At 47.4% G+C, this 71,056-nt stretch overlaps 1 protein-coding gene across 3 annotated transcripts; it reads right to left on the minus strand.

Moving 5' to 3' along the window:
* Positions 1-357: 357 nt before the first annotated feature.
* Positions 358-31,198, minus strand: LOC141746197 (galactosylgalactosylxylosylprotein 3-beta-glucuronosyltransferase 1-like). 3 transcript variants are annotated; one of them, XM_074594238.1, is made up of 6 exons: positions 30,989-31,198; positions 10,686-10,834; positions 9,811-10,349; positions 8,199-8,495; positions 7,589-7,696; positions 358-3,829 (listed from the first exon to the last, which is right to left on the minus strand). In XM_074594238.1, the coding sequence occupies exons 2-5, from the start codon at positions 10,795-10,797 to the stop codon at positions 7,610-7,612; spliced, it is 1,035 nt and encodes a 344-aa protein (XP_074450339.1). In that variant the 5' UTR covers positions 10,798-10,834; positions 30,989-31,198; the 3' UTR covers positions 358-3,829; positions 7,589-7,609. The 3 variants fall into 3 exon arrangements, with proteins under 3 accessions (XP_074450339.1, XP_074450348.1, XP_074450356.1); XM_074594247.1 differs by having other exon boundaries at positions 1,740-3,829; positions 10,686-10,830; positions 30,989-31,110; XM_074594255.1 differs by having other exon boundaries at positions 2,152-3,829; positions 9,811-10,346; positions 30,989-31,117.
* Positions 31,199-71,056: the final 39,858 nt, after the last annotated feature.

Raw genomic sequence — 71,056 nt, forward strand, 5'->3', positions numbered from 1 at the left:
TTCTGAGCTGTGGCCAGCACCTTTAGAGGGCAGTAATCTCAATAGGAATTGTTTGTTGTCATGTCACCAAAATGACAGCTTGCTGCTAGAGACACCATAAGAATATGGAGTTCAGGCTACATTCTCTTGTCTCCTTCTGTCTCTTTCCTTCATCTCCATAAAGTGGGCATTGGTCTCAGGGACCTGAAATGTTTTTGCTTGAATTTCTCATGTGGCATTTGGGTCAGATGAAGACTGAAGGGAGTACCCTCAAAATGAGAACAACTAAAACTGATACATTCTCAATTACAGAGTCCGCTGTGCTTTCCTGGAAAAGAAGTAAGCACTTACGCTGTGAGACAAGACAATGGTGCAATATTGTACTATTCACATAATATTTAATAATGCTCTAGTACCATTCAATATAAATAAATAACCATTAAAAATTACTTTCTTGACATTCTCTTTCCTTTGTCAACAGTATTTTCTGCAACAGGAAATGTTAGTAATATTCATTGGTTGTTGAATTGGATGAATCTCAGAGAACATGAATATCAGATACTAATATGCTAGTAAAAACCAGGTGCTGGGATGTCTTCTCTTCTTTAAACACTTCAGGCTTGATCTGCAGCCTCCCTCCTTATGGCATTCACTCACTGCATTCACTTTCACCGAAGCCTGTAACTCTGACCGCTGCTCCACCACTGGGCTCTCCCACCCAGCTCTGCTAACAAACAGACATCTTAATTTGTGGCGTCTGTAATTTGCCTGCCCTTAGCTGATACACCTTGGCCAGCAGCGGTCCTTGCTGTCCCTAGGCTGCTCCACAGGCAAAAGTGTATTTGTGATGAACAGGTCCAAATGTCTGCTGGCCTGGAGTATCAGCTGTGTACATCCACGCTGTCCATGCAAGGTCTCGGTCCTGCACAATTTAGTGACTGGTTCTTGATTCCTGGATTCACAGAAACTCTCCTCCGCAGGGCCAGGCTGGGGCAAGAATAGGATGGAATGGGCTGGTGGTGGGAGCAGGCTCTGACCGGCGCTGAACTGACAGTGTAGCACGCGTCACTGGATACGTGGTTTCCAGTGGGAAACCCATGAATAATAATTTTGCTTTCTTATAGGGATGCAGAGAGAACAGCTCTCTAAAAACATGTGTGCGTGGGTATCCTTTGCAATGGGAACAAACCCTTGCTGCAACTACCCACCTTCAGTGACAAAACCCTATGTAGGGCCTGTGCGAGATCAAAGGCCAAGGAATTAATTGCCATATCCCCTCCTGTTCATACAGGCAGAAACCCTACCCATCTCAGAGGAGAAAATGGAGGATCGTAAATCAACTCCTTTATTCCCTCACTCTTGCTTATTCATCAAAACCACAAAAAAGGGGACTTAATCTTGGTTTAATGCTGGACGGAAGCATTGATCCCACCTGCCTGGTGGCAGGGATGGGTCAGCAAAGCCCACTGGAGTGCAAGGCCTGTTACCTCCCGTGGGGGACAGGACACAAAGCTCTGACAAACGGAGAATGAAAAGTGTTTTGTAGACACCGGGCTTCCTTCATGCTATCTAATGCCAGTAAACCAGACCCTTGCTCTGTAAGGACCTTTCTAGGGCCCAGAGAAGACACCGTTTTTGTGGCCCATTCAGTATTTCTTCATGCGGAGATGGCTGGCATGGTGGCCTTGTAGTGCTGGATGTGTTCATCCAAAAAGATCCTGGCCTGGGCCTCACTCAGCGTGGCCTCCATTTCTCTATTTGCTGCCTGTTCTGATCTCTCCTGGCTTCCTCTCTGATAGGAGGCATTTCACCCCCTTTGCCCTCTCCTGTGCTTTAGCCCCCTCCCATAGCAGTGTGCGCAGCTGCTTGTTCCCCATGTGAGGGAACATGGACCAACTCCCTCTCTCAGATACCCTTCGAAGAGCCCCCTTCGGGCAGGCTTCCCGAGATCCCATGGGGACTATCTGCTGAGCGAGGCACTCCTTTGCACATGTTTTTACCTTGCTATGATTGCTCAGGAGCCAGAAACTTAGTGCCACCCACGTTTCTTGCATAAAGAAACTGTAATTCCTTTCACTGTACTCCCCTCCTTGCTGTGTTTCTGATTATTTTGCCAGTTTAAGACACCATTGTAAAGAAACCCCGCGGAGCGCAGAACATACGACATTCATCGGTGAATGCTAAGCTCTATTGTTCTCCTGTGAGAGGCTGGGGCGAGGGGGGGGAAATATTCTTTCTTCATGAACATGTCAGATGATCTAAGCTAAAAACCAAAACTAAACAAGGAATAGGCAGAGAAGAATTCTAGTATAAATAAATCAACAAATAAATAAGTCTCCTGCCAGCCCAGAATTTCTTGGGTGGGGATGATTCAGTTGCTCATAACTTTCCCCCAGCTGTGAAATCCTCAATGTGTTTTGAACGCCTGAAGCCTTGTTTCTCATGGCCTGAGTGAAGATGGTTTTCAACATGTGCTCAGAGGGGTTTCTGGGTCATTCAGGGAATCCTCCTGGAAAAGTCACAGCAACACCACTCCCCACGCACACACATGGTACCAACACTTGTGCTTTTAATCCAGTGCATCCTTCCTTCAGTCCTCATTTGTCACCTCCTCCTTTGTGGGCTGCCTTCCACCTGGCTGTCTTCCTGTTTTATTGAGGGAAAGGGAAACCCTTCCACATGACACGCTCCTCTCTCTTCACAGGGCCGCACATGCTTTTCAAAGTTCAACTGGAAAACCTTGTCACATTTGATAGTTCAGTTATCATCTACATGCTCGAGATACGCTTCTTGATGGTGTATCTCCACATTCCTCAACGTTCTCACAGGAGATGAGAGCAGGCTGAAGGTTCCTCTTCTCTGAGCACTTCTCACCCACCTCCGCCCCAGAGAGGTGTCTTCCTCTCTGGAGGTCTAGGAAACAAGTCTGTGAACATTATTTGAGGCTACCGAAGCACCTGATGGTGCTGCAGGAGGGTTCCGGGCTAGGAACAACGCTTTGAAGTTCACCCATCTTTACCCCTGCTTTCTGGTCTCTGCAGCGAGACACGGAGGCACGGCCTTCGAGGTACAGTACCTGCTGGGTCTCCCTGAGCGGGAGAGGAACTTTACCCAGAGGGCTCTGGGCCTGGGGATCTGGGACGGCATTTCCCAAAACAACCTTAAGTGAAGGCAGTTCAAGTTCTCAGCCAAGGCGTAGGCACCAGATCCCTTCTGAACTCTCAAACCCAAAATGAGACACTTCAGCACAGCTCCCTCCCCAACACCGAAGGCTGATCCATGTAGTTGTCTAAGTGCATCCTTCAGAGGGAGAGCCTCTCTCAGGCTAGCTTTGTTTTAAAGCTGTTTTGAGAGCATACCAGCCTCAGGCCAACAGGTCCACATTTGTGCTTTTGTGACAGCTCCTGTCCTTGAACCACCGCAGCTCACAGCTGCTGTACTGAAGCTCATGTTTCATGATATGCCAGCAAAGACCTTCAGAGGCACCCACACCCATCCTGGATTTCAGCTTCTGTGCTGGCACAGCCAAGAATGGAGATAACATCTAATAAATTTTACCGAATGGTTAAAAACACAGAGCCCGCAGGGGAAGGGAAGGACTCCTCTCCCAGCTGAGGAACGGGAGCCAGTGCATGAAGTCAAGGGTGAAGAGCTGTAGGATGGCAGGGCACCACATCAGCTCTGTCCCTGCTCATTACCACTTTTCGGGCAGTGGGAGCTGATCGGTGTGGCGGCATTCGGGGGTGTTCATCATCCTCCAGCAGCGGAGCAGAGGGCTGAATGGAACAGGCAGGGCACGCAGCTGCTGTGGTTGCTGACAGACTTTGGGAACGATCACTGCCCGCTGCCTCTGTCAAAACAAACACAAGATGAGGTAAGAAGGAGATAGAGCTGTCCATACCACATCCAGTACAACAGGGCAGGAGACGCATTTCCAACAAGGCTGTGCTCTGGTTAAGGTGGACACTGGGCAGGCATCAGCAACCAGGTTCCTCAACCACACTACGCACAGCTTCGGGCCAGGATGCATCTGAAGAGCTGCTTGTTCTATCTGCAGTGCAGAGTCCTAGCTGGGATATTTTATTTATGAATTAGCAAAAGTTTTTGAAGGATTTTTTTCACCAGTAAAATCATTATTTTAACCTCTCTGATTTTTATTTATTTATTTTAAAGAAAGAGCAGGAGGATGAGATCTGAGGATCCTTGTTCAGTCTGTCTGGAAGCTCTGAAATGCAGGTGAGCCTGTTTACAAACATCACAAGGCAGAAGGAGTTCTATGCTAACCTAAGCAAACTCTTCTCCCCGATGCCTGTAAATAAATATTAGCATTAAGAATGGGTAGTTTTTATAACACCAGTCTTGCATGATAGCTTTCAGGGCTTTAAGAAAGAGAAATATGAAGCGAAATTAATTTCCGTCTCCTGCTCTCAGAAGGCATAGCCTGTTTTTCAAGGGGGTTTCAACACAGTTGGCAGGGAGAAGTTCTGTGAGAGCTTTTGGTTGCTCTGTGGCCCCTGTTGCAATACGGTCAATCCCAAGGATTTTCCCCATCCTTTACTTTCCCCTTCCTACTCTGCATGTCCCCACAACGTTTCTCACAGAGCAGGCTTATGGCCATTTTCCACAATATCTCCACAATGAAAGCCTTTTTCCAGTTGAAAATGGGCTCAGAGACCCCCGTTTTGTCCCTCCTGCTCCTCCACTTTGCATGAAGAGGCTGGGGAAGCAGCTGAGGCTCTCACCTCCAGTCCTCAATCCCAGCACATCTCAGATCCTGCCTAGTGGTTCTCAGGGCAGCAAAAAAAGCAGGATTTCTAGTGCAGAAAAGAAAAACTCTTTCCCTTTTTTAAATGTTGAGGTCTTCTTTTTCTTTTTGTTGTCCCTCATGAAAAGCAAAACCCTGATGTGTCCTATTGCTCCCCTTTTGCAGATCTGCTCTGATTTGGCGCACAGAGTTCTTTCCCCCAGGCTCCGCTGGACACAGCTAAGGGTGGTGGGAATGTGGGCAAGGAAGAGAGTGGACTCCATCTGGGATAAAATAACTGCTATTTATGCAGCATCCATTGACGCCCAATCTTCACAGTTCACATGATCAGCAGGTCCCTTTTACACTGTGTCTGTGGCAATCTCACAAATAGGCACATGTGCCAATTAGCCATGCAAGTGGTCCAACCAGAGATTAACAGACCACCAAATCCCGCACCAAGCAATGGCTGCCTGGCTCACGTCTGCAGGCACTGAAGGGGAAAGAAGCCTCTAGGAGGTCTGGGACTTGACTGGCTTGATCTGATCCTCAATGAGGACTAATTGCCAGGAGGGAAAGACAGAAATATTCTCCCTATTGTGTCTAAGAACAGAACATCCTCAGGGGAGCAATTTTACCTCTTTTTTTTCTCAGCGGTGGCTTACTAGATCATGTCTGTCAAGGTCCTGAAGCTCAGCAGCCTTGATAGTAAGGACCTCTGAAACACCATAACTGTCAGCAGAGATCTCAATTTAAAGATTTAAGAGGGGAGAATCTAATGATTTTGCTCGATTGCCCAGTCAAGCAATTTACCTTGCAGGTGTCTCCTGGAGTGGATGCCACCTGCCCACTTTGCAGGTCAGAGCAGCTGCCCCGCATGGCAGATGGTGGTGCAGAAGGGATTGCGGTCAAATTCTCTGCTAATGCAAGTGGAAAGCTCCTTCAAAATCTATGGAGCTGGCCCAGTCGAGACTCTGGCTTGAGAGCACCCTGAGAGAATGACTCTGGGTAAGGGTGCAAGTCCTCCTGGTGAATGGGTGGCAGCGTCTTGATCTCTCAGACTGGTCGTTGCTTCCCTTTCTTGCAACACATGACCTACCGGGAGCTATTCCCATGAGAATCCATAGCAGGTGTGTGGCATTTCTCATGAAGGATGGCTGAGTGTTTGGCCAGGAAGAGAGAGTGAGGACAAAAGCGCCGATATGTAAATGGCACATTTATGAAAACATTACATTCCACACACTGCATCCGTAGTGGAGCAGTCAACCCCTCCTCTAACAAGTAGGAAAAGGCAGGCCTAATCTGTTGGAGTTTTTATAAGCCTGCCCATCCTTTACAAAGTAAGTGGTAACTGGATTCTGAGTTAACTGGATTCTGAGTCCTTATGAGCTGAGTTCGGGCAATCGTAGCTTTAGCCTACTGCAGATGCAGCAGGGGTGGGTGCGTAAAAGGAGCTTGTTACTGCTAGCAGATTTCACAGAAGCACGGGTTAAAAGAGGTGCTGCTGCCTAAGCATGGGTGTTTAGCATCATTTATGGGTTGCTAGGATATCTGAGATATTAATGAAAAGCTGGCAGATACAGTACGCAGTTTGTGCACTACAGGAGGGCCAGGTAGGCTACCCCCGGGTCCCTGTGGTGGCACCAGGTGTCTATGTTTGGGCAACAGACTCCTGTCCCTCACATCTGCTGCTAGGTGTGCAGGGGCTGGGATTGCTTGGCACTTTGTACGGCTGTCACTCAGAGACGATGAGATGATGTGCAAATGCTGTATGCTGCTACCAGTAATGCACACAGCAGATCAGTGCAGAAGTTGAAATGCTCATGACTGCCTGTATAAAAGCTGCCAGTTTTATTTCCACTGGTAGAGCTGAGTTGTATATTGGGGTCAGGACTGAAAGCAGCCCTGGAATATCTTCCAAAGTAGGAATTAATCATTCAGCATCCTGTATCCTGCCACAGATATGAGTCATTCCAGAAAAAGCTGGGTACTCCCAAATTGGGTACCTTTACTCTTTTGGGATTTTTGGGCTAGGTATCTGCCAAGGGCAAACAATGGGATCAGAGGGCATGGCAGCTGGCAGAGGAGGTCATAGCTCCTCTGAAGCCTGTTCTTCATCAATCTCTACTTCTAAGAACGTCTCACTGATCTCTGATACATTCCTGCCCCCACCTGTGGTGGTTGCCATAATCCCCCATCCTGCTGCTGAACCTGGCTCTGTGGACCACAAAGGCACTCCTAGTGCCTTCAGTACTTCTCCTCAGCAGCAGATGTATTCCTAGCTCTGCTAATGTTGGTACTGAGCCCCTCAAACTGCGAGAGTCTCTGTAGGTTGCTCTTTGCTGGTTCCTTTGCTGGTTTGAGGTCGTCTAAGTGTCCCATCGGCTTTTCCCTGCTGCGCCCACACTGCAGTTTATGCAGGATAAAAGCTGAAGGTGGATGCATGATGCGCTTCAGAAGTGACAGGGCTGCTGGGTAAAAGCTCGTCTGCAGGAGTGTGATCTCTTTCAACACACCGTAGGACAACTTCCACCATTAAAGAGAGTTTGGAGCTGGCAGAAATTGGGGAACAAGGAATTTGGCTTGTCATTATTACTGAGTGAAACCACAGGATTCTTCTGCCACTTTTCTCTCTGTCTCTGTGCGGGCAAAGCTTCCGTGCAGACTGCAAGGAGGCTTGAATGAGTATGAAATGCAGGCTGTAAGTGGGTAAAGATGAGGATCTACTTCTTGTGCAAAGGGTGGTATGGTAAGGGAGTTACTGGAACAATCATATATGCAGTCTTTGAGGCAATAATAGCATCAATAGGGAATCAGGTACAGATTATTTGCCTTGCCCAAACCAGTAAAGACAAGAGTACTCACGCCCTGGAGGTGACTCTGTGCTTACACCTCTACTCTGGGGTCTGTAAATCCGCGCTTGCCTTCGTTAACCAGAGTGGGCCTCTCAGTTCTTGTGTGCCAGACCAACACCTAGAGGGAATCACAAAGAGTTCAGGGGCTCTGGATGCCATGGAAACACTGAGAGCAGCGCATCCTTCAGGGGGAAACCTCAGCAACCCGGGGCTTGCAGCTGTTTGAAGCATGTGATTCGAAGGGGTTGAACCTGGGAGACGCTTCACAGGACCATGAAACAGTGACAAGGAGGAGGGATCATTCTGGACCGAAGCCCCAGGCTCAACCCTCTGCCGGTTCTCCTGGATTTTGGAGAAGCACACTGTGCAAATTTTATGGCTGAGGCTCTTTATTAACACAGTTACAGTGCATAGCACTAGCCGTTCCTCAGTGTTCTCTGAGCTTCCCATCTCTGATGCACTTGCCAGGCTCTGCCCGTCTGTCCCAGTACTGTTCGGCACCGACATGCACCAGCACAGGGCAGGCACAGTGGAAAGTGGAGGAACATGGCAGGAGACTGCAAAAGCAGCCAGGACCCAGTAAGGAGAATGCATCTCCAAGGTCTTTTGTACTTACTCACCTTTGTGCAGTTGGCTGCTTTGGGCTCCAGGCCATCCATAGTCACTAGATCCTTCAGCAGACTGGTTTCCTGGTAGCCTCCTTTAACTCCCTCCAGCTTGAAACTGGCCTGAGGCTTCTCCAAAATCAGCTTGATGCTGATAGCAAATCCAGCCATGTCAATAGCAAAGGGCCGGTTAGGGTCAAAGACGGTTTTCCAGCCCACCACCTTCCCTGCTGGGCTCACTTTTGGGGATTCATATCGCAGTCCCCCAACAAAAGCCACCGGCCAGACTGACACCCTCCTTGTGTAGCGCATCTGTGTGCCAGAAAGAAACGGTGCTGTGAAAATTCAACCCCGCGAGGTTTGTCCCAGCCCATTAGTGTACCCATCCTCTGCTTTCATTGGCACCTGTCCTCCCCCGTTGACTTCCCACACAATCGCACAGCTCTCGGCAGCACAAGCTCTTGTTCACCTGTGCTGTTCCTTGAAGAGCTACAGCTTGCAAAGCTGCAAGGGTGTTTCAGCACGTCCTCTGAACACCAAACTCACTGCTTTTCTGTGCCCACGTTCAGTCCCTCAGAAGAAGGAAAATCTTCGGCTTTCTGATCTCATCTGAACTTTTATCATTTTTTGTAAAATTTTCTCAGTAAATGCCAAACACAACTTCTGCAAGGCCTCTAGCTCCGTATTATCAACTCCACTCACTCCAACTTCACCCTCATGCAAGTAATCTCCCTCCCTGACTGATGCATCTTTGTCCTCATTTATTGCAAATTCCCACTACCGTTGTTCTTCCGTCCATGGCTACTGCCTAAAAGAGCACTGTTTTATTGAAACTGTCAGAAAGGACCTGGAAAGAAATAAGAAAGGATGAGCTTAACAGAGACCTAAACAATTCTGAAAACTGGAAATGTGTTCTGATGCGTAACTCTGTATTTCAAGTGGTGTAGTACAGTTTGGCTTAAATTGGTGACAAGGGAGTTTACTGAATAATCATTTTTTGCAAATTTACAATAGACTTGGCATCTCACAAAAGCCAGGTTTCCAGCAGAGGTCTGGGCAAGCTTCTGTGATCCCAGGGGCACAGCCCTGTTGTGGTGGCTGGAACTCGGAGTACAGAAGGGCAGCCAAGAGAAAAGGTGAACTAGAAAGTCAGTCAACTTTTCTAATATTCCCTACCCATCACACCTCTGCAACAGTGCAGATCTATGCTTACCCGAAGTTTGTCTTCAGTGCTTGTTTAAATCAGGTCAGCTCTCCCTGAGGAGAGGTACAAATTCCAGACTATATATCCTCTGGTCCCTGGCAAAAGGGGCTCCAGCTGGTGCAATGTTGTGTGAGTGGCAGTTTGCATCTGCAGCCTACACCATGATGGCTGTGAGCGTGTCTTGTGAGCATGGCTACTGGGTTTGCATAACCGTGGGTTTGCATCTGCCCTATAGTCAGCTCCCACTGAGTGCAAGGCGGGCAAGGAGATCTCTAGGCAGCATGCTAGAGCCCTTGCCTCCCAGCTCGTGCTAAATGTCCACATGCTAGTCCTATCTTAGAGGTCTTTGCAAGTGCATCTGGCCTTAAGAGGCATTACGGCTGTATCCTGCTTTTCTGTCCCATGTAATTTTGCGGCTCTTACCTCTTCAAAGAGCTCCAGGCTGTAGGTGTTATCATCATCAGCAAAATACACTACCCCTTCTGGTGGTGCTGTGTTGCTGAAGCTGTCCCTCAGCCAATGCAGCCCCAGGTTCCTCTGTAGTGTCCCCCTTGGGGTGTGGGATGGGATCCAGGACAGTCCCAGCTTCAAACTCTTGGGTGTCTCCACATTGAGGTGGGTGAAGTTGAGCCCTGCCTTCTCCAGCAGGTTGGATACCAGGTTGGTCCTCCGGGGCGAGTCCTCCACCACCACCCAGTGCAGGTTCTGTACGTGTAGGAAGGTGTTGGCCAGACGGGTCAGCTCAGCTTTTTGGACTGGCCGGGTGTAGGTAGGGGTGATAACAAAGATGGTTGGCAGGGTGTCTGACCATGGGGGAGGCCTGGAATACACATAATTCTGGATGACTTTAGGCGTTGCCCCTATGCTTTGCTGCTGCCGAATGCATGATGGGAGGCCTTCTTCTCTCAGTGCAGATGTACCATTGAGAAGAACTTTAGAGGTCACGTTCTCATCTGTCTCTTCTGGGACAAAAGGAAGGAAGGAAGAAGAAGAAGAAGATACATGTTAGAGAACTAATCACTGCCAGGCTGCCTCCTCTCCAGGGAGTGTCTGGGGACACATCTATCTGGAGCTGGTGCTCAGCACATCAGCATCCTCTCCCCAAAGCCAGCCTAAGGTGCATGTTTAAAGCCCTCCTAAGAACAGTTTGTGTGCTTGCTGTAGGCAAACCCCGAGGAGGCCTTCAGGCCAGTTTGTCTTTGTTTAACCCATCCCATGAGAGAGCATCTCCTACCAAGGGTTCGCACCAGCAGTCGTCACAACCACCAGCACACTGACACCAGAACTCTTGCACTTACTTCTCAACAGGCTGAGGTAGCGGGTAGTTGGGTACTGGTGCCACAAGGTTAGGAGAAGAGCCCATGGCAAGGCGATCAGGAGCGTGGTAAGAAGGTTACGTCTCCTCAGCATGCTGCAGAGAGCTTCCAATGCCCAGGCATCTCTCTACCTTTCAGAGCGGAAAAAAGAGTAAGGCCTCCAAATTATCAGTCACCGCAAACATTAGGACAGTAATCCTAGAGGCCAAACTAATAGGCTGAGTTTGTCTTGCTTGGAGGGAGGCATGATAAATGTTGGGCACCAAACCAGCAAAGTGTTTCTCTAAGTATAAGTTTACGAGGAGCCCCATTAACGTTGCAGGCCTGAACCATTATCCAGTTGCCCTGGCCAATTCCTGTGCTATTGAATAGCAGCTTTTATCTATTTATGTTGCTATAAAGAACTGCGCCATGATGAACCCACTATCCTTGACTTGGGGTCATTCATGTTGCTGATTCTGAAGCCAGAGAGGACTGTTACTTGCCCCCTCTCTGGGGCTGGTATTTATTGCTGAGCTTTGTAGCGATCATTTAATTTGCTTCTTTTTGTACAATTTTTTAAAACTCTGTGCGAGATTCGTGTTCCTGCTTATGCAAGTGGACAAAACAGAAAATGTCATGGATCCTCAAGATAGCCAGCATCTCTTTCATTCCTGCAGTTTTAATTCCATCCTGCTTATGCAGGTGCATTGAAGCAATCAATGATTGCATGCCTACTAAGTTTTCCACGAAATCCCTGCCACAGTCATTCCACGCTGCTGGTGATGCCTGCTGAAAGTTTAATTATTCCACATCCCTTTCTACTCCTGGCTTGCAGTGTTTGGCCACTGCAGCATTTAGTTTAAATCACAGACTTCAGAAGACTTTAATTTCTTTCTTAGCATTTCTATAATGTACGTGATTGTGAGAACTGAGAATTGCAACACTTAATGTTTAGTTTTGAAACTCCTTCTATAAGGTGAGAGGAACTAAAAGAAAATAAAGAAAAATAAAGGGAAAAAGTATCAGGAATAATCAATAACAGGGGGTGGCTTATTTACAGATGGTCGAAGCTACAGTAGTCCTGTGCTTGATTTTTTGTAATTGTTGAGCACCTTCAGCTCCCACTAGTTAATATGAATAACGAGCAATCAGTCTGTCTGGAAATCAGATCCTTGTCTTCTCAAGGTAGCCATGCCTTCAACAAAGTAGCCAACAGTAATGATCAGTTTGGAAAATACAGACCAAAGTATTTGGACATCTATTGCAGACCGCTTGTCCAGGGACATAACTCAGCCCTGTGTAAAGCCATGGTGTGATGGCTTTCCTGACTCACCTGTTTGAGAGACCCTTAACAGCTTGTGCGCAGTAACTCATATGAGCATGACATCCCAGAGACAACTTCTGGAAGTCCAACATCAAATGGGCTTGTCTAGTGCATGTGCTGCCTTCGGTGTGGCTCCGGCAGACTGTCAGTCAGGAACATTTTCCTCCAGCTTCTACCTTCTGCTTTGGTCCCTCTCTGGGTACAAAGTCTCCTGATAGTGTTATTACACACCAGCAACAAAAGCAGTGCTCCAGAGAGAGATATCCACTTCTGCTGCTGCAGAACAGCAGCCCACAGAAACACTGAATGGTACCAAGCAAAGTTTCTTGTTACCATCTGAGGACTTTCTGCTATCACTCCAAGCAGGTTGCCTGATACCTGATAGCTGGATTTTATCCCCCTCTCCCTTCTGGTAACATCTGTAATCTGTTTCCTCTGGGATTACCCTTCTGATGCCAAATATTTCTGCTGGTGGACTTCCTTGCTACCACAGCGATGCTCGCTAGGAGGCTAAAAAGAGCATAAAACTTTCATAAGCCTCCTGCAGAGAGATTTCTGTTGGGAAACTACAGTCACACATCCCGGAAACTGGAGAACTGCTGAACGGCACAGCCCCACCGGGCTCTCTTGCTCTCCTAGGCTGAAAGCAATTTGAGGAAAGAGGATGATGGCATCACCCTGATACAGAGGATGGAAAGAAGGTTCAAACTGGTTGGCTCTACATTCCTACACTGCCAGGGATTTCCTAGATGTACTGAAGGCCATTCCTCTAAAACAAAGGTCCTCAAAGGGACATAGGCACGTTGAGCGCAAAGGAAGCTCCTTGCCCCAGATTTGGGTCCGACAGCTCCTCACCTGTGCAAAGGGGAAGAATTGCCCTGCTTCAGCCTTAAAGAATCATGTGAGAAGAAACATGACCACCGGTCCGAACGGGCTCTGCTTTGCAGTGACAGCAGCCACATGGTACTCCTGGAAGGTGTCAGGGGATGCTATGCTAAATTAATCCTCTGGGAGCTTCTTGGGAGCTGCCTTTAATTTTTTCCCTTGACATTTTACCTTGGTCTCCTGACAAAACAAGGATTATGCGATCACAGGGCTCCTCAGTGCCCTACTCTCAATAACTATCAAACCCATATCAGCAAAATCTGACTGAAGGCTAGCATGTCTCAGCAAGTCTTCTGGCAGGCAAGTAGATACTCACGAGCCCTATTAAGGAAATTGCTGCAACATGAGCTCATTCTGTGCTAGACACTAAAAGTACCATGCTGGAGCAGTCCCTCTAGGGAACCTATCTCCATTGCTCCCCAAACCGACCATTTGTGGTTGTAATCTCTAATGCTTCTAGCCCCCTTACTCAAGGAACACCATGGTGGCCATTCATCTACTTTCAAGCAATGGAAAGATGGATGAAGAAGTGGGCCAAGGAACTTGTGTGGCCTGGGGCACATGGCATTCTTTTGGTGATGCCAGCAGGAGCCTTGTACAGCAAACATGCTGGCTCTGCATAACTTCATTGCTTTCTGATGGCCGGGTCCAGGGCAGGTACAAGAATCTTCTTCAAGTTTTAGTGCCAAAAGCATAGGTGTTTCGTAAGCCAGAGATCTTGGCTAGACACAGGGCAGGATGGTGTTACCCACAGCGGGGGCTGCTTTCCCGCCAGGAAATCCTTTCCCTTACCAGTGTAGAAACACAGAGCAAAGCTTCCCATCACCTGGGGCCACAAGAACAGAAAAAGCCACCAAAGAAATCCAAGGAGGGCTCCGTGCTGACTTGTAGTGGCAGCAGACACTAGGTCCACCTAGGCCCAGGCTTGGGATCATCACAGCTTCTTGCTTCCTCTCGTATGCTTGCAACTACTAGCACTAGAGCCAGGCAGCCAGTGTTTTTTTCCCTTTAATAAAAGCCCTTAATTACACAGGCACAGTTTCTATGCAGCGGGCCTGCCACTGCTGCAAACTCGGGTCGCTTCTGGAGGAAAGGAGAAGAGGAGGCGGCGGTTGCAGCTGTGTTACCAAGAGAGCACGCAGGAGAGCGGACCAGAGTTAGAAGAGCTTTAACAAATTCCCTTTCTAGTTCTTTCTCCTCCTCCTCCTCACAGCCAGCCCTGTTCGTGCTTCCCAAACACCGCTAACAAGCAGAGATGCTGTCTGTGTGTGCAACTCCCCTGGTGCTCCTTGCTTATTTATTTCTACATGCACCCTCTCTCTATTGCTTTGCCAAAGCATGCAATGCTGAATGAGTTAAACTCTCCATAAAGCACCAGGTCACTTTTGAACCTTACAGAGATGTCTGACTTTTACCCCATTTTCAGAATGGAATACTTTATTTTCTCTTTAAAACCTTACCTTCTCTCTCCCACTGCCGCCCCCTGCATCCGTCATGCTCGTGCTCTTCTCTGTTCCTTTACATCTTTCACCTGCCTTTTCTCAGTCCTCAAGACGCTCTCTTCTTCCCTGTTTCCAGGATTAGAGGAATCCCCTGGCCTACTAATAATTTTAGCATTCATCTTCTCTCCTTCCCCACACAAAGGCCCTTTGCATTTTCTTAATGTGCACCCCGCATGGAATACTTGCCACAAAGTGGTCCATTAAAGCATCAGACCATCCTTTTGAAAACACAGCATCAAAACCCAGTCACGTGTCAGTGCCTCTGGGTAGCCTGATGATGGCCCCAGTGGGGCTTATGGAGGTTTACTGCACATAGTTTTACCTACTTTTTATAATTAAAAACAAAGTCCCCTAAGTGGCTCAGATTAATTGCATGCCTGGCTGGCAGGCATTGCTGTGTGTATTCTTGGCACAACCAGCTACCTTCCTTCTGCCTTTAAACCCATTCAGAGCAGATCCTATTAAATGAGATTCAAGATCAGAAGAAAATTTTGTGATCATCTAAACCCACCTCCAGCGATCATCCCGTAATTCCTGGGTTTAAACTGTAGAGGGCAGGGACTGTCTCTTAATGTGCTTGTACAGTCCCGCACTGATCCCAACAGGAGCCTTTGGATGCGATTGCAATACAAATATTATTGATTGTACTCTTTTGCTGGCTCTTCTCCTCCCTTGCTGTTTCCCCTGTCCTGCCTATTCCCCTTTGTCTTCCCTTTTCTTTTTTTCCTAGTGTCTCCTGCAGCCCCTGTTTGTGTTACACACCCTTAACAACATTAGCTGGATGTTTGATGGATGCCTTCAATATGCTGCCTGTAGCCTTCTTGAGCTGTTTTCCAATTACACATCCCTCTCCTTAATTTCATCCATCAATCTTCTGTTCTCCGTTAAAAAATAAACAAACACACACAAACAGAGCACAAAGCTGAGTATGATAGGGACAAAATGTTTCTCGTACTACTCTCACTTCATGCTGCTTTGTCAGACTTCTCAATTCCCGGGACACAACAGCATCCCATCTCCGTTTAAGCTCGTGTGCTGCTGCAGAGAGCATTAATCTGAAAGGATTCAGGAGAAGAGAACGAGAGAAGCACACAGGGGGCAGAGCCCAGCCCCATCCTGGATGCCCCAAACTGATGGTGAAGAGAAGCAAGATCTGGCTGAGGCTCAGAGCATCTCGTATGACCGATCCCTTCATCTGCTGTTGACTAATTACCAACACAGGGTACAATTTGCTACAGGCAAGGCAGCTCAGATGTTGGGAGAGGGATAAGGATTCCCAGGCTGGAGAACAACCCAGGCAGCCTCCCTCTTCAGATACAACTTTAAGAGGTTGTGACTTTCTCCCTGAGTTGCAGAGTAGTTTGAAAGGACACCTTGGGTGAATGGTAGAGAAAGGTGAAAGTTAGGGAGAGGCCCAGCAGACCGGGGTTTAGAGGGCTGACGTGTGAGTTCAGATGCCTGCGATTTTCCTATAGGCCTGTCGAAAAGCTGCTCAATTTACGTCCTTTTTGATAACTCAGAAACAGTCAGGATCACATGGGCTTTAGCAGTTCTCTTGTGAGGTTTCAGTTCTGCCCACCACCTGCCTGATTCAGCGTGAGAACCACACCTTTCCAAAAGTTTGCTCTGCAAGAGAGGTGATTTTGCAGCCTCTGGTTCAGGGCAGCCAGCCTGTCCGAGCCAGGCTTACAAGACCCTGAATGTTGGAGCAACCCCAGCCCCAGGACTGTATGTCTGTAGTCTGAGACACAGACTCTAAAGATCATTTATCTTCCCAGAGGGACAAATTTCACAGTTCAAACTGTCTCCCGGGAACATCCCGCCACCCACTGTAGAGACTTTTCTAGGCAAGCACCCAAAGCAAACTAGTTTCAGCTAATGGAGACAAAAGCTTCAAGAAATGGCCCCTAATCTTGGTTTGTACCCTGTTTGCAAGCCTACCATTCTGCGTGTACCCGGGAGGAGAGAGGTGCGGAGAGGGGAGGAGAGAGGGGTGTGAGGAGCAGAACTGGAGCAGAGCTGCCAGCAGGTTCAGACGACTCTTAATTTCACGCACCAAAACTGTCAGCAGGGTTTTTGGTTTGTTTTGCCTGCGTTTTGCTGCCTCTCTCCCCTAGCCACCTTGAGGAAGTCCATGCAGATTTCATGAGTTCCCTAACTCCCGGTGTGGGAGATGTGATGCTGAAGGCAGAGCAGGGAGCTTTCAATTATTGATGAGAGCGACCTCTCTTTAAACAAGGAATGCATAATTCATGGCAGCGCCGGTATTTGTGGTGATCAGCAACGGCTCTGTCTCTGCTTTGCTGAAATCCAGAGGAAGCCGCTGTCCCCTCTCCCCACATTCCCCCGGGCCCATCAGAGCCTTCAGCCGAAACTCCAGTACTGTTTAAAACTGAGACACGCCGAGATGCCGCAGCGCTTCCCCTCACCAGGCAGTCTCCTGCCTGTTCGAGATGTGCACAATAAAGTGGGAGGACAGATGCAAGGAACCACAGAAGTGGGTGGAACGGGTTACTGTGCTGGGATAAGCAGGGGTAATTACTGTGCAAACACAGCCACAACAGGACGTTTCTCGGCAGCGGAACTCCTCTGACCCCGAGACAGGTCTGCAGGAACGGCGTGGATGTAGGACAGAAAGGACAGGCTAGATCTGAAGGACAGTGCCTGAGGGTTCACATCCAGCTGCATTCCTTGTGGGGGTGGGAAGCAGAAGGGGAAAAGGGAGATTTGGTTTTCTGCTCAATAAGCAGCAATTTCTCCCCTAAACTCTGATGGAACTGGGTGCCTGAAAAGCAGAGGAGAAAAAAAAAATAGGACGAGGTTTTTTTTCTAGGAAGGTAAATATTAATGATGGAACAGGGAAGGGAAAAGCTCTTTCCTCAACCCAGAACTGGGATCTTGACCTCCCAGTAGCAGAGGCAATGCAGGCCACTGTGGTCCTCTCTGGAGGTGGAAGGGTGCTCTTCTGCTGGGTATTTTAATTGTCCCTCTGCTGAAGACCTCCTGAATGGCTCCAGGCAAGTGACGCCCACCAGCCATCTGAATGAGATGGGTATCTCCCTGCCACTTGTGGGAACAGAGGCTGGGGCAAAATTGAGTGAGCCCCCTGGAGAAACAAAACCCAGAGAACTACAAATAATAAAACAATATGGGGAAGGACGGCCAGGTCCTTCCCCAAGGCAGGAAGAGTGGAGCTACCAGCAGCTGTGGGGTTTCAAGGTTCAGCCCCATCCACACTTTGTCACTCGGTGCGCGGGCTCCTGCGGACACAACTTCCCTGGGAAGTGAGTCACTCCCAGTGAAACAGCCGCCCTTCCCAAGCCCCCACGCTTCTTCCTCAGATGTAAAGAAAGGCTTCATCCTCTCCCTGCCAGCTCCAATCCCTTTGCCATATGGGACTGCAGTTACTTCAGCTCAGAAACCAGGCTTGTCCTTGGGGAATGCGCCGTGCATCCCCCCACGTCCCTCCACCGCCCGCATGAACCCAAGTCAAGCATCTTCCTCCAACCTTCGTCCGTAAACAGCTCGGCACGGCGCCTTTCCCGAGAGCATCCTTATCCCAGGCGTGTGGCTCGTGCCTGAGCAGCTCGGAGCGGGGGAGGGGGATGCTTTATACAGGGCTTTGTTCCCCAGTTAAAAAAAGGCAAAAAAAAAGGCAAAAAAACCCCAACAGAAAACAAAAAAAAACGTTGACGAAGCTAATTAAATCTGCTGGCTAGGTCCCGCGGGAGCCAATACTTTTGAGACAGCGCGTGGCTCAGCCTGCTATCCCCAGGTAGATCAAGGGTATCCAGGCACTATCTGGGCTATCAGCAGGAACATAGATAACCCAGTTCAGATATAGACTAGACCTTGAACTTGGCTGCAAAGCCCAGCTATGCAGGAAGCCTTCCGGAGCCTGCAAAAGGAGGTCTAAACCAGGCTATTTTTAGTCAGCCCAGACCCAAACGTCCTTCGTGATCGACCCATGCGACCTGTCACCGCCCTCCTGATCCCCTGAGGTTTGGCGAGGGTGGGCTGTGACTCAGAGGGACACAGCCCTCCGCCCCGTCCCAATTTCTCTGCATCTGCACTGCAGAGCCATAATCCAGGGGTGCCAGAAATACCCAGAAGAAGATTGGCAGCTCAGGCCCAAACAGAAGCAGGAGGTACCAGATGTCTCCTGAGAAAGCCAGCTCTCTCCTGAGAGACCTCTCCGCTTGGAATTATCCTCTCTTGAAAGGGAAGTCGGGGGCTTATTCAAACGTCGACTTCTCTCCCCTGCTGCCGAGCTCTGGCAGAACCGAGGTCCTTTTTAGGTGCTGATGACTATTACAGAATAATCATTCCAAACATATCAGCGTGAATCAGCCCAATATCTGCATTATCCAAAAAAAAAAAAGCTTTCTTTTTTTCCGAGGAGGCAAAATAATTCTAAGGAAGCAAAAACAATACCGGATTGTTCCAAAGTATCTGTACATTTCATCCAGAGCTTTCCCTACTGAGTTAACAGCTGATGCCTGTTCAGCGGGAGTGGGAGCTGTCATTTTGCAGGTTTCTTACAAAAGCAGAAAGGAAAAACCCATAGTATTTGCTTCCAGAACATTTTCAAAGATGGAGAGGAATTACTTTTTCAGAGAAAAAGGCATTAGGCATTATTTGATGGATAATTACACTTCACAGGTGCTTGTTTAGGGGGAAAAAAAAAAAATCACGTTGATCACAAGCTCCTTGTAAAGATATGGGGCCCAAAGGCCAATTCTGTTCCTCTGGTAGCAGCCAGGATGCAGAGACAGGCTTTGATCTTAGCTATGTGTCAATATGACATCAAATGCAGACCTCCAGAGGAACATACTATCACTAATGCACACTCTCGATTGATTTAGACAGCTTGTTTTCCTCCTGCTTTCAAAGGCAATGTCGAAATGCTCTTCCCTGCTGGACTTCCCAGTTACTCCTAGGGAGGGCAAAAGAAACCGAAGGAGAAGCTGCTCTGGCTGAAATCACACTGCAAATGAGTGGAACAGCAATTATGCCATTTAAAACACAGACATAGCTAAAGATGTCTACTGCCTTCCCAAAACCCATGGAAATACTGCCATTTTAATGGTTACACGTGTGTGCTGGCTCCCTGAAGAATCAGTCCAGACCCGTTATTGCAGGGAAACAACTGTGGGGAGAGGATGTGTGCGGTGTATGGACAACAGTCCCCCAGAGATTTTATTTGGGAATGCTGGCTGAATTACGTGATCAATAGAAACATCATGCAAACAGAAAATTTGGGCAGAATGTTTTCGTGAGTGGCTGCTCCATAGATTAACACAGAGCGGACACCAGCCGGCACTGATGAGTTGCCACCACATCATGCAGGCGTTGGTTAAGTGAGAAGCGGAAAGAGGAGAAACACCACTTTGGTCTCCTTAAGTTGCAGCTCTCTCAGCTGTGTGAAACGCGCTCGCTCTATAACTAGTTGAGACGGTCCAAAATACTAATTCTGATTTCTTCCTCCGAATAAATCATCAGCACTCATTAGATTCGCCACTTGCTGTGTGGCATCCAAGTGTCATGCAGACTCTTGTAAAAACAAACGTAGAATGGAGAAATAAAGTGGCACCTAGAGAATTGTCTTTTGCAATAGATATACGTTACGGTCCGCTGCTCGATTTGTACCTTAAATGCCACAACTGATCCTACAGCTTGGGCTTGCTTAAAAGAAACGCCAGAATGAAAATTAGAAAGTCAGAAGACTACAGTGTTTATTCTCCTGCTCTCTGCATGTGAAATGAAAGGGGAAGAAGAGAGCGAAGGCAAGAAGGGCCAGGAAGGTGATGGCCAGCATCCTGTGGAGGCTGTCCTGCTGTCCTTCCCTGTCCTAACAGGGAAGATGTTAACTCCGGACGACAGGCAGCCCACATCCAAATTAGGTGCCAGGGCATCTGAGATCTGAGATCAAGTGGGATTCCCACCTTCAGGGAATGCCAGGGGAGCAGTCAGCACAATACGCGAAATATCTAACTTAGGCACTGGCAGAAGATAACGCTACATCATGACAAAAAGAAGTTTTTCTTTCTAGAAAAAGCAAGCAGTGGATGCATTTTGGCAAACTGATGATGGAGCTGAGGAGCAGCAAAAGCCACATGCCCCTTTCTGACAACAATCCAGTCCTACTGGAAAGAAAAGGTGTAGGTTTTGGCTTCTGTTTTTCCAAGTCTTGCACTGTTAAAATGGAAGAGCCTTTTCTGTTGGGAAGGTAAGGAAGGCTGCGAGGAAATTGAGGGCAGACGAGCTCACAGCACGAGAAACAAACTCTGCTCTCTCTTTTCAAGTGCATGGGACTTGCTTGTATAGGGACTGCACTCTGCTTTGCTCCTTCATGGCAAATGAAAGTAACCTGGGCTGAAAGTGGTCTTTGCACGTCGTGTCTAATAAACCTTTGTAGGAATGTGTCTGAGAGAAAATGGTCACGTGAGCCAGCCTCCCTACTATGAGAGATTAGATTAAGAGCAAAACAGGTGGTAGAAGATGGAATCAGTACATGGGAAAAACGGGAACTGAGAAGGTAGAAAACATGTTGTGCTAATGACTAAGCAATTTACTATGTGAATTCTTGTAACCAACCTGATCTGTGAATGAACTGCATGGACAGCGCGTGAACAGAGACTGTAAGCCAATCATATAGCTGCCGCTAGCGCGTGCTCTTATTGCCTGTCTATATATACTCTGTGAAAACTTGAATAAAGGGAGAACGATCATACTCATATTGAGACTCCATCGTTACTCCAGGTCCGTCTCCCACTCCAACAAACCTTCTCTTGGGAGGGAGGTCAGCCTATGCTGCATTGTACTCCTGGGCTTATCTGTGAAGTTGGGTGCTTCAGGCTGCTCCTGACCTGGATGCAATAAGGGGTTGGTGCTACCCTCCAAGCCGATAAGTTGCCTGTTCTGTCCGTCCCTTGAGCTTGGAGTGTGATCTTTGCAGAAATACCAGCAAGAAAATACTGGGAGATACCTCTCTCCAGCTCTTACATCTCTGCACTCAGGGCTGCTGGGGAGTGCAGATGGGCTGCCAGTTGGCCTTGGGCAGAATAACTGAGGGACAGGTACATCTGGTTGGAAAGAGAGATGAACTAGGCTTTTTTTGAATCCTTCTCCACACTTTGAGAGCCCTTTGAGCTCACTTCAAAGGCAGATAGGTTGACCTGAAACACACAAAGAGCCGTCTTGTTGAAACAAGAAATGTTCTGCTCCTGTAAATCTTAGAGATGGACCTGAATCTGTCCTGATTCTGGGGGTGAATATGTCTCTCTCCTTGTGCTGGGGGGAGGAAAGCACCCTCTAGTTATCAAAAAGTTTTCTGAGCATTGTGTCAGTCTCCCCACAGACAAGAACACTGGTAAAAGTGGCAGCTGCAAAACTAGAAACTGGATCTCTAGAAACTCAGGAATGCCTTAAAACAGGGGTTCTGATTTGTCCTTGCTGGACAACGAATTCCTGCCCCCGGAGCATACTTCTGGTTGCTTTTCAGAGTCTTTGTCCTTAACCAGATTCTGTACATTATGTGACCGATGAACAATCTTTTCTCTCTTTCTGCAGTAAAGTCTCCTTCTTCAACTTATTAACTCTCTCCCGGCTGAGGGATGCTGGGTGTTGCCCAAATTGGGCTAACCTTCAGATGATGTTACTAAGGTTGTCCCCACGCACTTCCTCCCCAGGCCCCTGCAATCGTCCACACACCCTGCATCTCTGGCTGGTGCCTGGTGTGATGGGGAATCAACATCAACAGTTGTCTTCTAAGGGTGTCCTCCGTGTGACGGGTACCTTGGTGTTTCTGAGCTACAGCGGGGTGAGGCCAAAAGCAGTTCTCTGTGAGGACGTTTGTGTAGGTCAACAAGCCAGGTGAGGCATTCCCAGCTTCCCACATGCACACGTGAAGGTGCCTAGAATGTGCCTACTTCCATCCCTTACCAGCTCTGCCAAAAATACCCCTGAAGGGTCAGCAACAGTTCCTAGGCAGGGGAAACATCCCAAAACCTCTTGGGGAGGAAGAAGGAACTGGCCTCCTGGTTCTGCTGCTGTAACTGTTCTTTAGGCCATTTGTCTTTGTCCTGATGCTCAGGTCACAACCCATGTTAGGGTTAGGAGATAAGTATGTAGTATCAGATTTTATCTGTCTGGTAAGTGTGATGCAGACGGGAATACAAAAGAGCAGAAATCGTGCCTAGTGACTATTTTGCACCAGTGTTTAACAGCTACAGGACTTGCTGCACTATGAACAAAACTTGCTGATGGCAGCTTATCTACCGCTGAATGTCAGTAGGTGTTGACAGGAGAGCCATGGGGGTCCTCTGCAGCACCTCCAGAAGAGGCTATTATGTGGGATGAAGTGTGCAGAATTTGTCTAGCAGGCTAATGTTGTGACTGGGAGTGCAAGTGGGGAGACTGGTCATGATACATGAACAGTACCGGATTTGCTCTCAAGAAAGTGACAAGAGAAGGAAGCACCACGCACCGTGTGCTCTTGGAGGTGGTAGGAGCAATTTTTAATTATCCTTTCCCAAAGATCCTTTGGGGTAAACTATATTCACCCACAAAAGTCTTCTTAGCATAGAGGTCAGCATTGATGATCTCAGCGAAGTGCTTAGCAGTGTCCTGTGCCTTCCCTTGTAATGGAGCTGCTGATGCATATCAAGTGATAAGAGATTTGTTGTGGTTTCCTCAATGCTCCAAGAGTCCTGTTCTAACATGGAAGTTAGACACATCACTTCTGCCGTAGAGAAAGTCCTGTTATCATTTGATAACATGCTGCTGAGCACTGTAGGTTGGAGGAAAATAGGAAACAACACAATAGTTGCTAACCAGAATGGGAAAAGCACTGGGATTACTGGAGGATCTATGGAAAAGGCTATGGGCTGCTCCAGTGCAAGAGGTGCTGGTATCCCACAGTGGAGGGGAGATGTGTGAATGAAGGCAGCATAGGGAGCTGGATTGGAGAGGACACCTGAAACACCTAGTTGTTGACAAAACAGAGGCTGCAAGAAGTTGATGGAAGTAGGATGAAGGAGGCAGTTCCAAGGGGAAAAAAAAAAATTGGGTGGGGCAGAAATGCTGGCCAGGCTGATATCTGCCACTTGATAGCACTTGCCAAAATGCAAATAATTTGTCTGTTCTAAAGATCTGCCAGGGGATACCTCAGCTACCTGGCGTCGGGGGGTTAATGCCCCTACCTCCTTTCCTCTATTGCTCCATAGAGATGAGGAGCTGGCACACGACTAAGGGAGAAAAGAAACTTGCTGTGTACCTTGGAGCAGTAGGATTTGCCAGCTTGCCTCTGACTGCCCTGCCCAGCCCTGAGATCCAGCTCAGCCAAGCTCCTGTTTGACTTCAGCAGATGTTGCCTGTGGGCTTTGTAGAGGTGCGCAGGGATAATCAAGATTTGGTTTCTGTTTGCTGGCTAATTTGAGTCCCTGCTGTGAGATTTGGACCTTTCTGAGGATTCTATATTAGCTTTAATGATTAAAAAATTATTTCAATTCTTAGTGAAGAAGATGCATGATCTATCACTGAAGCCGCTTAGCAACAGGACTCATTAAGACACGTATTAGTACAGAAAGATACCCTTGCCCCAGCGTCCTCTTGGAATGGCTATCCACTCATCTAAACAAGATAAAGGTCTTTGCTGGCCTCCTCCGAGGCCAGAGGATAAAGCACTCAACTGTGAAACAAGATTTCTTGGTTCTTTTTCTGGCTTCAACTATGCGTAAGTACGTGGATCCCGGCAAATCATTTCACCTGCTTCAGTGCCTCAGTTCCCCCACAGGTAAGATAAGCACAACAATGTATAAGCACTCTGGGGAAATGACTTTCAAGTGCCTAAGCTCATTAGAGAAAAAAACAACCCTTGCGGTGAATAAAAAGTGTCTCAGCCCCTTGACAGTAGCTTACACTAACCACGCGGTTTGCATTGCCCTCCTGAAGCCCGGCACACAGTTAGCTAATTATAGGTGAGAGAAAAAATTTTCTCCTAGCCCCTTACCACCTAATTGGTAGCCAAGTAGAGATGTTAAAACCTTGTTATCTGTCTCAAAAGAATTAATTTTAGGCAAAGCCTGGCAAAGTATTTCTGGTTATCCTTCAAGGAGAAAGAGGGCCTGCCAGTTCTGGGGCAGGATCTAATTTCACTCACAGGAACACTGTTAAAGACTATGTCTGAGAGGAGAACTTGGTGGTTTTTTATTCCCAGAATCATTCATTGAACCACTCAGGCAGCCCCATCCTCCTTATGAGGAGAAACTGAGTCAGGGAGGAGGAAGCGGGTATAAAAGGAAACATTTTGGTCCACAGTGTAAGAGCTGAGGCATTCCTGGCTCTTGGGCTTGCACAAGGGACATTGAACTTCATACCTGAACGCACAAGCCTTGGGCAGACCTTAGTGTGGGGTGGGGGTAAGGGATGCGCAGGCAAAAGGAAGGTGAGGGAAGAAAAATGGGTGTGGGTGAGATATTAAGATGTGACTGAAACTGGTTCCTGAGAAAACGAGAGGGAACAGGAGAAGGGCTGAGGTTAATAGAGATGGGAGAGCGGGAGAAAGGAGAGGAGGAATGAACAAGGGTGAGGGAGCAGGAGACCAAATGGGACAGCAAGCAGGAGGCACAGTCAAAGCATCTGAGCTCTCTCTGAAGAGATTGCCTATTTTGCTTCTGCCTTTTTTCTGTGTGATCTTGCCTTAAAATTGCAGGAATGTGGCAGCACAGCACTGGCGCTCTGATTTATTAATTCCATCCCATCCCACCAGCCCATAAAACAAAAGCATCTGTGTTTGCTCAAGAGGAGCACATGAAGGGCCTCATTCACGTCAGAGGTGGAGAGGGAAGCTGGCAGATACAGGAAAGTCATCGGCGCCTCCTTCCTTTTCACCTTTGTGTGGGTCTGGGCTGGGGGAAGGGCCGTGGGAGGGAAGGATCCAGAGGATGGATGGGGTATCAGGAGGGAGAAAGCTAAGATCACTCTGGCAATCCGCGCGGGAGAAAGTGGATGGGAGGCAGGACCAAATGAACACGCTAGGCTGGACCACCTAGCATTAAGGAAGGCACCCCAGAAATGCAGAGAGGAGAAGATCCCTTGCTGCCACCCGGGCTTGCCCAGCACTGGCCTCTGAGGTGGCACTTTGTGCAGTTTTGCCCCGATGAACGGCAGTCCTATTGCTGTGGTCACAGCCAGGGCTTTCAGGGAGCCTAGCACTGTTGCCTGACCTGTAGCTATGGTCATAACCATAACAGTAAATTAAATCTGCCAGTCGTTGGAGAAATATCCCCTTACAGCCGTTTTTTAGCATGGTTTTGGAATGAGGAAGGCTCAGGGTGAGATGAATATTAACTATCCTACTTTTAACGACTGGGACACAAAGAGGGAAAGGAGCCAGCAACCCCTGCTCCTGCCAGGCAAGGATCAACTGTGCTGTTTCTAGCAAGGGGTACTGTGATTCTGTGATTCTGTACTGGGAGACTTCTGTCAGACACAGAGAGCCTTGCTAAAGCTGCATCTCTACCCCTGCCCTCAGAGACAGTGTCTTCAGGAGCCAGGCTGCCCTGCGACACCACACGGGGAGCATCACCTCAGGGGAAGCAGGGCCTGCAAGCTACTGCTGCCCACCCGGTCCTTGGCTTTTTCTCCAAGTTCTCCCACACAAGGGCTGCCTAGGAGCAATCCTGCTTCGCTAGCAAAACGCAGTTCCCATGTGCCCTGTACTCCCACACACAAACCCACTGTGAACTTAGAGAACGAGACAACATTGCTGCTCTAAAATCTTTTATCCAGAGCCGAGATTGTCTGACTGCTAACCCTGTTCAGCTCCCAAGTAATCCCAGCACTTTGCTTGGTTAGAGGCTGGCTGTACTGGGAATAAATACCCTTGCTCTCATTGCCAAGGGGTAGCATCTAAAGAATAGGGCAATACCGTTCTCTTTTGTAATGCAGCATTATTCATAACCCAGCACCACAGAAAGTTGCCAGGATGCTGGCAGTCTATGAAAATCAAGAGCATAGGCAGGGGAAGCGCCACTGGACCAGCTCAAATCTCATCAGAACTTAACCTGAACCCGCTCCAGCTGACAAAGGCCAAACCTTTGAGAGCTAAGTGTCAAAACACAGGCTGGAAACCAGAATTTTTTTGCTTCTGCATGGAAATGAAAATATAACCCAGTGATCTGCATTTGAGCGTGTCTGTCTCCTTTTGTCCTTTGTCTCTTACATTGATCAATGTTGTGGGTTTCAGAAGGTACAAGAAATCCTGCACTAGACAATTGTGAGAGGTTGAAGCCTGAAGATTTAGATCTATTTCAAATGGACTGTCCTGTCCAGTGATGAATGATCGACTATCCATCAAAATGGATGCCGCACCAGCGGCATCTTGTAGCAGCGAGTTCCATATGTGACTACGCACAGCATGGGAAAATACTTTTATCATCAAATTGCTACCTTTCACATTTTCCTGAACACAATCCAGTTCCTCTGCTAAGAAAAGCCATGTAGGGAGGCATTCATTCTCCCTGTTCCACATTGCTGATAGCTTTGGTTTTCACCCTGATGTCCCTCCTCGTTTGTCTCCCTGAGCTAACTGGTCCCATCCTAACAAATCTCTCTATGTGTATCAAGCATTTGTGGGATTACCTGCTCAGAGGAGGGACGAACGGCAAGTGAAATCTAAAGGTCCCTGTGCTGGAGCTGCGGATCCCAGCTCTGTGTCACAGCCCTGGGAAGCCGTGTCTCCCGAGGAAACTTAGCTCACATTTTACAAATCTGAGGAATTTTCAGAGTGCAATGTTTTTATCTCAGGGAGAAGGATCTCAGAGAGCCCCCTGCACTGTGCGGCGGAGGAAGCCAACAAGGCAGTTGATTGAACACTTGGGAATGTTGGCAAAGTAGATAAATTTGAGCTCTTAAGGAAAGACCGTCGGGAGCACTAATGTCACATGAGAGTGAGCTAGAAGAGACTTCAAGCTCTTAATTATGAGCTCGCACAGCTTAGAACAGCATGAAAGGATGAGGCACCGACGTTTTATAAGTGTGCTGGTCGCAGGTCAGGGTGTAGTTTGAAGACATGCCCCAACCTGGAGGAATGGGTGGGCTCTGACCAGTGTCCCTTTCGAAGAGCTGGCTGTAGGCAGTCGTGCCTGTGCCTGAGAGGAGGGCGACGATAGCCACAGGTCTCACCCACGTGCTGTATTTATTAGTCTTTCGTGGTACCGGTAGGTTTTAAATCTCAGTCCTGTTAGGCTGAGCTGCTTCCCAGCAAGTGCTTCTCAGAAATGCAGGGGCCTTGTCTGGGAGACAGACGATCTGGGGCTGTCTCAGCTCTGACGCTATCAGCTGCAGTGTCTCCCTTGCAAAGTGGGGGTAGTCATCCTGACAAACAGCTCTGTATGTGGGCAGGGAGTGCTCTTAATCACGTATGTGGAGTACTTTGAGATCTCGGGATGGGAAAGCGGCGTGGACAAGCATAATGCTTATTATTAGACAGAAATGCCAGAAGCAAAAAGGGCAGAGCGATTCTAGACTTCTCCAGGGCCCTCCAGGTGTGTGGGACCTGACTTCCAGTCTAGCTTATTACTATCTTTTTAGGCTTCTTTTATTAGGAACAATTAAATATAAGGAGGAAGGGGACAGATATCATCTTTCCTGTGTACATCCTGCAGAATAATTGCAGAGCTTTCCCAGAGCAATTTTACATGCTCAGTAAAGGGCATCTTTGGAGCCTATCAAATATCTCATCCCTTGTAGGCTTATATATGAAGGCTTGCAGCATACATCAGGAGATCTCTCTGTTGCTCCCAAACGTTGCCCTGCTGGAATAGGAAAGACAACTGGGAGTGCTGAAGAGCAGGAGGAAGAAAAGGCCGTGGAGGAAGCTCCGGGAGGTGGATGGGGTTGTGGGGTAGCTCCTCACGGCTGGGATGGCAACATTGCCTCCCGAGGCACCGGTGGGAAGCCAGAGGTGACTGTACCTGCAGCACCAGCAGGCACAGCACCCGAGGGAGAGGGGCAGTGGGGGTTTGAGCTATGAAGGCTCTGAGAAACAGGGGCATGTGCAGGGCAGGCAGTAACTCTGGGGAAGAGGGGAGAAAAGCCATCCGAGGGTACGGCTGGAGTGAATCCACTCCAGGCTCCTGCCAGCAAGCTGCCTGCTAGGTACCACTTTGCTCTCAGACACTAAGGACATCTCCTGGTCTGCTGCTGAAGCAGAGGGAAGTTCCCTGCCAGAAAGCACCTCTACTGATGCTTCACAGGCAAGAAGAAAGGATGCTGGGCATACGGGAGATAGATACAGCCTTGAGCTGTACAGTACCACCTTGCACACTCCACAGGGAAGATACTATTAGAGGACACTAATCACAAAGACGTCCCCAAACCATGGAAAGAATGTGAATTTAAGGGCTGTACGTTGTAGAAGTATATTCTCGCTTGCATACATTTAGCTGCTCTATAGCTCTGCACAGCTCCCTAGGCAACAGTGTTCCCAAATGACACCGTAAAACAGCCCAAAGGTGCGGGAGCCTCCCTTATTAAAAATCTTTGCCATGGGAGAAAGTGTCCTCAGTCCAACTGCTTTACTCTCCATCCCGTGGCTGCTAAGTGTCTTGCAAGTCAGGCTGAGGCCCATCACTCTAAAGGTGGCTGCATCTCAGCTGTGCTCTGTGTCAGCCGATTGAGTTGCTTTGGGATTGCAAGGTTGCCTAAATGGTTTATCAATTATTGTAATTATTATTATTACTACTACACTGAAAATGTCAAAGATGCCAAGAGCTTTAATTTGATCTCATCCGATTCCTGAAATACCCAATACTACGCGTTGGCTGCTCAGCGCATCTGCCTCCGTACATTAACTGCCCTGCGGGGCCTTAATTCAGTGCAGACTGAAGTGCGCTGAAAGCGATATTGAAGTCGCTCCCGGGAGGGCGGGAAGGGGAGGAATCATGGCCACTGGGCTCCTGGCCTCACACCAGGCCGGCACAGCGTGTGCTTGGCCGCCGGCGCTCACATACGCTCTGTGTCCCAGGCGTGCCTGCTAACAGATAGCTTCCAGGAAATCATGGAGCAGGTACCGACCGAAAGTGATCCCAGCCCCACATCCTGCTTCAAGGCACAGAGAGAAGGGGACTGGCGGCACACTTGGCTGCAAACAGATGTGACAGGCTGTCACACGCAGCTCGGACAATGCCCCCCTCCTGCCCTGTAACCCTCTCTATTACCTGAGACTGATCTGCCCATCATCTCCTACCAAGGTGCCTCATTTCGGAGTAACGATGGCCTCCCTTCTGTGAGGATCCTGTCCTGCTGTGTCTGTGCACTCACTCCCAACTCGCCACCAGGCCCCTGGTCCCAGCCCTCTCTGAGGCTGCTTGGTGGGCCAGGGTTGGCAAGGCATGAACCTCACCATCCATTTTTCCCTTTTGCACCAGACAAGATTTAAGCCTGAGCAGAGGTGGGTGATCAGACTCGTGTGTGAAGCCGCTGTGCCCTGCTACACTCTCCACATAGGTGCCTTGCACAAGGAGGCCTCCTCTGGGTTCAGGAAAGGAGCTGAAAGCACCTGCAGAGGCTGCATTGTTCATGCTCCCCTGCTCCTCGCTCAGCTGTGCAGGCTTCAAGTTGCCGGACGGGTATTAATTGCTTGTCATTATTGCTCACTACGGTGGTGCTTGGTGCTGCCCCGCTGATCCAAATGCCCCTTCTCCCAAGCGTGCACAGAAATTGCCCCTCGGATGGTTTGCCTAAGGAGTTACGGAGGAACCAGCTGCTTCTCTCTGGATTTCCAGCACCTGAAGGTTTTTTCCGCCTCTCATGCATTAGCTGCTGAGCCTACCCCTCCTCTCCCCTGGCCCTGGGCTGGATGGGCGAGTGGCAGGAGCAGGAGGGTGAAAAAGAGTACTTTCCAACTCACCTAGGAACATCCACCCCAAACTCTGCTCCAGAAAACCAGCAAGTGCATCCCTTGGCAGGGGCGAAAAGGGGCTGAGTCCTATCCCAGCCCTCCTGCTCTTGCCCTCTCCCAGTTCACCTTTCCAGAGCTCCTCACGGGGATGCCAGCTCGGGGGTCTGTTCCCGCCGGGGGTGCGTGTACCCCGGCACAAACCCCGCTGCCATCTGTGCCTTCAGCTTCCCCGGTACCTGTCACGAAGAGGGCCAGTAAAACCTCCCGTGGGCAGCGGGGTGCCGGGGACCCGCGTTTGGGTAACCTGGCCGGAGATCCCGGCGGCGCTGACTCGGCCGCTGCTGCGGCCGCGGATGGACCGGCACCAGGACTGGGGGCATCTCCCCACAGCTGGAAAATTCCAGTCTGGGAGTGGGATGTTGCTCCTCTGGAAGGTGCCCGGGCCTGGGGAGTGTGCAAGGACAGGGGCTCCCCGTGAAGCTCGCAGCCGGTTGGGGCGCTGAGCACGGATGAAGTTTGGGGACCCGGCTGCTGGTGGCGGGGCAGCCTACCCCTCCCAGCGCCAAGCCCTGGGCACCCGAGGTGGACGGCAAGGTCACCCCTGCATCCCCGGCGCTCCCCCCGACATCCCCAACCCCAAAACCCCGGTGTGCCCGGGGAGGGGAGGGTGGCTGTTCCCGCTTACCTGGCGAGATGCGCCGGTCAGGGCGGAGATGCCGGGGGCTGCCGGGGGAGCATCGCCCGCCGCCGGGCGGAGGGGTGTCCTCCGTGCGCGGTGGGACCGGGACCGGGACCGGGACAGGGACCGGGACCGGGACCGGCCCGTCGGCGCTGCCGGTGGCTGGCGGCGACCGCCTTCAGACGGCGCCGGCGATGCGGTTACGCGCGGCGCGGAGCCGATTTAAGGCCACCCTGTGCCGGGGGGTGGGGGGAGCGCCCAGGGCCGCCCGCAGCCGGCTCCTGCGCGCCGCGCATCCCGCGGGGGCCACCTTAAGCGGGGAAGGGGCGACGAGCGGAGCCGGCGAGAAGACGACCCGAGCCGGGGCTGGGAGGCAGAGGCAAAGGAGGAGGAGGAAGAGGGGTGGGGGGGAGGAAGAAGGCGAGCGGGGCCGGGCACCGCCGCAGCGCTGCCCCCCCGCCGGCCGGGAGCGCCGCGCCGCCCAATGCGGGGCCGGGGTCGGCGGCCGGGCAGGGCCCCTGTCCCTCGAAGGGGGAGGTTTCCCTTGCCCGGGCCCGGCCGGTGCTCGCCCCGCTGAAGGTGGGGTGGGATGGACGGTGGGGTTTTTTTTTTGTGTCCGTCCCGGGGGGCTGGTTTTGCTGCTGGCCGGCTGCTGGGTCGATTTCTCGGTCCCCGCTGAGGCTCCAGCTGATCCAAGCAGGAGCCACCCACCACTGCTATGGACCATGAGGACTGGCGAACAATAAGGAGACCTATGGAGCACGGCCTGAAGCCGGGGGCCACAACGCTTCTGGGCTTCAGTATCCCCTATCGCTGCTGTATGCCTCAGTTTCCCTTCTAGCTCTGAGGTCGGCATGGAGCGTTGGTGCAGCCACTTCCCACCGCAGCGGCTGCTGGGTGATTCCTTGTGTTGGCCACATGAGCAGCCATGGCCAACGCTTTGTCCAGCAGCCTCTACCCAGGAGCAGGGCACGTGGGAGCAGAAGACGTGCCTGCTTTGTTTTTCCCCTGCCTGCCTCCCTTATGAACGGTGTCTCCTGGCCGTAAAGTCACCATGCTGCTTGAAGGGGTGTGTGTGAAGCAACTCTTCAACCTCTCAACTGCAGCTGAATGCAGAGGGCAGAAGGAGAAGTGAGTTAGGGCTGTCACCCCTCAGCCCTGTTCTAGGAGACCTCTCTCCAGCCTTCTCCTCCTCACATAGGGCTGGGCAGCACGTGTCTGTCCCCTGCTTGCTCTCCTGAGGCTGCCACATCCCAGGAGTTTCTCCTGACGAGGTTGCCACAGCTTTCAGCAAACCATGAGGCACAGAAGGCAGCACAGTGCCAGGCTCAGGTGGGGACTTGTTGATCAAGTTTGGCTTCAGGTAACAAAGGTCCTGCTGTGGGATGCACTAAGCATGGCAAAATGTTTTGAAAGCCTTGGCTGGAAAGCGCTCTTGGAGAAGAACAAGAGAAGTCTGTCTTCTCCAGTTAGCTGGCAGGTCTCGTCCACGTTTCTGGAGCAGATATTGCTGAAAACACCTCAGATAGAAAGACATCAGGTGACATTTTACAGCCCAAATGACATTTACAAAGTGCAACACAGAGGCGAACCCAACACGGGCAAAGCAGCAGGTGTGTGCGTGCCAGTGCCTTCGCTCACCTGCTTCTCCCCTTGCCAAAGGGATGCTCGGAGCTGGACGTGTTCAGCCCCTGGCAGGACCTGCTGCCACACTCACCGCTGCCGTGCTCATGGCTGTGTCAACCCACTAGCTGTGTCCTCACGCACCTCTCCCTTGGCCAGCATGGGGCATGAATTGCTGCTCACCTTCACCAAGTGTGTTGAAGGCTGGCAGTATCCTGCCCTGGCATCCCAGGCTGCCCTCACTAGGAGGAAGCCATCCATGCATCCATCCACCCATCCACGCACCCAGCGATCCTCAGTGTTGAAGGCATAAAGTCCTCAGGTTGTACACTCGGTCCAGAAGAGTCTTGCGTGCTCAGGGATGAAAGCCAGCGTGTGGGTGTCAGGAAATGGTGAGACGCTTCCCTGCAGATGGCTCAGCAGAAGCTTGAATTAATCTTGTACTACTGGCAAAAGTGTTACCCTGCTCTAAGAATTAGCTAGTTGGAGGGCGCCAGCTCCACAGCACCTTGATTTTAGGCAAACCCGCGCCAAAGAAATTGATTACCTCCCCCTGCAAGTCGCTGAGTCTCTCGGTATCCCCACGGATTGGGCAGAAGGCAGAGCCATTATCCTCCTTCTGTGGTTGGGGAAGGGACACAGGAAATTCTGCCTGGACATAAAGAAAGACTTCCTTAGTTTGAGGGTGGCAGAGCACTGGCACAGGCTGCCCAGAGAGGCTGTGAAGTCTCCTTCTCTGGAGATATTCAAAACCCACCTGGATGTGTTCCTGTCCAACCTGCTCCAGGTGAACCTGCTTTGGAGGCGGGGGGGTTGGACTAGATGATCTCCAAAGGTCCTTTCGAACTCCTATCATTCTGCGACCCTGTGTGGAGGAGATAATTGACTGATTATTAGCCACAGACATCTTGTGCGGGCAGTGAGTTGGTCCTGAGTCTTGGGTGAACACCCTAAGCCCGGGACCTCTCTAGGAGAAGTTGGTTAAGAAGGACTTTGGATCCTGGGGATCTCTCCCGAGTGCAAAGGCAAGAGGAAGAGATTGGATGCAAGACTGCTGGCAACTCTGGAAACAAAAACCACTCAGGCTTTGCTTATTCATGCTCCAGGCTCTCCCTTTTTCTGTCCACAACCTTTGACATGGCTGTTCCACTGCTACACACAGAGCCTCAGTTCAGGCAGTGCAACCCGTGGTTCGACTGGAGGGGCTGAGGGTCAGCACTGCAGGAATATTCTCCCCCAGACCTGGTCTGAGCTGGCTCCTGGCACAAGGAGCACACTTCTGAACTGCAACTCGGGTCTGGGGAAGGTGAGTCTGTGCAGGGCCATTTCTCTTGGCCAGAGCAACCAGAATAGATTTATTGGAGGGGACTGGGGTATCCAGTGTGCCATAACCTTCCTTATCCCTCCTGAAAGCACTGCCTGGGGCAGCCTGTGTTCCCAGCCACGTGGAAGTTGAGCTGCTGCACTGGTAAGACCTTCCTCCTTCCACTGCCACCACGGCTGTGTCCAGCCCAGACAAATGCAGCAATCTGCACGCCAGTGCTCCGGGTGGCAGCTCTCCCCCAGCACGCTGTGCCTTCCTAGGCCATCTGCCCCTCTGTCTGCCCCACACTTCCTCTGATGAAAGTACAACATGATGTGAGAAGCTCCGTGAAATCTCCGTCCTGAGGTCACCACAAAGCTAAGCTCCTTCCCAGGCGGTGAGTGCTTTGAGATCCTGGAAGAGATGCTGGTGGAGAGGGTTGCTGTTGCAATCTGTACGCAATTTATTCCTGCAGTTTGCTTTTCTTGCTTTTTCACTGCCGTGCCCTAAGGGGCCTGATGCTGTGTCAGCCTTGAGGCAGACCCACAGACCACATCCCTGAGTTTTGCAGCGGTAAGTCGGAGGAGAGGAAACGCTGTGGGAAACGCTCACTGACTCACGCTGGAAAGGAGCGAGCTGTGCCTCAGCGCTGTGAGCCTCCCGAGGTCTTACTCCATCTGGGCTGAGTGGCTGCAGCTGCTCCTCGCTCTCCTGGCTCCCCGCTCCTGCTGCTGCTCCTACGAGCAATGCCTGGCACCGCGGGCGTCTGAGGCACCTTCTAGGACTGGGGGAGCGATTTGTTCGTCCTTCCCACCCTCCCTTTTGCCAAGGGATTTGGCTACAGGGCAGCAGGGACCTTGATGGTGTCCTCTGCTGTGGGCAGGTGTGCGATGCGGTGCTGTGGGTACCCGTCTGTTGGCAGCTGCGCTAAGAACGTGCCTCTTCATTGCACCCAAAGCAGGGGAGAAGCAAGCAGAGCCGTTGCTGGTTCTCGGCTGGCGTGGTGTATTTCACAAACAAAAGGTGAGGAAGAGCTGCCAGCAGCCCTGGAGGAAGGGCAGAGAGAGGTTGTAGGGGTGGGAGGGAAACCTACTGAAAAGGTCAGTCAAGAGTCATGCCCACAGCCGAGGCGGCCCGTCCAGCATTGCTGGGGAGTGGCACCCCACCGCCTCTGCAAACACCGAACTCAAAACACAGCAGGGGCTAAAGTGAGTGAAGCCTTCCCTGTGAGCTGCGGAGGTGGCACCCCCTTTCTGCTGGCAGTGGGGGTGAGCCCTGGAGAAGACAAGCGGTTCCCTCAAAGTCAGCCCTGAAATCCGTGCCTGAGGGAGGCGATGAGACCCCGGTGGTCTTGCCTGCCAAGCCCCGATCATATTTTCAGAGAGCCTGTTGAGCTATCTTCTGCCTAGCCCCACTTCTGTCCCAAGGACAGACTCCTTTCCCCCCCGAAACTCCTTTTCCTCACAGCCTTCTGGATGTGGTGAAGGAGTGACGGCAGGAGGCGGGAAAGGGGGGTCAGGTGCATCTCTCCCAAGGTCCAAAGCTGCGGCAACACCTCTCTCGTCGTTGTAAATCTGCCTCAGAAGATGTGTGACAGAACGAGCAGTCCTTGATCTAAAACCTGCCATCCTTTGAAGAGCCTGTGCTTCAGCGAAGCAGCCGGCAATTGCTGCCTGAAGAAAGCTGAAAAGCCGCTCTGCAAGCTCTGCAGTTTCGTTTCTCTCCCCCTTGAAGCACCAGAACCGTACACTAATCAAGCTATTTCTGCTACAAGCTGGGGAGGAAAGAAAGAGATTGTTAGTGTTATTGCTATTTTTAAATACTTTGCAGGCTCTTGAATAGGATGATGATGGGGGCCGTGTAAGGACCCAGACAGGGACAGATTGATGTGTGGTAAACGCATCTGTTATTCTTCAACTGGGAGGCAGCTCTTTCGGCAGCGCAACTCCAAAGGTGCGGCAAGGAGCCGCTGCGAGGGCTCGGCTCACAGCCTCCGACGAGGCTTCGGTCGTCCTTACCCATCTGTGTGGTGCCGTTACTGCGGAGGGGCTCCGAGCTTGCAAAAAAACCCTGGGAATCATCTTACAGTTATGCAGCGTGTGTAAGGGTGGCTGTGTGCATGCTCCGGAGCCTTCGCGCTCCTTCTGCGTGGGTTAAGCAATTGCCTGCTGCTGCACGTACCTTCCACCTGAGGGATGGGGTCTATCCCTGAAAAGTGAGAGAGAGCCTGAGCGACAGCCTTTTCCAGGTCCTACAGAACTAAATCACTCCTGCCCACCAGCCAAAGAAGTGCAGCGCAGAAGAGAAGTCTCAAGGTTGAGTCTCACCCCAACAGCATGGAATATTCCCATGTGATGAGGGGAGAACAGGGTGGGAGCGGGGAGATGAGAAGGTGCCTTGTACTGATGGAGAAGTTTAAAGAAACCCAAGCTCAGGTGACAAATTCAGATTGAATTCGGGTGAGAAATGTGAAGATACACAGCCGTTACCCGAAGGCAGCCAGCCCTTCTGGTCTCCCCGAACTATTGAGCTGTTTGGGCAAGGGCTCCGTATGTACCTGGGGGATGGCACTTCAGCATCCCACCCCTCAGGAAAGGTTTTGCAGAGGGAAAAGATGTATTTACCTTTTTAATCGATTTATGAGCCATCCTTTAATGTTGAGCAGAGAGTTATATCCTGACGGTTGATTTCTATAGGATGGCTTAAAAAAAAAAAAAAAGTCACTCTTAAAATGTCAGCTTTAAGAATAATTTCTATGCCATTCTGTCAGTCTTATTTTTGTTAAATTCGATAAGACTTCTCCATAAAGGTAAGTAACTGCTTTTATAAGAAACTACTTCTTAAGTGAGCTATCAGTTGAAAGCATGGGCCGGATCCTCCGTGGCATTACATCAAATTGACGCAGGTGTAGCTTTTGAAAGCATTGCTGTACGGACCCCGATCTCACCGAGGAGATGCTGCCACTCGATACACGCCGACCAGAGCAGATCTCTCTGCTCCACCATTCCTAACAGCCAATATTAATCTCGCATCCAGAAGGATGCGGAGGGCCCTGCTTTCCACAGCCACTGTTCTGACAGCAATGTCAAGTCCTCCTTTTTCCAAAAGCAGATCATGACACGTCCTTTGTCTGTTCCCTTTGGGAGGCGGAGGGAGGCTGGGCGTGGAGAACAGAGGGCAGTTGTCACCCAGCTCCTCAGCTATATGAGAAAGTGGCTTCTGTTTCCGAGCTTCTCTCCGCTCCACGTCTTTCATCAACATCGAATTAAACAAGACTTTCTTTTGTACGAGGGGAATGAATGTTCCACGTAAGGGTCAAACAGCACAGCCTGCACAGGCTGGAACCTGCTTCACACAGTATGGGCTTGTCCCGGAGACACACAATCACCGTCAGTTGTACATGCCCCCAAGGCTGGCTCCCCTCCTGGCACTGGACACATGGGGGCAGAGTCCATACATCCAGGCGGGGAAGGAGGCAAATGCCAGGGCAGTGCGGTCCTCTGCAACATCCAGTGCTGCATCTGTGCAGCATCTAGTGGCTGAGCGGGGCTTTTCTGCGCTTGGTCCCCCTCCCCTCCCCGCCTCGCTGGGTTAGCGCTTGGATGTGAACCTCAGCGTGCCAGCAGTGTGCTGGAGTCGCAGATGAGAAGTCCTGTAGAAGACCTGCTCTTAGAGGTCGGATGGAAAATTTCTCTTGATGTGGAGGTGTTCTGATCTGGGTAACAGCTCCACTTGTGATTTTTGGTCTTTAAATGAGAGGCAGACATGAATCCCTGTGGATTCTCTGAGTCGGTCACATGTATCCTCCAACATGAAGAGATCTCACAAATGTGGCAGGAGGTTTTGATCACCCTCTGCTACAACAGAATCTGCCTCCTGCTGTGGGTTATAGACACACAGAAAGATGCATGCTGGTCTTTGCTGGTGTGCACTTAGATGTTTGTTCATCCAGTCTTGTTGTGTATATGGGTCCTTCTGACTATGCCAACTACTGACACCAGCCTTGCGAGGCTGGGTAGCTGAGCCTGGGCAGAGTCTTCCCTCATGGGAGGTCTGAATCTGTTGATGAGAGAGCGTCATTTGTCAGGGCAGAGAAGTACATGGTGTGCAGTTTGCTTTGCAACGTGGTTTCTCTAAGCCTGCAATCTCTCCCTCAATGTGAACAACCTCCACCACTCCAGTGTAATCCTGCTTAGGTTTCTGCTTGGGAGATAGCTTGGGCATTACTCCTTCAGTGCATTTAACATTCCTTATTTGCTTTCTGGACATCTCCTGAGCAGTGTTCAGGACAAGGTGATTGCAGCTGAGTGGCATGGCAAAAAAAAAGAGCCGGATGCCAAGACATGCTGTTTCCATGTCAATCAGCAGTGAAGAAGTGTGTGTCCATGGGCAAAACTGGGGCTTGGACAGGACAACAGGCTGCAAATGTAAGGGTTTGCGGAAGTACTAAGGACTGCATTATCGCTATATTGTGCTACACCAGCAAATGGAAAGGCCACCGTGGTGGGCTTTTTGTTAAAGGCATCTCAGCCTTTAAGCTGTCACTTTTGAGTGCTTGTAATGCATGGCCAGCTAAGTAATTTTCGAAGCGCTCTTTCCAGCCTGAAACAGAGCATCACAAAGTGGTGTTGGGACAATGTGACACAACAATGCCATAGAGGGCTCAGAAAGCCTTCAGACCCCTGGACAGCCCTCTGCATGTGTTATATTCATGCTGATGGGCTGTCTTTAAGAACAAGAGGCAGTCCGACCCAACCTGAAACATGTGGAAATACTTTCTGTGCAAAGAAATGGGATGAGCTCATGAGCACCGATATGGAATTCCCTTCCTCTCCATCCTCCTCCATCTGTTGACCTTATCTCAGCGCTGAAGAGGCCACTCTGCGTGGGCGACTCAAACGGCAATTCAGACTTTGGGCTTGTTTGGCTCTCAGCACCTCGCCCACACAAATCCTGCCAATAGTCATTATTGTGATGCCTTCAGAGCTACTTACAGTGAGAAATATTGGGGGAAAAATGATGGATGTAACGTAATGTACTGACACCACTTGCACCTTGTATCCCCTCCTTATTTCAGTCTCATCCGTGATGAAAGGCCTGCTTGTTATTTTTGTGCCTCCAATCTCAGAATCAGCCAAGGATCAGGCCAGGGACATGAAGTAAGCATGAATGTACATAGGCTCCATGTATGTGTGCACACATGTATGTCTGTACATGGATGTGTGCGCACACCAATACTGCACACCACTGCTGCTCAGCAAGTCAAGTTGATGTTAACTCCTCAAACAAGCCATGGTTCATCCTTCACCCGTCCTTCCAGGCCATATTTTGTCAGGCAGGATTAATCTTGTCAATAGGGCATCTATATGTGATGTTGATCTATGTAATACTCTCCGTAGGAAAAAGAGTACACATTTACTTTTGTATCCTTTAAGACTTGAATATACTGGGAAGTTGAGTACTGTGGCAATAGAATAACAGTTATTGCTCTAGCTTTGTTATTTTAACTCCCTCATGTACATAATCTATTCTGGAATAAGAGTAATTACTCCAAAGTAAGAGAATGCTTTTATTCTAGAACAGCATTTCCCTGAGGATGAATTATACTAAAAGCAGAGAATGAACTAGTTTTTCCTGCCTTACCAAACTTCAGGATGCAAAAATTGCTTTCTGATCTGCACCAGAAGGAAAATCAGATTCTTTTGAGATTTTTCAGGGAAAATAATTCAAGAGAGGTCAGGAAGAGCTCCTTAGCAGCATGCTGATCAGAGTGTCTGTTATGGGTGAAGGATCCACAATTTGAGGTCCCTTGGCTATCTGATTTATGGATGCATGTTTACCTGGAAATCCAGCTTGTAAAGAAATGTCCTGAAAACACTTCATTGGAATAAGTGTGTGTTCTGACTCTTATTGTCTCTCTCTCTTTTTTTTTTTTTTTTAGTTGAAATCTGCTTGTCCTTGAGAAAAGTTTCATCTTTGATAAAAACAGTTGCTATTTTCCAATGAAACACTGGTTTGTTAAAAAATTCATGACCAGCCTTAGTAGTATTAGCATAGATTTAATGGTATAATTATCTAACTCTAGTTATGCTGGTCAGTTCCCTGGGGTCCCAAAGCTCTAAGCTCATTTTTTGTGTGTGCGTGTAAGCTCAAATGATAATGCAAGTCAAGTAATCCTCTCCCCGAAACGACAGCATCTCATCTCTTCCCTGAAACTACCCTTGCTAGCAGTGCTCGGCAGCACCTGCACCATCCCACCCCTGGCCCCCTCCTGCCCTGCAGCCCCCTGCCCTGCCCTCCCCGGGCTCCCCACCCATGCTAACTTCTTTTGTAACGTGGGATCCTCCTGAGGTTTCAGCGGCAATTTCCAATATGCAAAATATCCATCCGTTGCAGGGCCTTACCGCCCTCCCTGGCTCTCCGTTTGCAGCATCGCTGGCACCCAGGACGGCTCTCAGGCTGGTGACCTTGAAGGAGCGAGCTCTGCTATCTCTGCACCAGCCGGCCTGCCCGCCAGCTTGCCTTTGCCTTCCCACTGCATCCCCCCCCACCACACTCCGCAGGCACGCTTTGAGCTTGTTGTAGCATCTGCTGCCCTCTCATTTGGAGTCTCGCAGTGAATTGCTGCTGCCCTCAGCTAACTGTCAGTATTTATCATGACATCCCATTAGCACGACCCACACTAATGACTGTGAAAGATGCATCTATTTCCATTTTCTAAAGGGCTTCCGCTGGCTGAAATCCAGCCGCAGGGTGAGGCTGGGGAGGGTAGCAGGGGGACAAATCTTCATGTTGACAGAGCAAAGCGCACACATCATTACCAAGGGCTCTTCTCTCTCGCGGCTGGGCAGCTGTCAGGGGGGAGTGAGGAATTTCTCTCTTGGCAGCTCTGCGCTCAGTGAGGGCACCGCAAGGTGTGAGCCGGCTGGGGGAGATGGGGGAATCGCCTGCCTTTTGCCATCTGCACGGACAGGGCGGCTTTCCAGCTGACCAGACGGCAATTACCCAAAGCTGCCACTTCTCTCCGAAGCGTGTGTTAAGAGTTAAATCTGCAGCCGCAGGCCCAGCGTGGAAGAGCCAGGAGGTCGGATGCAAAAAGTTAGTTGGCAGCCCCTCGGGAAGGGGGTGTATGTGGTGGGGAGAGGGTGAAGGATTGGGGGACCATGATGCAGTGTCTCCCTACCCTACATAGCTCTCAGCCCACCCCAGATGTGCAGGTCCCTGCTTCTGGGGTCTATGTGTCTGTGGCCCCACTTTGATTTTTCCTCCCTAAATGGCCCTCAGTAAGGGAGGATTCACTTCTCCCAGGCATTCAGCATCCTTTCCCCACTCCTCTCCAACACCACCTTAATCCAAATTCTGTTTGTGTCCCTTTCATCTGACTGAATGGGACTTTGCTGCCAAGGAACTGAGCAGCTTGACTAACACTCTTGTCTGGAGAGAGGAAGTGGGTCCATGGGAAATACTTGTAGCTCCTGCTGTGCTGTGTTGTTCTAGGTAGAGATAAGTCATCTCTGTTCCAATGGGACCAGAAAATGAGGGTTTTGAGAAATCAGGTTTGTATTCTGAGCCACACATCGATCTCTTGCAGCAACCCTAGTGGATGTTTTGGTTGAGGTGAAGGTAGAAGAGCGTATGGCAGGTGGAAACCCAGCGCAATCAAATGTGGTGGCACTGTTCCCTTCTCAGGACCTGACACCATTTTCTCCTTGCCCCTCTCACATCCTGGCTCCAAAAACTCCCACCCACTGCTGACCCAGATCACTCTGTGTTTCACAGCACAGAGGCCACCATACAAGTGAAACAAAGCAGAGAGAGCTTCCATCTTTGTCCACAGGAAACTTTTCCATGACCCAGTGCAACTTTGGCCATGTAACTTTCCTGACACCAAGTTGGAAATACCCTCTTTTGCTCCTACTTATGCCAGCTTGTCTCCCCTGTCTCCTTAGCAGTCTTGCCCTTTAGCTATTGATGAATAGCTGTGTTCCCTTTCGGTCATCTATTATCCCACAGATATAGATTTAACTTCTGTAATACTTGCTGTAAATTTGACCTTCTAGTCCTCTGACTGGTCTCATCATTTTTCTCTGATCTCCAGTTCCAGAAATTGCCAGAAGTGCTACAAGTAAACAGCTGATGTAAACTCTTGCCAGAGTTAGATTATTCCTCATCTTTCTTAGGCGCCCAAAGCAACAAGGACCATTTTCAGCACATTTTTATATTAAAACCCTCTGTTTAGTTGGTGCTTCCTCTCCCTAGGACCTATGCTGTTACCAGAAACATTTCACATATCTTCTATTTGCTGAGTATGTGCTAGCAATATTTTAGCCTTGACTTTTTAAAATGAATCCCATCTGGACATTTCTTGCTGAGGTTTCCAATCTCTCTCTCGCTCTGTTCTTTGCTTGCTTTGGTCTTCATTATTTCATCCCCAAGGATCCAAGAAATGGTTCTATACTCCTCCTTTGATGTTTATCCTTGTCTCCACTGCCTGTATGTTCTCCTTTTGCATCTTAGTTCATTGAGAAGTTCCTTGCTTATCTAAATGGGCCTTATGCTGAAATACACAGTCTTCCTGCCCAATCAGATTGTTTGTTCCTAAGCTCTCAATAATTTTGCTTTAAGAATCAGTCAGCCCTCCTGGGTATCTTAACCCCTCCCAGCAGCTTCTGAAGTGATTCTGCCTAGAAAGTCTCTAAAAAAAGGCAAAGTCTGTGGAAGTCCAGAGTGTTAACTGCTGTTTACCTTCCCAGCCATCCTTTAGATCTTAAACTCAATTATTGTATGGTTACTGTGGTCCAAGCTACTCTCTGTGGCCACATTCACCCTCATTTTTCCTTGTTTGTGAGCAGGAAGAAGACAATTGCTTTGTCCCTGTAGCATTTTGAGTTTCCTAGGAAATTCCTGGGTTTCCTGTTGCCCTCACAGCACGTGTCTGGATGATTGATATTCCCTGTGAGGATATCCACCTGCAGTAAGAAGACTTCTGTTAGGTGTTTTTAGAAAGCCTCATTCACTTCTTCCGCTTGGTCAGGTGGTTTGTGATGGAGCCCCAATACAACAAGCCCATGTTTCTTTCTTTGCTGGCCTTGATTCAGAGACTGACCATTTCATTGCAGTTCTGTGCAGTCAAGGAGCTCCTTTATGTAGGACTGAAATCCCTGTCCTCTTCTCCCCTGCCTGTCCTTCCGAAACAACCCGTAACTCATCCATGACCATGGCTCCAGTTGTGAGTAACATCCCACCACATCTCTGTGATCCCACATGTTCCTTCCTTGCTCACTGCAGTATGAAAGACGAAGAGGAAACTGGAGGCAGGTTCACCCTGTTCCTCCATGTGACTTCCCTTTGGGCAAGAAGCCTCTTGCACTTTGTGTTGGTTCCTGGCCATATTTCCTTACCTTGTGATCATCTGTGCTGTTCCACGCTGGTTTCTCCCCTGCTGCACTCCGAAAAACCCTATTGTCTGGTGTCACTGAGCAGAAGGAAGTGTTTTCTGAGGCATGACAGTGAAAAAACCCTAAACCAAACACAGAAACTTAGATGTTCAGATTCAGCATAAGGATAAAAAGAATAAATAGGCCTTAGCAATAAAACGTTTTACAGCTAAAACCTGATTTTTGCCTCTGCCCTGTAAGATGGGTACTATACATTATATGCTGTGACAGGGTGGTCTTGCTAAAAGCAAAATGATGTGTGATGTGAGTGAGAGATTCATGGCACGTTGGAGACTGCCTTGTCTTGCTTGTCTGGCTGAGCTTTGTGTGAAACTGATACACTCTGATTATCTGTGATAATATGACCTGATGGACAGAGGGAGCTCCGTTACGCAGCACTACAGCAGAAAGAGACTTGGTTAAACATTCCTGAGTAGGTTGAGAAACTCTGATGGAGTAGAGGACTACTTCCAGGCTTTCCTCCCCCAAGAAAAAACATTTGAATGTCTTTTGATCATCACTGGATGGATGAATTGGTAGGGAGGATGAGTCAGGCCCTAAGGAGAAATGTAAGCAGCTGAATGGAGCTCAGGTGATTTTTGTCCTGCATTTTGTTTGTCCAGAGGGACGTTGAGCAGGATTCACCAGGACCTTCTCTGCTTGATGTATTGAATGGCTGACAGCCTAAAGCCTCCCGGACCTCAGTCCAAAGCTAAACCCCAAACGCTTCCACCACATTTTACAGATAAGAGAGAGAAGCTTGTAGGGGAAAATCTCAGGCAAAAGCAGCAGGGCAGGCTGGCTGATAAAACTAATCAGGCTGGCAGTGAGGAAGAGCTTTGTTGTTACTACCTGCAACTGAAGATAAAGTACTGGTAAAATGGTAAGAGCTGTTTGGGCTGAGTGGGGAAGGGGGATGTGAAGATTATGGGATGGAGCAGTTGGAGGAGAATCTCTGAAGTTGATTTGCTATGACTCTCTCCTGAACGAAATCCCAGGAAGCTCTGAACTGTACTTCAGAAGCGTAAAAAAAAAAAAAGACCCTCCCTTTTTAATTTCTTGTAGGTAGAAGCACACAGGCATGGGGGGAGAGGGGAGGTACTCAGCCAGAGGGACAGCTAGTGGGAAGAGCTGACAGCCTTAACAAGTTTGGCAATGTGTTTGTACATAGGCAAAGGCAGACCGATGCAGGGCAATGCATGGTATCAAGAAACCATATTTCTCCCCACAAACAGTCCTCCAAACCTTGGGTGAAGAAAGGAAGCAGCATATGTGTTGGTGTTCGCAGCTAACAGAATCACTGCCTTTGCTGTCTGTTCATAGCACCCGCTGCTTCCCAAGAGCTAACTTCTGCTTTGAAGCACCAGGTGCCCTCTGCTTCACCTAGGTGATCTGCTAGATCTGCAAAGCAGAGACAGATCCATTTCCACGCCAGGCCTTGCCAGAGTGTACAGCTGATTGCCCTGGGGGAGGGATGCAAATGCAAACCTGCTTTGCCACCTCTAAAAGGCTACACACTGCTCTCTGGACTCTGGGGGCCACAGACAGCCTTCCAGCATCTCATGGATCTATTTCTGCAGCCCCAAGCAGAGGTTATTTCAGCCTAGTTAGGGGATGTGATCCCTTACAGAACTGACGGAAGCAATGTTCAACCTCAGTGAAATTAGTTCAAAAACTAAATATTCAAGGTGGGGATGAGTATCAGCCGCCGCCTTCTTTGCCTTTCCTGCTAAACGTACACTGGCTGATTCAGAGAGCCAACACCTAAACTATCTGATGGGCACTGTGAAAATTAAAACCAAGTAGTTTCTAAAGTTGGAGTCATAGGGGAAGTGCTGAATTCCTAGCTCCAAAAAGCAAGACAATTTTAGGGGTAGAAGTTTATTATCAGAGTTCTATTTTTGAATTTTTGCTTATTACCATGTCCCTCTGACCAATTTGCTGAAAAAAAGCCAAAGAGAAGAGAAGTAAATTAGATGGAAGAAAGTCAATGCACCTTTGATGCAATAAAAGAAGCCCAGAGCCAATGTTGATAAGCTCTGATTTTAGGAGACCATTAATAGCACAAATGCATATGACCAAAATAGGACTGGGAGCAGTAGCCAAGAGAAGGACACGGAGAACAGTGTATTTTATATCAGGAAGAAAATGTGCCCTTGGGAGCCACGGTACAGTACTGTAGAGAGGCTGCCTGGCAGTAACGCAGTTCTGCAGAACCTTCAGGTCTGTGCTTGCAGGAAGAGGCCAGCATCCTCCGGCTTGCTTAAATACACAGGGAGACAAGGATACTCATGTAACGAGGTGCCACTCAATTTCGCAGCCCCGAGGTGAAAAAAACAAACAAGAAGCCGTGGAAAAATGGTTAATCATAGGGAGGATGCAATCCATGCATATGGGGAGCAACCCTGGGCGTACACTGCGTGGACTGAGGGAGGCAGGGCTGGCTGTTTGAGGTGGCACTGGTTTTTTTGCTTCCCCAAAAGTGTAATGGTTCTGCTGGGGAGCTGGTAGGTTAACCGTGCTGGCAGGTAGCCCGATAAAAGAAAGAAGCTAATTGCCCACCAGCTCCTGTGCAGCCAGCAGTGAATGAGAGAGGAGGAAGTGCTAGCTCTGGGGTGGGAAAATGTTTGTGTTGCTTCCATGAGGAAATTAGAAGAACTGGAAAGTTATTCCGGTTTATTCTTGATATAAACCTGATCACTCTTCCACAGGAAAAGAAAATAATCCCCTGATTGTATGAAGCCAGATCTGACACTGGACTTTGCCAAACACTGCACACAAAACCATGCCTAATTGCTCAACATAACAATGATTTTTTGCTCACAGTAGTTAAGTTTAGACGCCCCATCTTGCACCTAGCTATGCCACTGCCACCAGCCCTAACTCACACGCAGGAAAACACGCTCAGCAAAAGGGACCTGGTTTGCCTGCAAGGGTCACGCACTGAGTCAGCCTCGGAGTTTAACAAGAGAACATGCGACTTTACGGATGCGTGCCCAGATCTCTGGTTATACCACCTTCCCAAACCTGCCCCCGGGCCCTGGGTGGCATTTTTCTGCTCAGCCCTATGAAATGCACTGTGTATTAGCAGAGAGAGGCCACAGAGAGTCTTTTTACTGACAGAACACTGCTTCACCTGAAGGATGCCAGAATTTCCCCTTCCCTGCGCTGATCTTCTCCTAAATGACTTGGGAAAGAAGCGGCTGTGGAGGAAATGTGGACTACCAGGCTGGCAGCCTTGATGCAAATGTCCAAAGCAGCCAGGTCTGGATGACATTAATCCTTTGAATGAAAGATTGCGGCAATAGATCTGTGTAAGGGGCGGTGAGGTCTGATGTATGAAGACAGTTTAAAACAACTAAATATGTGTACTGTAGCTTGCCTGAACGATTCACACCTGCCAAGTGACACCCACACATTTCATTGTGCCTGTCAGTCTGCCCAAGTCCAGAAGGGAAAAAAAAAAGTGTGTTTTTATCTTGCTACTCCTGTTACTGCCCTTCTGGGTGTTTGCAGGGCAGGTAACCTCCCTTCTCCCACTGCCCCATTTGCTGAGGTGGCTCTCATGCTGAGGTACTGCATCCTCAGGAAAGGAGCCCTGTCAGGTAGGGCATTTTTGGGAAGAGCCTAGATGGAGGGTAGCAGACATGCAGCGAGGAGCCGTTGTGCTAGGAATTCTCAGGGGTAGAGCAGATGGGAATGTTAGCTTCAAGAAGCAGTACACAAAGATCACAGCTTCTTATAGGTCTGACCTCTTGAGACCAAAACTCCAGGCCAGAGAAATCATTTTTTCCCAAGCCTCATGATTCTTGTCTGACTACAAGTCCTGCAGCATTGATGCCTGTCTGAAGACAAGCCATGCCAGTGGCATGAAGGGTTCATCTGCTCCGATCTTGCCTGCCTCTTGGGGCAGAAAATGCAATGAGGGCTCCAGTGAGAGGCAGGCTTTGCCTCTGCCTCTGTTCCTTACTCCCTCCTACCTTATCATCTCCTCTCAAGAAAGAAGGAGGTGTTTTTCAAGGTAGGGGTAGAAGAGAGGCAAATAGAGAATGCATCCACCTTCCCTCCCACCTGTCCAAGTACAGAAAAATGCAATAAGAACAAAACAATGCCCAAAGTCACCCCCACTTTTAGGCTTGGGAAGGGAAAAAGGCTATGGCTAGTGCCACCTCGAGAACACAAGGTTTTAGAAAGGGGAGAGAAGAGCTCAGCCAGTAGCTGCAGGAGCAGATCTGGAAGAATGAGGTTGCTTTGGAGCTGAGGTTCTCCAAATCATCTGCAGGAAAGGCAAGGAATGCACATACAGGTTTTGGGAGCAGCAAGAGGAAGGGTACAAGCATTAATTAGATGAAGCTTTGAGGGAAAAGCTGGGAACTCTTCAACAGGGGCCAAATCACTTTGGCTTTATTAATTTTGAGAGAGGGAGTGACAGGGTTTTTTTAATCCACCCTGCCAAATACACGTGGATGCAGAGAGAGGGGTGAAGTCCCTCTGCATATGTCTGTGTGTGAGAGAGAGAGAGTAAAAAACGCACAATCATTTTCTTTCCTTGATCTAAGGAATGTGGGAAGGGATCTGACTCAGCATTTGGGGTTAGGCACTCCACCAGAGAAAGAAATAACTCAAGACAAATGTTGGCGGACGGTGCAGTTGCAGGGAAATTTAACCTAAGCAATATAGGGGCTTCATAAATACTATTCCTCCGGTTCTCAGATTGACAGCAGGTTGTGCTCCATCTAAAACCAGGGCAGCTCAGAGACGTCTGGCTGGAAGACAAGAGGGGGTGGTCCAGCATCCTGGCTTAGCACTATATCATTTAAACAGAACTCTGCATTCAATTCTTCCTGAGAGATTTCATGCATCTGATTTAGCATCCTAAATAAGATATCAAATATTAATACAAAATATTACCTCTACCTCAGGGACTTGCAAGCTGTTCTTGCCATATACTCAAGGCTTTCATTAAATAGGCCAGGGCTGCAGCTGTATTATTCTTATAGGAACAGATCTCTTTTTCTGTGTCAGGGCACTGCTGTTGTAGAGCTATGAGAGAGGGAATATGAAAGAAAACAGTATGGAGCAAAAGCGATGATGAAAGAGAAGGAGATACAGGGAACAGAAGCTGGAAAGTAGGAGCTGGGGAAAAAAAATCAGAGAAAGGAATGAAGGTGTGTGATGATGGAGAGGGGAAAAGAGGCAAAAGAACGGAAAAAGATGTGGCCAAAGAGAAAGAGAAAAGATTGTTTCTGATTCATGAGGCTAAGGCATAGTCGTGAGGGGACCAAGGGACTACTCTAGAAATGCTGGGAAACCACATATGATTAATAATTACCTGCAAGATGGAGTTCAGTCTTTTTTTCCCTTTGGCTTTTTCCATTCTTTTCCCTTTGCTCAGATTGCAGGGACAAGTTAGCCAGTTCGACCTGCAGGAGCCAGCCCCTGGGCTGGCAGGGAGAGAAACAGTACACACGTGTTCGTACCTCAAATAGGTGAGGTGCAGCGTCCTCCGGATAGTGGGCACTAGTGCGTGGTCTGTCGGTGGTGGTGATCCCCCATAAATCTAGGCAATTCTTACCCTCCTATGGCCTGTGCTATGCAGCCAGCCCGACTCGATGAATAAAACAGCCCCAAACTGTTTTGGAAGTATTATCTTGGACTGCAGTGCTGTTTTGTCCTGGGAATTGAAGATCTTTCATGGCTCTGCGGCTGCCTTTAGCACAACACAGTATTACTGAGTAATACCAAAGGGTTTTGCTTAAAGACAATCTTCCAAATGAGAGAAATGAGTTCAACACTCTCCACAACGCTGTGCCACAGATGATCTTGTTCTCATGTTTTGCTGATTTTTAGGGACCGCTACCCAAACCTCTAAAGGCAACAAAAAGGAAGACAGATGAAGGAGCAGTACAGTGTTAGTTGTGATTCTCCAAGCTCCCCATCTGCTTCCATGGCAGACAGTCAGCAGAGGGGAATAACACGTTCACAGTCGGCAGGAACAGACCCTCTCTTTATTTCTTGGAGATCAGATTTTTACAGCATGGCGTATTTGACCAAGTGAACGCAAATGTAATTCCTGGGTCTGCCGAGTTTCAGGCTAAAAGGAATCACAGTTTGATCAAGCAGCCTGACCTTTTGTACACCGTGGGTTCTTTTGCATTCTTACTCTGTTGCCACTGTAACGACAGGAAGAGCTTCTGTTTGATGAAAGCATCTTCTTTTCAGATGAGTACTTAGTCTTGATTTAAGGACAGCAGGGGATGGGATGTCCATATCTTACGCCAGTGGCTGTTTCCTGGTTAACCACCCTCCCTGTTGAAATTCATGCTTCATCTCCAGCACAGATTTATCCAGCTTCAGTTTCCAGTCAGTGACTCCTACTCTGTTTTTTTTCTGCTAGATTAGACACCCTTTTAGGAGCTGGCATTTTCTCCCCATGAAGGTACTTGTACATTGCAATCAAGTCACTTCTCAGTCTTCTTTTGGTAAGCTAAACAAACTAAACACTGAGTTTTCCACTGAAAGGCACTTTCTCCAGCCCTCTAAACATTTTAGTGGCTATTTTCTCTTCTTTTTGATTTTTTCAGCATCCTTTATGTGATGGAGACCAGAACTGAACATATTATTCTAGACTTAGTCACACTAACACTGTTACACAAACATAGAATAACTTCTCTACACCAGAGAAGTAAGAAAAAATTGTTTTTCTTCTGTATTCAAGGCTCTTATTAGCCCCCTTTATCACATGATGGTGTGAGATGACCATCACTTGTTTGCCACAGCCTCTACATCCTATTCAGAGCCGATGTGTATAGAGGCACTTTGGGTAGGAATAGCTTGCACTCTTTCTTCTGAGCTTTGCATTGAACGACTTCAAAACGCATTTTGTCGGTAAGCGCACACTTGCTATTGAATGAAATTCAGAGTTCATGACTGTCTTTTTTCTTATATTTACTACTCTGCCAAACTTTATGTTTCTGTAAACTTTACCGGCTGTGATTTTTTATTTACTTACAGATCATTAGGCATCAGGCCCGGTTCTGATTGTGGAGCTGTGTGAGACAATGTCCCCATTTAAAGAGTTGTTCTTCCTGACAACTCTTTTTAGAGGTCTTACAGCTGTCTAGTCTTAATCCATTCATGATATGCTTTATGGATGTTGTAAAATCATCACAGGTCTATTTTTTAATCAGAATATCATGCACTACTAAGTAAGCAGAAATCTCTGTGGTTATCTTCATCAGCTAAACTTGTGAATCCAAGAAAATCACAATAGGTTTGACATATTCTCTTTCAGTAAGAACATTGGCATTAATTATATTTCTGCTCATTACTTTGTCAGCAACTGACGTTTGGCTATCTGACCTACCATTACTTGGAACAAGCTGCTTGCACCTTTTGCTACATTAACACAGCATTAGTGTTCTCCCAGTCTTCTGAGATTTTCCCTCCATGCCAAGATTTGTTTACTGTAGATTACTGTTGCTAATCAATAGGTGACACAGCGAACTCTTTAGGACTCTTGAGTACAAGTCATTCAGGTCTGGAAACTTTAAAATATCTAACCTTAGCAGGTGATGTTTAATATCTTCAGACACTAATGGACTGGAAAGTACTTCTTCATCCTCTTACGACATTTTTTCACCCTAATATATACCAGATGAAGTACTTAAGTCAGTCTCCTTTTTTCCAACATATAATAAAATATTACCTCCATTAGTCATGAACCCATGCAATTGATAGAATTTATTTAGTTCCTAACATCCTTAAACTTCTCCTTATTGTCCTTAGCTCTACCAGTCACTTGTTTTCAGCTTGTCTTTAGTTTCCTTTATCAATTTTCTATATTCACGACTTCTAATTTATATTGACTGCCATCTATTTCTTGATACAGTACAACCCATTTATCATACATGAATTTCCAGTTTCTGATTGCTGCTTTGACTTTGCAGATGAATAAGGATGATGAGCTCTCAGCCAAAGCATGCCTTTTGTTGATTGCAAAGCCATACTTTTTTTTTAAACAAACCTTCTGTAAGACCTGCCAATTTTCATTCATCTTTCATGCCTAATTTTTTCCCCATCAATTTTGCTTGTATTTTTCTTCAGCTGTTGAGAAATTAGCTCTTTGTAACTGCCCTCTGTTTGCCCACATTTTATGTAATCATCGTGCAGTCATTATCATCTGTGATTTTAGAAACCTTTAAACTGCATCAGCTCCAGCATATATCCTTAAGACAGTGCTTTCATTTTTTCCTTCTGCAGTAGGTATGAAGAAGATACAGGTGCTTAAAGAATAACTCACCTTATTTTCTGGTTTGATTTAGCAGTCTGGAAGATCCCTGTACCAGCTTGCCTCCCGGGTTTTGTTAGGTAACACATTAATCCATATGCATTCAGCATCCTTTGGTTCTGGTTTATCAATAACTCTAAATCAAGTAATGATGTCTTTAATGCAGACTGCCACCTCCACTTCTTTTATCTGCTCACTTATTCCTAAACTGATTAAACCCATGGATTTTAACATTCTAGTCATGCGAACTGTCCCACCAGGTTTCAGCAATGCCAATTATATCAATGAGAATTTCTAATTTCGTTTGCTTGTTACAGAGTCTCTTTCCACTGCAACACGAGCAGCTGAAACATTTCTTCCCATATATGCTGCCACATCGGTGCAGTTTATCTGTGATGAGCCGAGTTCAACGTCAGTTTTTCACTCCTGCGCTCTATGGCTTGACTCGCGGGGTGTGGAGCGTGTGGTCTCGTATCAGGATTGTATCAGCATCCTTGTTTTGTAGCAGTGCTAGAGGCTAGCTTTGGAGATGGCTTGCTCTTTTGCCTGCAAGAACCGTTAAAAACTACTGCATTGGAACTTGGCACCTGTCAAGTCTGTCTGTCTTCAGTGAGCTCATGATATGATATTTAATGCCAAGACATACTAAATAAAGGAATGCAACAATGTCTTTCCTTCTCATATTTACAGCTTCAGGGAGTTTTGTGCGGAGTTAGTGGAAAAGGTACCTCCGGTACTTTGGCCCAAAGATGATGAGATAAAGAGTCCAGGACACAGCTGAATCTGTGCAACTGCCCTGGAGGGCAGGGAGTCCCTTAGCTAGTAGCCGTAAGGCAAGAATATTTCTCCCTACACTTCAGCTAAAAGTCTGTCTTGCCTGAGTTGCTCTCCCTTTAGTTAAATATCACAGGGCTCATTGAAACTGGGCCAGTGGTGCTGGCCATGTCACATACATACTCAGTTGTTTAGCAATAGACTGGGAATCAGTGACTTGTCTCCATTTTCCCAAGGGTTTTCAGAGGGTTGTGTTTTAAGCTGTGCAGGTGAGAGCTTCTGAGGCAGATGAGCAATTGTCCGTCATAACGGGATGTTTCCTCTGTAGCCTCCCTGGGGCCTGGGTTACAGGGACTGCTTGCTGAGCAGAGGACAGACACTTAGATGGGAGAAAAATCTTTGTAGCAGAGGGCACTGAATACCAAATAATAAATCTGAGACAGGAGATCTTGCAATACTGATAGTCATACACATATAGATAGAGTGATAATATAGATTAAAATTTCAATACAATCCCTTGAAAGAATTATTGGTTTTGTAAAGAGCCAATCGCACAAATGTTGAGATCTCATTCATCAGTTTCAAATCCTTGGGAACACCAGGGAAGAGAAACTGACTCAACTGACAAGTGGTTTTCCCAACCCATAGCGGGCTTGTTGGGTTCTCCTGTAACAGGCTGCAGGGAGAGATCCAGCGTTGGTTCTTACTGGAACCAACCAGCCAGTGTCCTCACCTCCTCTGTAAGGGAAAGACTCATTGGTGACACTGCTTAATGTTCCTCCAGCAGGGGCTAATAGGGAACAAACCAAAGCAAGAAAAAACAAATCTCCCTACCACAACACATACCTTTATCAGAAACTTGCTCTTGGTCCATGCTTATCATTAATTCAGACTCTCAGCCACAATCTCTGATGCTTTTATCACTAAGTGCAACACCAGACAGAGATCTTATTTGCTCATATGCCTCAGCTTGCTCTTGCACAGCATAAACAAGCAAACAGTAAACACCCAAGAGGGCAATGAGTGGTTTATCTGGGAAATGCAGTGTGTAAAATAGCAGTTAGTCTAAAATCTGATTCCAGCGTATGCTCATAACACAGTATCTATGTAAAAACATGTGGGATATTGCTGTCCAGCTTGCTGTAAACCATAGTTTCTCTTGCCATTGAACATGGGTCAATGTGGGTACCTTATTCCTTTGCCCCAAATTGCAGTCGCTTTCTCTGCCTGCCTATGGCTTATCTCTTCCCCTGTCACATTCAACGCACTGTGAGCATCAAGTGACCAAGTACCAGCACTTGTGTCACTCTGGGCTGAGGAAAAGCTCAGGTGCCTGCTCCAATGCAAATCATTCAGGACATGCTTGGTCACCTCTCAGCTGAGTCAAGCATTTAAAGGAGAATATAGCAGAGAAAGGGGCACATCAGCTGTTTCCTCAGCCTTTCGTACTGCTGCCCACATGATAAAATGGAAGAGGAGCTCAGCTCCATCTGAACAGTATTAATCATGGCTGGATTGTCAGCAATGCTACAGGCAGAAAGGTTTAACAGCAGTGTGGCTGAAGAGAAACATATTTGTCACAAAAGCTTAGGGTTCCCCGATGGTGGCAGGGGGTTCCAGAGTGAAACCCTAGGCTGACGAGGATATGGTGTCAGGTGGCTGTTACCTTTCCTGGCCCTCAGAGTTGTGGGGTCCTGCTGTCCCAGTGAAGACTACAGACAAAAAAATCATGGCATTGCATTGCAATACGCCTCGATGGCGCTTAAAGAGAGATCTTGCAAGGCACCACCTCAGGACATGGGCACTGCAGTTCATACTGTCTAAGCTCGGAGCAAAGCATGATTTAAACCCCAAGCCCCCCTGTGCAAATGTGCTCCGTGCCTTCAGGACTGAAGTGTCAGGATTTATTCTACCAGACTCTGAGATTATATGACAAATTTGCATTTTCAACTAGGTCTTACAAATTCCACCACTTCCCCCAGCACGTAGCTGTACTTTGCTCCATCACTAGTGGCTCTCTATTTCAGCAGGACAGCTGGGGGAACAAAATATTATTCATCGTGAATAAAAGAAATAGCAGATAACACTTAGGGAAACTAAGATGAAGAAACTGTCCTATGGGTCAGATGTTTCACCTGCAGCAGAGACAACCAGGAGTATGACCAGAAGTTTAGCTTGCAATGGGGCAAAATTCTGCAGGGTTTCGTATCAGACACGCTTTACTAATTAGAGCTGGAAAATTCTCTAGCTAGATTTATAGTTATTTAGGAACATACAAAATTCTCTAAGGTGATTGGATCTGGCCCCTGCTAACAAAAGCAACTGTACCGCAATTCTTCTTATAAACAGATCAAGTCTGAAGTAGCTATGTGGCTTGACCCCTCCCTCCCTTGGACCTCACATAATGTAAGACCAAAGGCTGTGAAAGACTTGGAAGCATCTAAAAAAAGAGAGGCAAAAACTGCCATAGTGGCAGAGAAAGTTCAGCTGCTGAACACCGATGCATGCAAAGGAATCACGTCACTGAGCCCTATATGTTACAGGACCTAAATTAGCTGTCCCTAACGATCAGGTTATTGAAAACTTCATTCACCGCTTCATTGCGGTGTTAGTTGAAAACAAACAGAAAGAGGAAGGAAGAAGGGTGCAGCACTTCCATCCACGTTGGTGGAAATATTTGTTGAAACTTATGTTTGTGAGTGCAGAATTTTCATTCTGCGGTGGCTTGTGCTGACTAGGAGTGGTTACAACTGACCTGCAGGATGATAAGTCTGAATGCGGAGTGGGCGCCGCTTGTCTTTAAGTCTGCCTGTAAAGCACACAGTTTTAAATGATGCTGTATTAAATAAATCACTTGCAAAATGATCGAGGTTGGGAATTTTCACAGTGTTTGTCTTAATGGAAAGAGTCCCAAGAAATGCTAACTGTACTTTTCCTGTTCCATTTGCTGTTTTATATTCCCCTAACCAAACTATTCTTATTTGTCTTTTCTTTAAGCTAAAGGATCACATCCTTCTCAATCTTTCTTTAACAGCAGCCTCTCAAGCAGATAATCATTCATGACACTGGTCTCTGAACTTCTTCCATTTCTGCTGCAACCGCTTGATGGCTGGTGACTAGCACTGAACACAATATTCCAAGTGAAAGCACACTATTGATTTATTGAATGGTTTTATATTTTCAGTAATCTCTTTCACACACACTTTCTTGCTACTGATGCTGGAAGAGTAAATGGATAAAAAATGTCTCTCAAATGCACTAAAATGGAAAATCTCGAGTACAATCTCTTCCTTCCCCCTGGAAAAGTAACACATCTGACACCCTCTGTGCTGCAGAAAGCGCACATCCATCTTGGCTTTTCAGAGAAGTGAACTTTTGACTTTCTGTGTGACTTTCGAGAAAGTTGGCATTTATTGTGTTACTGCACATTTTCAAAGTACCTGTCTCTTATTTATGGAGGTGGGATTCAGTTAGCTGAAAATCTGAGTATCTTTTATTGGGCTGATGTATGTTAAAGAAGGGAATGCTAAAGGCCTTTTCTTTGCCAGCATCCATTTCTTTAGATGGATTTTAGCATTAGGCATCTGTAACTGTTTTAACAAAGGATTCTTTTTTCATATCAAATATATGGGTCATCCATAACATAACGTCTTATAAATATGATGGCATAAGAATATATACCGAAACTGAATTCCTGAAATAAGGCCCAGAATATGTATAGAGGCACTCAGATTAGGTATTAGAAACCTCTTTTTCTTTAGGGCCTTTGTTTTGAAATTTCTGTCTGTGCAAGAATCACCTCTATGAATACACCAGCCCTTGGAACAAAAAGCATTATCAGACTAAAAGTATGCTATGCCCTAAAAAAACAATTTTAAGGGAGGCAGAACCTCCTGGTTTGTATCCTGTGGGAAATAAAAATCAAGAACTTTTAGGAAGTCAAGAGGCATCAATTTGTTCTGCCCACCTCTTCTGGATGCTCTTCTCCACCATCTTCTGGATCCCTATAAGGTGCAGTTGGACCTTAAAAGTGGGAGGAGCAGGGTCCTTGCGTCCCTAAAGCAGCAGTGCAGACACCCTCACAGGCAGCTTTGGACTGAACGTTGGCATCCTTCCTGCTGACTCTGAGAATTTTCTGCTCCTGTAAGGACTTAAGGATGAAGCTTCTAGACATACAGCCACTTAGACTCTATCTATCTTGGCATATGGCAGTGTAGATAAAAGAGTATATGGCTATGCGCTGAAGCTCTCTGCTAGAGCCAATTGACAAGAAATAAATGAAAAATGTAACTGTTGTCATTATCAGCGAGTGTTTTCTAGACAACAAGGATCACCCTCACCGGGCAGGAGCTCAGTCTCACAGAGACTGAGCATCATGAAGCAGGCAGTAAGATGACTTTGCACCCACCTTTCCATCTATTGTCCTCTCCAATGTCGAAAGTCCAATACTACAGTTTCTCTAGGTACAGCCATACAGCATGGTCCACTAATTGATTCAGGAGTTTGTCCTAATAAAAATAGGCAGCTGTGTGAATATTGACACACCTAATTTACCTTTTTTTGGTTACTGAAAACCACGTGAAGTTTTCAGTATTGGTGGAGAAGCAATCCAGTCCCGGAGAGTAACCCCAGCCTCCATTATAGCCATGACTACAGAATTGAATATTCGGAACTTGCACAGCTTTACCATTCACTTGTGATACCACACGTGTTAGACAGGGTTCCTACACACAAAGATCTCCCCCAGGTGCTTATAACAAGCACTGAACTATTCTAATGGACTTACAAGTATGAAATATTAATCTTTAACATTGAGTGTATGTATGGAATTAAGAACAGTTATGCCTCTGAATTTTACACAGCATGTATTTGATGTCAGCTTACCTATCATCAAGCAGCACAGGTGATTAACAGACATGGATCTAAAAGAGTAATGTCTAAGGAGGTTAGGACTCCATGCAAAAAAAACTGTGGATTAAACAGTGTCTTGTAGAGTTTGCTAGACATGATGCATTTTGACGCGACAGGGAGAGCCGCTCAGTCTGTTATTTGATCTTGCTCATCTTTATCACCATGGAATCTCAATATTAACAGTGAATGCACGCAAATCCTGCAGCGAGACAGCAGGGAAGTGGTGGTCAGTCAGCAGGGTAGTTATCTGGGAGAGACAGTTCCTCTCTGAACAGCTCTTTTAGCGTCACATTCTCCTGCTATGATTGGATATATTGCTGTGGTGGGAAGATGAGTGGATAAACAGATGCATAAAATGGATGATATGGTCCAGGATGATATGGTTTAGGTCATTAACCATTAGTTTGATGGGTCAAGTGCAGTCTCCATCCTTGGAGGTTTTCAAGATCAGACTGGACAAAGCCCTGAGCAACTCAGTCTAATCTCATAGTTGACTCTGCTTTGAGACGGAGATTAAGATTAGACCAGATGACCTCCCGAGGCCCCTTTCAACCTAAATTAAATTACCCTATGATCCTTTCTTTTCTTTTCTTTTCTTTTCTTTTCTTTTCTTTTCTTTTCTTTTCTTTTCTTTTCTTTTCTTTTCTTTTCTTTTCTTTTCTTTTCTTTTCTTTTCTTTTCTTTTCTTTTCTTTTCTTTTCTTTTCTTTTCTTTTCTTTTCTTTTCTCTTTTCTTTTCTTTTCTTTTCTTTTCTTTTCTTTTCTTTTCTTTTCTTTTCTTTTCTTTTCTTTTCTTTTCTTTTCTTTTCTTTTCTTTTCTTTTCTTTTCTTTTCTTTTCTTTTCTTTTCTTTTCTTTTCTTTTCTTTTCTTTTCTTTTCTTTTCTTTTCTTTTCTTTTCTTTTCTGAACAAGAGTAATCTGCATTGTCTAAGAGCCTACAAGTCAGTAAGAGCCACCTGACAGATCCTGTTGACAGGGTCCCAAATCAGTGCTATGATGCCAGAACACCTTCAAAGTCTGGCATGCTTTCTTAGCTGACTGCAATCATGCTCTTAGTTTCAGTCCTTGCAATGTACACTTTGAAAGCATTCTGCATTCGATGAAGCCAAAGGTCTAGAAAAAGAATATCAACAGGGAGTCTGGGGCTGTGAAATGCACAGCCAGAGGTCAGGCTAAAATTGACGAACAGTAACTATAAACTCCCATCACTTTACCCAAACACATTTACCTTTCATTAGGACTAGCAAAATACGGTGTCTGTTTTCCACACATAATGTCTCCCCACAAATACACAGCTTTCATTTTTTTCCCCCACCTCTAACTTTGTTTCATTTAGGTATGAACCCTAAATCATAATTTCTGTTTCATTTCATGTGGACCATCTTTTTTCAGTCATATCAAACAATTTCATCCTATTTCAGTTCTAATAGAAAAATGTTTGTTTGTTTTAATACCCCTTCCTCAGCCTAAACAAACAAAAATTTGGAGAAGAATCAAGTGCTTTTTTTATTCCAAAGAATTAAAATCTCTAAGGGAACAAACATTTCTCGTGAGCATCCGTTCCTTTGAAAACTCAGTTTTTGTCCAGAAAAAAAAATATAAAAGCAAGCCTTTGATGAATATATTAGCAGCTCACTCTAACCACAATAATAAATGGAACCCTCTGGAAGTAAAAAAAACACCCCACCAAATAGCCTCTTAAAACAGATAGCTGCCTGGGATAGCTTTTTATGGGCTGATGAACTTGGCACAGCTAGCTCCTACACTGCTTCTGCAAGACACTCTCCCACCTCCAGCTTAGGGCTACTGTGCAATAGAAATCCCCATACCATGGCAGGAATCTCTCCGTGAATGGCTGCAATGCATATAGGGGCTATATATAGTGTGAAGTCAGGTTAATTGTCTATAATAGTACCCTTCACTCTCTTTGGCAAGTTTATTGTTGGGGAAAGATGTCAGCCTGACAATTGCTGGGACCAAAATCCCTGTGTTCCACAGGAGAGATGATGACTCCAAATGTAGGACAGGCTCCAGCAACATTTCATCCCTTCTGATGAGACTGGGTATAAAGGAGGCAACTGTGGTGACAGTTTTGTGACCCGGCGAGTTCCTCAATAGCAAAAGGACAGGATCGTCTGCAAGAGATAGCCATTAGTAGAAGGTAGCCACTAATGGTTACTTCTGAGTGGAAGAGATTTGAGGTAGTCATATTATTTTGAAGTCAGAGGCTTCACACATTTTGGTGTATATGCAGGTTTCTGTATCTTTTCAGTTCTGTGAACTCCCAATGCAACACTGAGAGTAAACGGCAACCCCTCGGAGTATGCTGTTCATGGCATAAAGCAACCAGGAGGATAATACAAGGGAGAACAAGCAGGTAGACAAGGATGATCGCAGCACAGGTGGTACCCTCACCAACCAGGCGCGGTCCCACAGCACCAGGCAAGGTGCTGATAGAGACAGGGTCTACTGACAGCCCCAGGCAAGGCCAGGTGATGAGTCAAGTCCAGGGTCCCTCCAGGGAACAAGACAAGGCTTTCTACAAGGTGGATCCAGCATTTCTCCAGAGAAAAAATTGATTAAGCCAGGACAGAGCTGGGCACTGGTACATGGGCAACATAGGCCAGGAGCTTTATTTAAGCTCAGGTCTGTGCAGAGGGTGCACGGATGAAGTGCTCAGGTAAGCCAGCCAGGGCAGTGACAGCCTGTTAGTGACTTCAAGGCATGGCAGATAAAAGTTTGTAAATAAAGGGGAGCACCATTAAACCGAGAATGTGAACACAGAATCACAGGGAGCTGTCTCATAGCATCTTGTGAGCAATTGCCTTAGGGCTAAGTGTGAATTGGTTATTCCAAATTTTTTGTGGAGTTTTTTTGGTAAAGTGCAGAAAGCATTTCCTTTTTGCATCGGCCTACAAGCAGTAATACACGGGCACAAAGGATACACATCACTCAGCAGAACAGCCGTGGATTCAACACAGAACAGCAGGGTATTTTATGGAGAAATCAAGGGCAGGGGAAAACAAAGAGGTTAGACCGTGCAAAAGAACACAATTTGCAGGTCTACCTAGTAGGTGAAAACAATCATGGCTGCCAATTGTCATGTGTCAAGGTCTAAGTGGATCATCGTCAGGAAGGCATTTCTTTCCGAAGTACACACGAAAACATGAGATGTGTCATCAGCTATTTTACTACATCTTAGAACACATCTGTCTGACCATTTTCCAGGAGCAGATACCATAATAGATGGTGAACAGAACTGCTCTAGCATGAAAATTTCCGCTACTCCTCTGGCTCCTTTGGATATGCCACGCTGCATCCCCCAGCGATACGGGGCTGGTGGAGCCCTGTCCCTGTGGAATAGCGGGAGGTGTCCCTGCCCATGGCAGGGGGGTTGGAGCTAGATGATCTTTAAGGTCCCTTCCAACCCGAACCATTCTGTGATTCTGTGATTCTGTGATTCTGTGAATGTTTTCTCTAAACATAAGATGTGAAGATGAGGCAGCAATGGGGATTATAGTAATCAGAAGGCTCTTTATTTCTGTCTGGAAAAATTATTAGGACTTCTGTGGGCCCGCCCCTAGAAAAATGTGGCATACCACTGTCTCCTAGTGCTCCCCACACACACTTCATGTGTTATTTGCACATAAGAAGGAGACTTAGACAGCAGATGCTGCAGAAAAGGGAATCAGTGAATATTTATTCAGATTCTGCACAGCTGCTCTTCTCCACTCCTCCCCCACTCTCTTTTGTTTCTTATTCATGAGGACTGGTGTGAATGGGGTTCTGCCTGGCATGTAACGTTTGGGACACAGCTGTGGCAGGGGTATTTTCTGCATGAGGACGGAGAAATCTTGTAATTAAAAGCATTCTGACATGCAGTTCAAGAGCAGTAAAGCACAGCACACCAGCGAGGGAGCCACTTACGCGGCTCGAACAGGAGAGAGGAGCAAGCTGCAGACACCTCCCACGGACCGAAGTTTATTTGCATGAACCATTCATGAAATAATTACCAAGAGCAACAAAAAGCAAAGTCTGTTTCCTAATGATTCATGAGCTGGATAAAGGGTTGAATTAGTCGGATAATTTATTTGTAAAAATAATCTAGCCAGATGTAATTAGAAGGCTGGATAGAGTGATCTAGAAAGAGAAGGGAAGCATTCCCAACAGCACACCACCTTCCAGAGGGTATTGCTGTTTTTAAACAGAAGCATTCCCAAGAGCCTGTGAATTTGCCTGGGTGCAGGGTGGAGGCCTAGGAACCAGGATGCTTTTTTTTTTTTTTTTAAATGTAGGTATCCTTTCCTTTCTTGACTTTGGCCTATTTGAGCAGTTGGTGCTATTCCCAGTGGATTTTGAGCGTAGATCAAAGCGCTGCTGAAATCACTTTCAAGTCAAGCAGAAAGCATTTGGAATTAGCTCAGCAACTAGCTTGATTTTAAGAGAGTTAAAAATTTTCTGTTGAGAAAAAAAGGGTTTTTTTGAAACATAGTAGAGCATTAACTTTCCTGGAAGTCTCTCCATACAGTTTAGGTCTTCTCCCCAACTCCAGCTCTTTAACTATAGAAGCTGAGACAGGGAAGCCCCTCGTGTGAAGCGCCATCCTCTAGGAACAGTGCATCTAGCCCATGATGAGTATCTGCAGGCCCGTGTATGATTGATCCCAGCACCCCTCATTTAGCTTGCCAAAGACTTGAGCTCAAATGATTCCTTGTCTTCCAGCTGGCCTGACCCTGACACCAGCAGTGGAGGCTGACAATTCTGCGTTGTCCTTGGCCTTGCTGCAGGGCTGTTTTCTTCTCAGCCGAGCGGGGAGCACAGGGGACAATGAACTTGACTGAGCAACAGCAGGAGGGGAAGGCAGCCACAGGCAGGTAGGAAGCACTTGGCGGTGTTGTGATGCTGTGGACATGAGGAGTAACCCACCTATGCAGAGCATTGCCATGTCCTCCTCACGCAGATCAAGACAGCGTTTGCTATGGACCTTCCCCTGAGCACTCATCTCCAGCCACATATGCACGCTAACAACCATGGAAATGGTGGAGCAGCCCCTCTGGATGTTATCTGCTCCCACTGGGCCACTGAAGAGTTCCTCTCTGAGCACTGTCTCCCTGTTTCAGCCTAGCAAGCTGTGTGACTGGAGGCAGGACCCTCCTCTGTCAAAGGGAAAATCCTCTGGACGGAAGACAAGCGCTGGCTGACCCGAACATCAGCAGTTGTGTCAAGCTCACCTCGGCTGGTCTGTGCTTTAATCATCCCTGCCTGTTTTTGTTGGCCTGCTCTGAAGCCCTTGGAACAACACTCGAGGGGGCCTTTCCTTGAAGCTGCAGTGAAATGTTAAAGGGACCGTTGCAGCTCTCCATTGCATGATGAAGCAATGAGAGAAGATATTATGCCACTGGGTTTCTAACAAAGGGCTCTCATAAGTGTTCTCCCTCTAAACTACGCCGACTCCTCCCTTCCACCAGGACGGGCAACAAAACTCTCTTTCATACTCACGGGCTGCTGCAGCTCAAGCCAAGCCCTTCCTGACCTGCCCATTGCTGAAGGGAGCTCCGTTCCCCTGCCGGCGGGGGCCAAGACCCAGTTGGTGTCAGCCAAAACAGGGTCAAAGCTTCATCTAGGGGTTAAAAGGACCTCACATGGAGAAGCCTGTTTTTGAACAGCTATGCAAATCGGTGTAATCATTTTAAGGACACTGGAGATTGCTCTTCCAAGGTATATCTGGGAGCCACAGGGAATTTTTCGTCTCTCCCAGGAGGAAAGACAGTAACATTCAAAGAGAAGCAAGTCCCTTAGATACTGAAAAGCAACTGTTTGTTGCCATCTATGTAACAGACCCGTATGGAGGGACTTGAGAAAAGGGTGGGTGGGAAGGGTTTCCACTAGATCAAAATAAGGCTGTGAATCATCAGTGTCACAGTGTTGTAAAAAATGTGTAAGACCATACTAAGAAGTATGGCTAGGCTCCTGTTAAGTCTGGGGAAGTAATCCTTCAGCACTAGTATTGGTACGAACTCAGCTTGGCAACTGGCATCACACTTCAAAACGTTTGTGGATCAGCTGGGCAGAGTCTAGGAGGAGGGTGCCAAGAAAGGTCAGCGGTCGAGAAAACAAGATCTGTGAGAAAAGACAGAAAGTGCAGGGCTAGCTTAATCTAGAGCAGATGACATTGGCTGAGGAGGAGGATGTGATGCACAGTCTTCAATACATAAAAGACCACCGCAAAAAGGGTGGGAATAATCCTTTTTTCATATCTGTGCTGGGGAAAGGACACATAGTGACCTGCAGCAAGAGGAATTCAAGCTGGGCATTCAAGTTATTTGCTAAGGCTAGAGACGCACTGAAGTAGATTATCTGGGATGGGTGAGTTTCCATTAAGGTAAACTTAGATAAATATCTGCCAGGAATCGCTCAGATATAGGTAATTCTCCTTTGGGCAGGAGATAGATAAAACAAATGTTTGAGGTCCCTTTTAATCCATATTTTTTTATTAGTCTACAATCCATATGATAAAGCCTCACACTAGCCACACGCAGAGGATAGGATTTTGGCACTGGAATATGGGGAGAAGGAATGGACATTTGTTCCAAAGATTGCTGAGCCTTGAGAAGGGAATCAGAGAGTTTCCAAGTCAGAATATGAAATCAAAAAGAATTCATTTCATGCATTAGTATGCCAAGCAGAATGCTGTCCACAGATCATTAGGAGTCAAGGCCTTTAAAATCTGCTCTACACTGGCACAGAAAACAAAAAAATTGCCCCAGTAGCCTGTGTAAAAAAAAAAATAAAAAATTAAAAAAATCTCCCTCATACCCAGCTGCAATGCACTGTCTATTGAACACAATTTGTTTGTCACCCTCCCGCCCGGTGATGGTTGCCTTGCAGTGGTGCTGCAAGTACGGCGGAAAGGTGTGCAGAATACTTCAGGATGGAAGTTTCTCCCCACAGAGCCATATGGCCACAAGCAGATAACGCTGTGAGCAGCATTCATTAACAATTTCCAAATCTGCAGCAGCTGGAGCGTGGGATCATTTAAAACATGACTGATTTACTTCCTACAGCCTTGAAAAGGAGGGATCGGTTGGAACCCAAATGTACAACACATTTCTCCGGACTTATCAAACGAAGGCACATGCCTCTCATTACCATCACGCACACGCTCGCAGAGGCTACCTCTTGGGGAGGGTGCTGGAGAGGCACACAGGACAGATGCTTGGTGGAGCATTGGCAGGGAACCAGGTATCCCACTTGCTGGGGTGGCTCCAGCAACTGAGCAGAATGGCACGAGCGGAAAGAATATCTATAATAATCCTGCCGAAAACAAAGCGCCAGGCTACTATTTTATTTTAGCCACAGCAAGAACAACAATAAAAGCTGTCAGAGGCAAGGACCGTTCTTTCAGCAAAACTGTTCTGTGAAGGCTTGTAATGAGCTGCACTCACCTAAAAATAGTGTTCGAGTTAACATGGTGTACCTTAATTTGTGGGACAGTGATCCATCTTTGTGCCCACCAGATGTTACTGCATTAATTATTGACAACAACATGGCATTTTTATAGCACTTCATAGTATTAAAAAGAGTTTTATAAATAGATAGATAAAAAATTAATCAATCAATTTTGTTAGACAATTAACTAGCATCCACTGTTTTAGTCTGAGATGATGCCAAGATGATGTTGGTTTTTTTTAAAGCGTGCAAGAAAGGAGAGACTGAGCTTGCCAGAAAAAGAGAGAAATGCTTCCAACTTAAAAAATGTGGAATAATTTCTGAATGTTAAGCAACGGGGTTAAATGTTTAGAGCCTCCAAAAATTTTGGGCACTGGGACGGAATTCATCTCCCTCAGCTTGATTGAATGCAGACGTTTGCAGCTAGGCTCATCATCACGGGCTCCCTTTATAGTCAGCAAAAAGAAGTGAACCATGCCCTTCAAGTGCCTGTTCCTTTCGGTTGATCATAAAAAGAGATATTGTAGACGACAAGCTCTGACGTAGGCATCGCACAGCTGGGGGAGAAGAATCCGCCCCTGACAGCTCCTTTGAAAGTCTATCGGGAAAAACATTTCAAGCTCCAGCCCTGGAGCTGCTGCAGTTTAGTCCTCTAAAGATGAGGTGAGAGGGGACCTCAGGGGAAGGACCACCGGGCACATGGTGGGCACAGGCCTTGGCCAACCCAATAAGGGCACTTCCTCTGAGAAGGTGTCCTGTAACAAGAGCACCCGTCAGATGTCACAGAAATCTGTGCTCTTCCAGCACCTCACCGTGAGCTGCACGGCTGCAGAGAATAAGTGTCCAAGGTCCGGGTTATGAGAGCTGATATTGTGCAGGCAGTACAGCATGCCCTGAAGGCTGAGAGGCTGGCAGTGAAAAATGCTAGGATCTGGATCCCCTCTCTGGACAGCAGAAGCCAGCACTCACCTGATTTTTTGTCTGGCAGAAAAGGACCTGGGGATGTTGGTCGACAGCTGGCTGAATATGAGCCCAGGTGGCCAAGGCGGCCAACAGCATCCTGGCTTGGATCAGAAATAGTGTGGTGAGTAGGACTAGGGAAGTGATTGTACACCTGTACTTGGCACTGGTGAGGCCCCACCTTGAGTATTGTGTCCAGTTTTGGGCCCCTCACCACAAAAAAGACATTGAGGTGCTGGAGCGGGTCCAGAGAAGGGCAATGAAGGTGGTGAGGGGTCTGGAGAACAAGTCTTACGAGGAGCAGCTGAGGGAACTGGGATTGTTTAACCTGGAGAAAAGGAGGATGAGGGGAGACCTTATTGCTATCTACAACTACCTGAAAGGAGGTAGTAGTGAGGTGGGGGTCGGTCTCTTCTCCAAAGTAACAGGTGATAGGACAAGAGGAAATGGCCTCAAGTTGCACCAGGGGAGGTTTAGACTGGATATTAGGAAAAATTTTTACACTGAAAGGGTTATTAAGCATTGGAAAAGGCTGCCCAGGGAAGTGGTGGAGTCACCATTCCTGGAGGTATTTAAAAGACAGGTAGACATAGTGCTTAGAGATATGGTTTAGTGATGGTTTTTGTCAGTGTTAGGTTGATGGTTGGACTCGATGATCTGAAAGGTCCCTTCCGGCCCAGGTGATTCTACGATTCTACAACTCAGGATTTCACCTTCCCAGCTGGAGAGGACTGCAGGGTCTTGCTGTTGGAGGAGGCACAATGGGAAGAGAAAGAGGAAGGGAGAACTCCTACAAGCAGCGATGAAAATCCTATTTCTTCTGCCTGTTTTGAAGGCTGAGACTAGGACAGCTCTTACTGTGGGGACAGCAGCATCCAGCCCCACTAGAATTTTATAAATTTCACTAAAATCTTTCCTTGTCGTTTCATTTTAACAGCGATGTATAGTCGCAGCACAATGCAACAGGTATTTAAGGGAATAATATTGTACAACGCAAGAGCAGCAGTGGTTATCATTATCAAGTTAATACTAACAAGACAAGAACACTTTGTTGTTATATGTTGGAAGACAGAAGACATGGCCATTACGTTGTAAAGGAGTAACCTTTACAGCTTTCTCCTACACAAGACTTTATGGGTTCATCTGAGTTGACACTCTCCAAAATATTCAAGTGTTATTTAAAAAAATATATCCATGGAAACTTGTTATGAGTACTCATAATGAGTTCTCATAGATTTATACACTTCCTAAATAATGCTTAAACATTTCAGAGTTCTTCTGCATTTGTGCTCCTGTGCAGTAGTCCTCAGTGGGGATTTCACTGGTTGTCCCCAGGCTCGGAGGTGGACACAAAGCAACACAAGCTGACTGCAAAGACAGGAGAAGCAGGAGAAGGCTACAAGGTCTTTAGTGAAGTAATGACCATTTTTCACTCCCACCCCTGAAAGAACCCTATATTCTCTCACCTTGATAGTAATATCTTGATTATGAATAACCTTTCACTGTTCTTGTATGATATTCTTCCTTTAAATCTCTATTATATTATACATGCATAAGCACACCTACTATAAAATTTTCTTTTAAGATTCCCACCAGCCAGAAAATGCTGGAGCTGCCAATGGCCAGGATGCTGATTCTTTTGCCCTGGATCTCCTGTGACTGTTGGATTTTCTCCTTTTTCTGTAGTAGTGCCTGGTTTCTAGAGGCACACTACTACATTATTTGACTTGTGCCTAAAGCGTTTGTGGCACCCTCCTGTCAGATAGACACATATAGTTCCTGCCCTGAGGAGCTCTTGACTGCAGCTAGGTTAAAAAAAAAAAAGAAAAGAAAAAGAAGATACAAACCTGATGATAGAGAGAAGAGAGTGAAATGCAAGGCTTTTAGGGAATTGCTTGTGCAGATTTTCTCTGCTCCAAGCTGGGGTGGGATGCTCTGTATCTCTCCTCAGAATTAAGGGTCTCATTAGGGAAACCGTACCAGCTCATTTGACTGCTCGAGGAAGCAAGCAGCTGTGGAGTGTGTAAGAGGGCTGTGAACAGTCTGAAGCCTTGACTGAGATACACTCAGACCTTGTGGCTGTTTATGGTGTGTGAATGGGCCATGGGACAGAGCAAGAACAGGGTCAATAGGAGATTTCCCTTACCACAAACCAGCTTCCTGATGCTTCTTGCTCCTCTGCACCTCTCGCACCTGGAGACTTCTGCAACATGGAGACTTCCTCAGAGGAGAAGCTTGGTTCTCATCCACCTGCCAGGGGAAACCAACCCATGTTGCCTCTTCAGCCAGCCAGGCCCTTTGCCTAACTTAGTAAACCGAGGAATACTTCTAAGCAGGCAGGCTGATAAAGAGGGCCAAAGCTTTTTGGCCTTTTCAGCTGAACATCCCCATATTTATCTGTTGGCCGCTCACAAATTTTGGGTTTGTTTCTGCCAAGAAAAAGCTTAAAAGGCGATTTTCAGGTGACCAGCTGAGCTTCATCCTAGGGGGAGTTAAAACTGCACACTTCAGCACGCTCCAGAGACTGAGATATTACTCCCCTGGGAGCAAACATCATTTTACCGCACCAGAGAGTGGACTTCAAATGTGGTTTGCGTCGTAGCACATAGGGTTCACCCCCTGCCTTAATGCACACAGAAAATGGGTTTAATTCCCAGAGAGGGAGAAGGAATGGAGTTTCTCTACTTTTCTAAATCTGGAGGATAGGGTATGTGATTTCATCACCTCTAACTCACAATTGCTATTCTGATTTAAGCATTATTTTTATTTTCTCTCTCTCAAAATAAATAGGTAGAAAACAATTGCCTTAAATGCTCCAAAACTCTTAATATAATTTCTGATTAATTTATAATATAATTAATAATTAGTTTATAAAATAATTTCTAATTAATAGAATTTCTGATTCTTTTCTATTTGCAGCTGTACACAGTGGGCCAAATTAATCTCTGATAAAATATTACTAATCCCTGTATACATAGTTCATCTGACATTTCCAGGCAGAGAGAACAACTATGCCTGACCACTGTCTATCTGCACAGGTTGATTTTAGCGGTAAGAAGCAGATCCTGCAAGTTCAGAGGAGCTGCTCACCCTTGCAGTCCAAGCTGAGTTCCTTAGACATAGAATCCAGCCAAACTTTTTGAGAGCATGTGATTTCCCTATGAGATTTTGACTGAAGGTTGGGCTAAAATCATGTTTCTGAAGGGATAATGATATTTTCCCATTCTGATTGTAGGAAATGTGAAGAAGTACAAAAATAAGGAATGTTTCGATCTCTTTGTAACCCTTCAGAATTGTTAGGTTGGGTTGCGGCTCACGTCACCTGAATCACTTGTCTCTTCCCTACATTTTCTTTTAATATAAAAGATGGCTCTATCTGTGCATTCATTATTCAGTTCCCAGCAGCAGATCAGCTCCATAAGACTCTCCTGGTTGCAATCATAAATGGCACCAATCAAACCTGAAGCTGAAATATCCCAAATTTCTTTAACCTCAGCCTCCTGGCAGGCTTCAAAATTAACTATTTGGACATTTTCTGTTGCTTTACTTGGGTTAAGACCTTCCTGCTATTGCTTCATTAGCATGGTAAAATCATGCATAATGATCCAAGAGATCATAAGCAAAGAGATCAAAACACAAACCTTAAAAGATGTTGCTTTTCTGGATGTAATGTGGCCCAGGCCCACCTCTTAGCTGTTTTTGTCCCTTAATCAAATGGCAGTGCAGGAGAGAAGATGCGTAATACCGAGGTATGTGGCTGTACACACAGCACAGAAGTGTGGCCTTGGCTGGTGGAGGTGTCCGTTCTCAGTTTGCCTGGTCCCGCACTGTGACCCTTGCACTTTCCGGTGTGAGCTCTGGGATTATACCACACGTTACCACTAGATGTCAAACTGTGTCCCAAATCCCACAAATGCCTCCCGTGTCAAGCAGGGAAGGCCCCTACATGCTGTTCCTGCTGCAGCCATCTCAGCAACAGTGTCAGGGTAGATTTTTAATTTTTCCTCAGAGGAAAATGATTGACATGTTTAAAGGGCTTTAGCTACTGCAGGCATAGAGATTTCTAAAGGGGTACTTTGCCCAGAGAGGCAGGCTCAGGTGTTATTAACAGATACTAACCGTGATTTTGTTCAAAAATTAAATCTACCTGTTCACATCATGAATGAAAGAAGCAATTAATATAGGTCTATAGAGAAAAAGTTAACTTATCGGCAACAGAGGATATATTATTTCCTTGTTCCCTCTTGGCCAGTTTGATCTGCTTTGAAACCAAAATCAGTGAAGAGAAAAAGCTGAGGAGCCTTTAGCTTAGGACTGCAGCTCTAGGAGCACTCGTATGTCAAGTACAAAAGCCGTGATTGGCATCTGGATCAAGGAACCCCACACACACAACAGACCCACATGAGCAGCTGATTCATTCGAGTGGCTTACTTTAGAAGCGCTGAAGTTGCCCCTTTCAGATGAGCTGGACACTGAAGTCCCTAATGAAGGGTGTTTATCAGAAGTCCTGCGTTTCCTTCCTCAGAAAAGGTCTATGGCGCTCTTACTATGGCCAGGTTTGATCTCATTACGTTCCACATGTTTGATTTCTCAGATATGTGCTTCTTCTCATCATCTTTTTGGTTAAATGACAGCTCTGTTATCACCCAGATAGGGTTGCTTCTCAGCAGGAGGTGAAGCAATTCCCATCTAACTGAGTGCCTCTTTCCACGAAAGCTATTACGTAGAGGACAAGATCTTGCCTTTACCATGTGTAGGAAAATATATAGTTTGTTAGGTGTAGGCTTCTGAGAGGACACCGCTTGAGCTCTTTTTAGCCTCACCAGCATCCTTCCTGTTTCTACCAAAAATAAACACACCAAAGGCTTTTCTTCTCTAGCACTTTTAATCTTTCCAGGGCTTGTCACAAGTTGTGTCACAGGATGTCCCACATCACCACAATATACCACATCACCATGGCATGATCTCAGCCCTCTCTTGTGGGGGGAAGTGGCTGGCCCCTCCTGCCTGCAGTTCCTCCTCATCATCTCCCAGCAGATCAAGTGTGACCAGGTACACTGGGTGCAGAGCCAGCACAGGCATGTGCTCCCTCCACAGCCTAATCAGGAGGATTTAATCACCTCTTTTTGACCTTCTTGTTTAGCAAGGCACTCAAGCTCCCTCCCTGCATTTAGCCACAATCCTTGCCCTGTCCATTCTCCACATACCTTGAGTGCACAAACAACGTTTAGTCACGGTTCATGTCCCTTACTGGCTTGGTGCTCCTCAGTACCTCCTGTTGTCCTCTTCTGTGACCACCAAGCCTGTAAGAGGTCCTGAGGCACAGAT

Source organism: Larus michahellis, chromosome 1, assembly GCF_964199755.1.
Source record: "Larus michahellis chromosome 1, bLarMic1.1, whole genome shotgun sequence".
NCBI classification, from domain to species: Eukaryota; Metazoa; Chordata; class Aves; order Charadriiformes; family Laridae; genus Larus; species Larus michahellis.

Excerpts from the sequence above, each read along its gene's own strand:
- LOC141746197 (XM_074594238.1), bottom strand. The coding sequence starts at position 10,797 with ATGCTGAGGAGACGTAACCTTCTTACCACGCTCCTGATCGCCTTGCCA. Across the intron at positions 10,350-10,685 it reads CTACCTCAGCCTGTTGAGAA|AAGAGACAGATGAGAACGTG; the intron begins GTAAGTGCAAGA and ends CTTTTGTCCCAG. Across the intron at positions 7,697-8,198 it reads AAGCAGCCAACTGCACAAAG|GTGTTGGTCTGGCACACAAG; the intron begins GTGAGTAAGTAC and ends GATTCCCTCTAG.